We start from the raw sequence: 71438 nt of genomic DNA, 5'->3' as shown, positions 1-71438 counted from the left end.
CTTGGGTAAGTCAGTTGGCCTCTCTGTGCCTTAGTTCAATAAAATAAAGACCAAAAGTGCCAACTTTGCAAGGTGGCTGAGAGGATTAGATGCAACTATATGTGCAAAGCTCCTAGAGCATAGTAGGTGCTCAGTAAATGAGGGTTTCCTTCTCTACATTGTCTTACAGAACAAGTAGCAGAGCTCAAGCACCTGGCAACACAGTAGGGAGAGCAGGGGGAGGTACTGCAGAGGGAGCCTGAAACTCACGGAAATTAAAATGGACAAGGTCTCTGTTCTTACGGAACTTACAGTCTAGTGGGGGAGACAGAAATAAACAAACAAAATTATAAATCTAAAATTAAACTAAATACACTGAAAATATAATTTAAATTAAACTTTGCATAGTTGTAATCATGAAGGAAACAATTAGAATTTAGTAATAATAGGTAATAGGGGTAGGGGGGGAATCTTCCTAGGATGGTCAGGAAATCCTTTTTGAGAAATATTTCATTCTTGATATTCATAGGATCATCAAGGTTGGGGTTAACTTTTCCATCCACCTACCCTGTGCCAAGATTGATGCATTGATAATAATTTTTGTTGTTGTTAATTCTCACTTGAGGATATTTTTTCCATTGATTTTTTTAGAGAGAGTGGAAGGGAGGGAGGGGGAGAGAAACATCAATGTGAGAGAGACGCATCAATTGGTTGCCTTCTGCATGTGTCTCGATTGGGGCCAGGGATCAAACCTGCAACCCAGGTATGTGACCAGGAATTGAACGTGAGTCCCTTCAGTATGCAGGCCGACACTCTAGCCACTGAGCACACCAGTCAGGGTGATAATTTTTAATCTGCTTGAATGCTTTTACTTACCTGGATTTCATAACATATTGCTACTTCTTAATGATTCAGTGTTGAAAAGTTTCATCTTCATGTTGGGTTGAAATTTAGATTTCTGTCACTTTTACACATTGGGTCTTGTTCCTGCTGTCTGCTAGCTCAGAAACTTCTCTAGGGAAGACTTTTCTGTTACCTGAACATAAATAGCTACTGACTATCTTCAATAGTTTGTAGAAACACACAAAAAAATATATGTATATATACCCCAGTAATTGATTGGTTCACATAAATAAAGACTACAGGTATCAGCTTCAGGTAGAGCTTGATCAAGGGGTTTCATAAGGACACCAGGACTTCTCCATTATTAGGTTCTTTTCTGTGTTGAACTAATTTTAAGACCCCACATGCTTTTTTATTTATTTTTTATTTTTTAGATAGAGTGGAAGGGAGGGAAGGAGAGAGAGAGAGAAAGATTGATGTGAGACAGACACATTGATTGGTTGCCTCCTGCACAGCCCTAACCAGGGCCGGGGATCAAACCTGCAACCCAGGTACATGACCCCGACTGGAATCGAACCTGCAAGCCTTCAGTCCTTAGGCCGAGGCTCTAACCATTGAGCAAACCATCCAGGGCAAGACTCCACATGCTTTTAAGATGTCTGACAGCAGCTCCAGGCTCCACCATGCAGGTTTAAGTCCCACATCCTATTTTCACAGCAAATTCCAATTAAAGTTTCATTGCAACCATCATTGGCTGTGATGGGCTCATATGTCCAATCCTGGGCTAATGCTAATCTTTGTGGATAGACTAACACGATGCTATGACTATTCAGAACTGAACCACATGGATACCACCGGAGCCAGGGATGGAGTCATCCCCACTCAAAGCAGCTAGACCAGGAGTGGGAAAGAGGGTGGTTCTCAAAAGGGAAATTGGAGTGTGGTTCCCAGCAGGAGAATGAATGAATGCCAGACCACCAAACAGTAGATGGTCACCCGGCCCCCCTAGTGAGTGAGGTGGCTGGGTAGAGAGTGGGGCAAACTGGAGAGTGTATGCCATGGGAACAGGGCCACGGGTAGCCAGATCTGACTTTTAGGAGACAGCAGAAATCTGGGTTTGTTTTTTGTTTTTTTTTCAATGTAGGCAAGTGATTTTTTAAAAAAGTATTGAGCAGGACAAACAGCAACATGTTTGGGATGAGACACCTCACTCTTTAACTACTCTTTTGTGCCCTCTTTTTTAAAATGAGAGACACTCCTTTTTGTTTATGTTTTCCTTTTTAATTTTCCCCATACAGTGTGGATTCTAGAATGCTATTGTTCTGGAATTCCTTTCCTGGCCGCATTTCACTTGGTCCAGGAGGCCTGCCCAACGGGGTGGAAAGAGCGTGGCTCGGGGCCACAGAGACCTGGCTCAGATCCTCTTTTCTGGGGACTCCGGGCCACTGCACCTCACTGGGCCTCGGTTTCCAATCTTCAAGCGGGGAGGAAAGCACCGAGTTCTCCGGACAGTGGTGAGGATTGGGCAGCGCAGTTAGGATGCATGACACGCAGGTGCATGGCGTAGCTACTGCCCCTCTGAGGGGCGGTGCCTCTGATTGCGGTCTTCCAGATGTCACCTGAGTGAGGTGGAAAGGACATAATTCTCCAGGTGATGAGAAAAGGGTGAAATTAAACATTTTTATTGACTATAACATGTGCCATAAAGTGTACTTAATCTTAAGTGCCAGGCTCAATGGATTCTTATATGTCTACACCCCTGTGGCCACTACGCAGTCACAATACAGAACATTTCCAGCACCCCAGAGGGGTGATTTTTTTTTACGAGCTGTTTGTGGAGATGGAGAGCAAGCCAGAGGAAGAAGTGGAATGAAAACATCACTGGCCTTGCGGAGTCCCGGTTCTTTGTCCACGTCACCAAGGCCACTGTGCCGCCATCACAAAGCAGGCATTGGTGAAGGGATGCCAATATCCCGGTAACCTTAAAAAAGCATGTTACTAATAAGCACGCAGTTTCCACGACAACGCCGTACACCACTGCCAGCGAGGAAAGTCTTGTCATAATGATCGTGACCATCATAATGACCCCTCGGATTCAGATCACCCCTCTCCCCCCCACTCCCAGCCCCTCACACAAACAAGCCCAGCGAAGGGGCGTGCCTGTTCATTAAAGGCCCCAAGGCGAAGACAACAAAATCCCCATGATGGTGTCAGAAACAATGGGACCCTAATAGATGTCATGTCAGCGTCCTTGATTCATGTCTCCTTTCATTGTAGTTGTGGAGATTTGTAACAAAGGTTGGTAATTACCCGTCTAACATGTAAATGTGCACGTAAGTTGCGCTCCCTCCCCATTTGTCTTGCCTCTGTCTGACTCAGTCCAAGCCCATTATTCTTGTCCCCAGGGCTCCTCTCATCCTTAGTCTCTTTTGATGTGAAGTTCGCCCTCTGAAAATGCCCACCTGTCTCACTCTTGAACCCACTACTACACCAGCATGGCCCTCAGACCTGCCCCGGTGCTGGGGACAGTCGGGAGCACCTCCTCGACCCTGGTAAGACCCCTGTGGTGTTTGCACTGGAGAAGGAGCCCTGGACAGAGAGTCGGGGGACCTGGGGACCTGAGTGTGTCCTGTCTCTGCTAACTGGCCCTGGGAGGTGGGCTTCAGGACAGTTTTCTGCAACGTGATGTGGGTGACACAGCGAGGGGCTTTGTCCTCTCAGAGCTGGTACATAATACCCGCTCTGCATCAGGTACTGTATCGTGAACGATGAAGCCAGCGCCCGGAGTGGCTCCGTGGGTGGGACGTCCTCCTGTGCACCGAAAGGTCACTGCTTAGGCTCCAGGTCGGGGCATATGCCCGGGTTGTGGGTTTGATCCCTGGTTGGGGAGTGTGCAGAGGGCAACCGATCAGTGTTTCTCTCTCTCCCTTCCTCTCTCTAAATGTGTCCTCAGGTGAGGATTAAAAATAAATAAGTAAATATTAATAAATTTTATAAAATGATGAAGCAAGTGACCCTCAGTTTCCTCATCTGGAAGTGGGGCTGACGAATTCCACCTTGGTGGGTAGTGGGGTCACATAAGATGCAGGGACAGTGTCTGTCCCAAAGCTGCTGCGTAATCAGTGCTAATGCCCTCCTTCCAAATTCATCTGATAATTTGAAGGATGTTTACTGAGCACCTGTTGTGCACCCTGCCCTGGGGGAGGGGCCGGGCGGCAGCAGTGGGTGACTGAGCAGAGCCCCTACTTCACAGGGTGGTGGTGGGGAGACCAGCTGTCTATAAGCGAGCAGCTGGGTCAGCACTTCGGTAGGTGCAAGTGTGTGAAGCAAAATAAAAGGAGGTGACATGCGTGATGGTAGGTGGGAGGTATTATTCGCAGAGATCACGAAAGTCTCTCTGAAGGGGGACATTTGACCAGAGATGTGTAAAAGGCAGGGGCATGTGGGTGTCTAAGTGGTGGGTGACAGCATTTCAGGCAGGGGGACAGCAAGTACAAGGGCTCACGGTTGTATAAAGAAGGGTAAGGATGCTGCGGGGACGAGTGAGGGCAGAGGGTAGGGAATAGGTCACAGAAGCAGATGGAACCAGATTGCACAGACCCCCCCACTCAGTACTCACCACTGTCCTGGTTTCTGCTGTTGCCCTGTGGGATGAGCAGAGACTCCTTAACTCTCAAAGTGCCCTGGTTCGAAAAACATGTCATATTGTTGTCCAATTTATGGACCATGGAAAGGACCTTGACTCTTGATCCGGGTGAGAGGGGCACTGGAGGGTATTAAGTGCAGGAGCGACACTATTTGACGTGGATTCAAGTGGATCAGGCTGGCTCCTGTGTGGAGAGCAGGCTGCAGGGAGCACCAGGGAACATTCTGTGGTCCCAGCAGCAAATGGTACCCTCCAAAGGTGTAGGACCCAGGAATGACCCAGGCCCAGTGTTCTCTCCTTATCAGGCGGCCTTGGGCTTCGGGACCACTGGCAGGCAGAGGCCAGGTCTCAGAACACAGCCCGTGGCGGTGGATTCACTTAAGACATCAGTCTGCAGAAGCCAACCGGCTACACCCCCCACTTCTGCCCCAACCCGTGGTCTAAGCCTTGAAAAATGTAGACTTGTGGTTTGAGCTTTGCGTCTTTGTGGAGAAAAGTCCCTGAATTGGGACTTGCTTTACATAAAGGATGCATCATTGGAAAGTGTATAAATCAGATTTTTGCAAATCAAATTGTATTTTAATGCACTAGGGAATATTGCCATTCAATTACCTTATTGATTTTACAGATTGCAGCAGTGTCTCTTGCCCATTAAGGAACATTTGAAAACTCAGCAAAGCATCAAGCAGGCTCAGGTGAAATGAACAACCAGGGTTCAGACATCATAGGTTTACTGAGCCCTCCCTCTGAGCCAAGGCACAGTGGAGATCAAGACATGCATAACTTTGCCTTCAAGGACAGTTCGGCAGGGAAGACCTCATGGAACAAATCACTATGAAATATAAACGAAGGGTTTCTCCGGGGAGGCGTGTGTAGCAAAGGGAGTTGTGGGGGTGGAGAAAGAGGCCTGTCTGACCGAGGGGCTGAGAAGGCTTCCAGATGTGACTTGGAAGCTAGATCTGAAGGAGGAGCCAGCGTTAGCTGGGTGTGAGTGCGAGTAAGTGCCAGGCGGGTTCTCAGTAGGACCAGCATGGGCGGTGGTCCAGAGGTGGAAGGAATCCTGTGTGCTAAGAGTCTGGAGGAAAGCCAGGACCTTAGCAGGAACATGGAGAGGAAGCTGGATCACGCAGGACCTGCAGGCCGTGTTGTAATGCTGGGCGGCTTTATTTCACGAAAGGGAAGCAAGTGGAGGATTTTAAGCGAAGAAGTGACATGATCAGATGTGCTGAACCAGAGTCTTCTAGAACAGGGTGAGGCATAAATATTTGTACATACACCAAATAAAACAAATATTTGACTCCATCTCTTAGGGGTAGCTGTGATGAATGTTTCAGCATAGCTCCTTCCAGGGTCGTTCCCCTGCCTGTCTCTGAACACTGGAGCAGATGTTCTTCTCTTTCAACATTAGATGCCTCAAGCTCTTTTTACACATTCTCTGGGAGTGTCATTTATACATCAACATAATGATCACAGTTCACAAATTGCGTACACCATGACTACTCAAGCATTCCCTGATGGGTAGAGACAGAACATCCCCATTGCCCGGGATATTCCCAAGACTGTGCTTTAGCTCTGATGTCATGATTAATAGCACCTCTTTCACTTTTAAAAGAGTCCCGGATGAAAAATGATCGAGTCACCCTTCCAACGGGATAAACATTTGAGTTGCTTACATTATTGCGAATATTATTGTTACTGCTCTTGTAAATAACCCTGTGATGAATATATTTCAGTCAATCGGCTTAAATAAACTATGTAGTCACAACAGTCCTTGCTAAAAGGACCCTCAGAATTCACCTTGTTGTGTTTGTCAGACTTAGCTGCCCATGTGTTTCTGCCACACCCACTCGTGACCGACACCATCCTGCCCTAACACTTAAAAAATTTAATGTGCTTTTCAAAAACATCTTAAACTGCGGAGACTGAGTGGATTAAAGAAGGAAACCTTATGTTCCTACCATGAGTGAAAAGGCAGTATTCTATTCTATGAATAGCAGTGGCATAACAATGAATTCAAGGAACAATAATATGAGGGACCAGCTCTGGGCTGCATCTTGCTCGACACGGGAGAAGAGAAAGCGTTGAAGTATATCAGGGATGTTAAGGCTCCAGCATCAGAGGGAGCTTTTCTCTTTAACAGAATCAGGTTTCAAAGAGCATGTCTCCCTCTGGGGTTCCTGGTGGAAGGTGGAGCCCAGCAGCATCACTGAGGGCGAAGGTAGCTTCAGATCACGGCTTCGGGCGTAGTAATGAGTTTGGAATTCACTCCAGGGTTTTAAGCACAAAAGCCGTGTGGCTGTACCCTGTTTTCAGGTAATGAATGCTGCTCTGTGCCGAGCCCTGGGCTGTCACTGAACTCGCTAAGTCACTCGTACATTCATTTTGGGGGCTCACAGGCTAGCTTCCTGTTCGGGAGTTCACGAGCTAGAGGATGAAACAGTGATGAATAAAACCCCATTTTAACTTTCTATAAATTAAATGCTGTAAGAGCTTTCATTAAAAAAAATTAATGGACTATTTTTTAATTTTAGATTTACAGAACAATTGAATAAAACTCCAGAGAGTCCCATGTACCCCATCACCTCCCCTAGTACATCCAATTTCCCCTGCTATCTAACACCTTGCAGCTGTTACAGTGTGAGCCAGATTTGATGCATTGTTATTTGGGTTCACTCTTTGTGCTGCATATTCTATGGGTTTTTACAAATGCAGGATGACATGTGTTCCCGATTGGAGTATCATACAGAACAATGGTTTCACTCACTTAAAAATGCCCTGCACTGCCCTGGCCAGTTTGGCTCAGCGGTTGGAGTGTTGGACTGTGGACCAGAGAGTCCCGGTTCGGTTCCCGCTAGGGGCATGTACCAAAAAAAAAAAATAAAAAAAAAAAATCCCTTGCACTCCATCTGTCACCCTCCACCTCCCTCCTCTAACCTTTGGCACCCACTGATCTTCTACTGTCTTCACAGTTTAGTCATCTCCAGAATGTCATATAGTTGGAATCATACAGTGCGTAGTTTTTGCAAATTGGCTTCCTTCGCTTGGCAATATGAATTTAAGCTTCCTTCATGTCTTTTCATGGCTTGATAGCTCATTTTTTCTCAGCCCTCAATATCAGTCTGTTATCTGGATATACCACGATTTAGTTGCCCATTCACCTACTGGGGAACATCTTCCAAGTTTGGGCAATTATAAATAAAGTGGCTATAAACGTCCTTGTGCAGGTCTTTGTGTGGGGGTAAGAGTCCAACTAAGAGCTTTACTTTCTATGAAAGTTATTTTATTCCTAGATAAAGTGATTTTTATTACTTTTGATGGGTAAGGGTGAGATGAGATCGTTTGGTTCATTCAAAATAAGACCAGAAGGGTGGAGCGGGAGCCATGGGATTGCCGAGCGGGAGCATCCCCGGCAGAGGGCCAGCAGAGCAAAGGCCCTGAGGTGGGAGCGCGCAGGCGCCCGGGAGCTGCAGAAGGCCAGTGCGGAGAGGTGCAGTGGAGGAGGTGGAGTGAGGCAGCCTCCAGGCCACAGCGAGCATCTGAGACTCTGTTGCCAGTGCTCTGGGAAGTCCCGGGGGCCTGAACGCAGGCAGCTGAGGGGCTGAGCACTAGAAGGTGTTGCAGACATCATCTCAAGGATCTCCCTGCAGCTCCATGGGGTCGGAATACAGTCTCCACCTGCAGATCGGAAGACAGGCTTGGAGCAGGAGAAAGCTCACCATCTCTGCCTGATTCTACCTCAGGGATGTTTTAGCACCGAGCACCCAAAGAGAGAGAGATGCAGAATCCAAAAGCAAGTCTCCGAATATCCATCCATCTGAGTTGCAGTCTGGGCAGACAGCAAGGTAGGAAACAGCTTCAGAATTCAATTATGCTGTAAGGAGATTAGCAAAGGAAGTCGGCTTTGACCTCAGGGGCAGTGGGTGGGCGAGGCTGGGAGTGTGTGGGGTGGGGGCTATAGTTTCGGATCAGACAGAAGAATTAGGTAATGGGTATGGCCAGAATCTAATTGCTGTGAGACCAACCTCTTTAGAGGAAATGGAGTTCCTTGTTGTCATGGCAACCAGTTTTAAAAGGGCTCAGATGTTCATCAGCACAGGAGAGAATCACCCTGGACACTGAGTTATCTGGTTCCCGCAAGAATCTCTGGTCCACAGGTGCATCAGGATTCGGTTCACCCAAGACTCACAATGATGACGGCTTAAACCAGATCAAAGTTTCTTATGAAAAAGTCAGAGGTGGCCAGCCTAGGGCTGTGCCTTATTTAGCGTTTGCTGCGTATATACACTGCCTTCAAACTTAGTGGCTGAAAACAGGGGCGATTTCTTTCTCCTATTCTGTGTGACGAGGGAGCGCCTCCGTGCGGGTTTCACCTGGGCTCCCTGACCCGGGAGGTCGGCCTCCTTCTCGTGCCTGGCAACTGGTGCTCCTGGCTGGGACCCTCGTCCTGTGCTAGGCCACCTGACTTCCTCACAAGGGTTTCCGCTCAGGACTCCAAAAGGACAGATGTGGAAGCTGTGTGGCCCCGATGGCCTAACCTCAGAAGTCACCAACGCCGGATTCTGTTGCATAGGACTGAGCCAAGCAAGTCACAGGACCTGTCAGGATTCAGGGCAGGGAAACAGACTTCATCTCTTGCTGGGAAGAGGGCAGAGTCACATTGCTAAGAGGCACTGGGACGGAGGGGATCTTTCCAAATAATCTATCACAAGCTGAAATAGATGCTTTGCTTCATGAAATCACCAGACTCCCAGGATCCTTCCAGCAGCTCACCACTCCACCATCCCTAGAGTGGGGCCCTTCCTCATGGTCCAAGAGAGTAGCTAGACCCGAACACCACACCCATGGTACAGGTGGCAAGATGGAGGAACAGACAAAAAAGGTGGGTGAGAGGGAGGACACACAAACTCGCTTTCTTTTCAGACAGGTTTCTGGATGTTGTCACAAAACATTTCTACTTAGATCTCACTGGACAAGATCTCAGTCACATGGCCATGCCTAGCTGCAAGGGAGGCTGGAAAATGCTGTCTTTATTCCAGGTGGGCAAATAAATGCTCATTCAGAATCTGAGGTCCTAGTTCTGTGGAGGAAGGGGAGCGTGGGTATTGTGACCCAGCTGTTTCTGTCACAATATGAAACCTTTGCCTCTGAGGTGGTACAATGTACTGAAAGAAGTCACCCCAATCCACTTAGGATGTAGAGACATCCCTTCATTAGGCAAATGACTGTAACTCTGCAAAGACCCATAGAAATCAAACCCATATCGTGTATTTGTCATTTAAAGTATTTATAACATTGAAGAGACTTTTTTTTTTGTTGGCATATTAGAGTATGAACAAATTAGCCTTGTGACTCCAATTTAAAATGTGTAATTGATTTTAGACTCATGATTCGTCTGTCAAGAAGCATACAAACCTTCTTATTCTAAACTTACAAATGAGACCAGAATGTATAAGAGATCTTGAGACTCACTGTATGTACAGTTTTTAAATTAGATTTTCCAAAGCAGTTTAACTACTTTGGAAAGTTTTGCTTGTCAGGTCAGGCAATGGAAGTGTTTTAAAAGGAAATTGAATGTGTTAAATTAGTAAGCCCTGTGTACAATGCTGAAGATAATTCAATTAACCAAATTTGCAAATGGGATGGATCGTTTAACTGTGTATGAGTGGATTGACCATTAATCAAAAGCCCCTGGAAAGTGACTGTATAGAAAGAGAAGAATGGTTTGTAAATTGAACTTACAGGCTCAGAAACGACTACCTTATTTTTAAAAAGCTACTGTAATACATTGAATATTAAAGAAATAAAAAGCACTTATAAGAAATTTTTTCTGTAGACAAAAAAATCTTCCTGACACTGACATTCCCAAGCTTACTCGAGTTAAGTTGGGATTTTGGGGGTGACCCCAAAGTCCCTGCTTGTGCCCTGGCCATACAGTGATGCCAGCCTTGGGGACGGGGTGGGGGAGGGGAAGGAATTGGCAGGACAGGACACCTGACTGGACAGGCTGGGGCAAGAGAAAAGGCATCGGGGATGAACTGCCTGCAGGCTGGGCTCAGGTGTATGTGCTCGGAGCCCACGCGGCTGCAGGAGCTGCTGGGAAGATCCCCACTGCCGCATCCCATCATCTAACCTCCCAAGGTCACACATTGGTCTTCACTGGAGGCTTCCCTTTGGAGAGAGGAAAGAGGTCCTGGGAGACACTCATGAACCCAGGGCTGACACCGAGGTCCTCAGAAAAGTTCTGGAAACAGGGGCTAATCCCTGAGCCATCTCTGAGCTCTGTGTCTAGGAAGAAACAAGTCCCAGACATAATAATAATAATCTGAAACAATCATCTCTGACGTCTGTAGCAGTGCGGTGGAGCCTCACCCAGAGACTAGGTTCTGGCTATGCGCCCCTCCCCCGCTGCTCTGAGTCTGGGTGCTCATCACTGCTGCGCTCTTCCCAGTAAGTCTACCCTCCCCCACCCCAGGACCCAGGCTGCAAAATACCAGTCCTTCATCTCATGTGGGTGCCATTCATGCTCTAGAGCTCACCTGGTATCAGGCTGAAGCTAGTCCCCAGCTGAGGCCACTTTCTTGCTTAGCAACATGTGTAAAGCACTGTTGGCCACCAGGGAAACTCATCTGAGGGTCAAAATTTTTGCTTGCACCTCTGTTCCCTCCCCATGCTGGGAAGCCATCACTAAAGGCCCTCAGTGTTTGTGGGATGAAGGACTTGACTTATGCAAAGCCCTGGCACATAGTAGGTCCTCAAGTTAGTGCCCATTGGCTACCCACAGGCCCAGTCTCTTCTGTAGTTATCCAGGGAAGACTCAAAAACATCCTGTTCCTCTGTCGTGCCCTTGCTCCAGCCTCCAGGGCTGCACCTGGTCTTCATGGCGACAGGAGGAAGGTCCAACTCTTTTGAGTAGGTCTCCAAAGATGCTGCATCTACAGGAGGTGGCAGCAGCGAGGCAGGTGGCTGGCAGTTACCCGTGTCTGATCTGGGAGCGCCCCCTTGTGGCTAGATAGAGCAATACCTGTTGAGAGAGGTTTTTCCACCATCCAGGTGGTCTTGTGGTTCAAACTCCAGGAGACAAAAAGAAAATGAGGATTTAAGGCAGGAGCTCAGGTACCTATTTAATATAAATGGGCAGTCGTTAGCATTACGATGAGAAGTCTTCTCGGTACTTCCTATGAAAACAGGCTGCTCTTCAGTGCTGTCTTTTCTCTTTGGCTGCAAGTGACGAAGTAATTTCTCACCACAAAGAAAAGGAAATAGGCTTTGCCCTCGCTCTCATCTGTACCGGAGGAAAGGGAACCTGGCAACTGGCTGGCAGAAATTTAAGCTTCACTCGAAAACAAAGCACCTTTCTTTCTCCACCCATTCCATCTTTCCTCCACTCAAAATTTAAAATAAAGATGAAGACAGATCCAGCTTATTTAGTCACCTAGCCTTGTCAGAAGCTCTGGGAGAAATTTTACACAATAATGATGACGCTAAAAGCCACAATAATAAACTATAAATACCGAGGGCTCTCAGCTAAGATCGAAATGCCTCAGTGGAGGAGTATTTCTGGAGTACAGACCAGAATCCCTGGGCGGTGCTATGGTTTCAATCCAGCTGCTCAGATGTATAAATCCAAGTGTGATTCTGGGAGAGGCGAGACATAGTAGGAGCTTTGTAATATTAAAAATATATATCCAGAAGGTATTTCAAGTAGTACAAAAATGGGGAGAACTAGAGTGAACTAACATTTGTTGAGCCTGTTTTATGGCCTTGTAGCTCTTACTATTGCATCTTTACAATAGCCTTAACAAATAAAAACAGTCACCCCATTTCATAGATGGGGAAACAGAGGCTCAGAGGGGAAAAAAAGGGGTCAATTCAAAGTGACATCATTGAAAAGTGAAGGGCTGGAATTTGAATCCAAATCTTTTAATGTTAGCTTTGAGATGTGCCAAGCACTGAGTCAACTGGTCTACCAACCAGTTATTCATTTATTCATTTATTCAACAGATGTTTATTGAGTACCTGCTGTGCACCAGACAAACATAGCTATGATTGCTTGGGTGGTCCAGATTACCCATGGCATTTCCTCATTCACTACTTTTGTTCATCAACTCTGTTTGTTCTTAATTTTCTTCATGCAAAGAGTTTACTTAATTACTTATTTATTCATTCATTCTCCCAGACACTTCACTCATTTATTCATTCATCCACTTATTCACTTACGATTATTTATTTACTTGCTCATTATTTGTTCTTTCTCTTATTCCATTGATCATTCACTCATTTATTCATCTCTTCAATAATCCATACACGTTTATGTGTATATCTTTCCATCCATCCATCCATCCATCCATCCATCCATCCATCCATCCTTTGACCTATTGATTCCTTCACCCATTTCTCCATCAATTCTTCCCTCCATTCATGCATGCCTCCATCCACCTATCCATCTTTTCAGGCCTCATATTGACCCTAAAAATTAAGTGGATAAAAACCAGTTCCAACCTCTAAGGCACTTATATCTTTACATGGTGGTAAATAAGAAGAAAGGTTAGTACTTCATTGTGATTAAAACTATACCAAGGGGTTGGCAGAGCACAGAGGGATTCTAAGCCATCTGGGAAGTGGGAAATTGTGGAGGAGATCAAGGTCAAGCCCTAAAGGAAGAATTAGCCAATTGGAGCGTGATGGAGGCAGTAGGAATTTCAGGCAGAGGGACTAACATGTACAGTTTAAATTTAAGTTTAAGTCCTCACTTAAGGTCATGTATAGCTTCTGTGACTTTAAGCAAAATGATATATAATGCAACCAATTTTAACATAGGCTGATTGATATAAACAAGAGTTAAGTTCCTATAGCATCTCATCAGCATTATAAGGGAGTGATGTTGAATGAAACATTATTCAAGGCCCTGCTATACACACACTTGGGAGCAGAGCAGGCACAGTGATGGGACCTGCAAGTGAGGCTGGAAGTAGAAACAGAGGGAAGGTAGGGAGGCGGTGGGGGTGGGTCTGACTGCCTGGGGTCACACATCACACGTCACACTCCTTCCTTCCTTCCTTCCTTCCTTCCTTCCTTCCTTCCTTCCTTCCTTCCTTCCTTCCTTCCTTTCTTTCTTTCTTTCTTTCTTTCTTTCTTATTGATTTTAGAGAGAGAGGAAGTGAGAGGGAAAGAGATATAGAAACATTGATGAGAGAGAACATCGATTGGCTGCCCCTTGCATGCTCCCTAATGAGGATCTGGCCCACAACCTGGGCATGTGCCCTGAGCGGGAATCGAACTGGTTACCTCTTGATGCAGGGGTCGATGCTCAATCACTGAGCCACACCAGCGGGACCACACTCCTTTCTTTCTGGTATTGACTCTTAAGCCTTTTAACTGTGCATTGTGAGGATGGCCATATTGGAGCTCTGTCTGCCCCAATCCCTTCCTGGCCTCCATCAGCTCTGAGAGGAAGCCCTGCAGGACTGTGAGAAACCCAGGCTCCCCCACCGTGTCCCTGGTGACCGACCCAGTGGTGAACAGCCACCCTTAGCCCTCCTCTCTGTGGTCACACTCCAGGCAATGCACCACGGAAATATCTTCTAGATCAGCTCCAGCACAGCCCTCCCCAGCTTCTGCTCCCCGCCTCTGTCCGATGGGCCTGCAGGCCCTGCCCGTTCCACCTCTTCATTCCATTCACCCCCTCCAGTCAGACAGATTGATGTTTACCTGGATCAGACCCCCATTATCTCTTGCCAGCATCTCTCTCCAGCCCCCCTCTCATATCTCTGCTTCCAGTAGCTTTGCTCAGCCCCCACATGGCTATTCCTCTGCCTCTGTTGTGGCCTCTCTGAAAATCCAATATTCTCACGTCATCCACCTGCATAAAACCCTTCAGGCCATCTTGTTTCAGGCCAGGGGGTCATGTTCAAACTCCATGGCCAGGTGTTGAAAGTCCTTTTCCATCTGGCTCATTCTGTGTCTCCAGGCTTGCCTGGCTCCTCCTCCTCACACGCACCCTCCTGTTCACCTAATCCCCGGCAGCTTCCCGCACGCCCTGCCCCTACTCACCCCTGCCTCCGCAACTTCTGGCTCTCTGCCTGCGATGGTCTTCTCTGCCGTGTCTCCTCAGAAGACTCCTGTTCATCCTTCAAAACATGGTTGGGTGCATCCATGATCCCGTGGCATGCTGCTGCTTCAGCTGTCATCATGCTTTATTGCAAAGACTTATTTTGCATGTGTCTATCTTCCTCCACTGGTCTGTGAACCCCTGGGAGGCAGGACTCTTTTCACAGTCCTGGCTGCATTTTCACGGCTGAGAACAGGGCCTGGCACACAGGTGCTCTGTGAATCTTCTATGGGAGAATGCATGGACGAACAAAGTATCTCTATGGATGTCGGAGTCTGAATTAAACCAATAACTCTTCCTGGCCCTCTGAAATTTGTGTCCAGACTAGCCATTGATCCTGCCATGGGAGCAACGCTGTGACCTTTGACGAAGGCCCACCTCACGTCACCTGAGGATGCTGGAACCATCTGCTTGGTACTTGGGACTGGTTTCCAAGGGCTTGTCTTCCCAAAGAGATGCTCTCTGTATTGCTGACTGTCCCTAAAGGCGGGACAGGCCACACAGAGATTACCCATGTGCGGGGCTGTCAGCTGAACTCTAGAATCAGAGTCAAGGTCCCCGGGGAGAAAGTGGTGGAGGATGAAGATTCACTCCGAGGGTTCGCTCACTTGCTGCATCTCTGCGCTGACATTCCTGTAGCTCGTGCTTGGAAGCGCTTGCCATTCTCAGTCCTGGGAAAGATGGGTGGCTGTGTTTCATCCAACCCACGGAGGGCCTGGACACAGCAAAAATGTGGAGGGAGGGTAAATTTGCTCTTTGCTTGAGCTGCAACTTCCAACCATCTTTTTTGCCCTCAGATATTGGTGCTCTTTTTATTGATTGATTGATTGATTGATTGAGTGATTTTAGAGAGAGAAACATCTATTTGTTGTTTCACTATCTATGCATTTATTGGTTGATTCTTATATGCACCCTGACTGGAGATTGAACCCACAACCTTGGCATATCGGACAGTGCTCTAACCAACTGAGCTACCCACCAGGGAAGATATTGGTGTTCTTGGTTCTCACCTTTTGGACTTGGGCCAGGATTTAAACCATCGCCCCCAACCCCCAATTTTTGAGCCTTTGGACTCGGCCTGAATTACATCTTCAGCTTTCTTAGTGGGACTACATGGCCTCCATAATCACATGAGCCAATTCCTATAATAAATCTCTCTCTCAGATTTTTATATTGGTTCTGTATCTCTGGAGAATCCTGACTAATAGAGATTTTGGTACCAAGAGTGGTTCTAGAGGAACAGAATTTTAATTTTCTGAATTGGTTCTGGTGTTTCTGGAATAGGGTCTCTAATATGATTCAATGTATAGGTGCTAATGACTCTATATTCAGTAGTAAAGAGAACTCTGATAGTCCATGGTGTGAACTATTTATAGCAATACACAAAATATCTGCATTGGATACTCCTGTTCAACCTAATCAATAAAAAGCAAGGAGCTAGGTGACTGTGTATGATACTTGCAAACACTCTTGAAAAACTGAGGACTATAACGGCATTGGTTGCTTGGCCTAGTGTCGCTGAACAAAGCGGTGGAGGAAGAGAATGAGCTCAGGGAGTCAAGTTCCCAGCCTGAGCTCAGTGTAAATGACCTGAGAGGTCTATGTGTGCCCGGAAGGAGAACCTCAGCTCCTGGAGCTGCAGGGCTGAATTGCTGAAAATCAGTGCAGAACATCACCCTACGGTTGGCGGAATCACAACAGCCTCACCGTGTCTGCTGTTCAAGCGAAGGCGATGATTGGGAAAGAATGGGACCCTGTAAGTTGGGATGTGGATGTGTGGAAAGACCGCTGAACCTGGGCCCACGGAACCCCTAAATTCTGATGAGTCTTCTTTGCCAGTGGAAGAGGTTTCCCCACCCCTGGGAGAACTGCCCTCCCTTCCCCAGCAAAAGTGGCTTCCCCAACCCCAATGGTATCCGCTCTTCCACCTCAGCTGAGGGGATTAACTCTGCGTCACCTGAGGACATGGTAATGACCTCCTGAGGCAGCTGCAATGCCACTCAATGTGGATTCTCCCCAGGGTCCACCACCATCACCATTTTTTTTTTCTTTTTTCTAGAACTATAACTAGACTTAAATCCCAGCAGGTCCATAAATGTGAGGTACAGGGTTAGCTACACTCCAAAAGAACTTGAGTTTTCTAATGTATAAGCCAGAAATCCCAGGAACATGTGTGGGAACCACACTAACAGTGTGGTCTAATGGTGGGGGAACATAAAGTTGGGTCATGCCAAATTTGTTGGGCCATTAAGTTGGGTCATGCCAAATGGTGGGAGGAACATAAAGTTGGGTCATGCCAAAGTTGGGTCATGGGTCATAACGTTGGGTCATGGGTCATAACGTTGGGTCATGCCAAAAGTGGGATCACTAAAGAGATTTTGCATTCACTATTGTAGCTCAGGAAGTCAGGAAAGGCTCTAGTAGTAATTGCCTGATTGGCTGATACATGGACCAGAGGATGGCCCACAATGAGTGAGTTGGAAATGCTTGACCTCCCCACAGTGGTTTAATGCAGAAAAAGGGATTCAGAGGTTTAGGGAGATTCGAATGTTAGAGTGCATTTGTCATCTAAGATCTACTAGCTCACACTGGGAGGGCCCAGAAGACACGTGCTTCACCAATACTGTGAGAACTAAATGTGTGAGACGAGACCCAGCAAGTCGAGGAGCTCTGTAACCACTCTTCTCTACAGTGGGGACTGTGAAAACCTAAGTGCATTGGAAGTTCTTGGGTCCTGGGGTGGTAGGAGCCACCTGGCTACACAGAACCGCCAAAGGCAAGGTGGGCATGGTTCCCACAGTGGGCAGCAGAACCAAAGCAGCAATCGGAACAGTGTGACCCTTGTAGACCTGTGGGGGTGGCTAGTGAGTAATGGTGTGAAGATGTGAAGTCTTACGTGATCTGTGTAAGCTGAAGAGTGCTCAGTCAAGTGAGCAAAAGCAAAATCTGAGTCATAGTAACAGAGTTATGGTCCCTCAATTAATTCCTGGGCTTGAGCTAGTTTACAGACCCAGAACCCCTTGAATGAAAGGAGGCCAGGTCCCCTTGAGGAAGAATCTCAGTACACTTCTGAAAATTTACACTGTTAATCCCAGCCTCCTCCCAAACGACCTGTGGCCCTTCACCAGGGTAACTCTACATTAGGGAAAAGAAAATAATCAGAGCTTTTGGGGACTACTGTGTTATCGGTGAGATGATGAGACCTTGGTTTCTTTCTTTTTTTTTTTCCTTAAAGAATAATTTATTGATTTTTAAAGACAGAGGAAGGGAGAAGGGAGAAACATCCATGTGAGAGTGTAACATCACCGGCTGCCTCCTGCGCGCCCCCTACCGGGGATCGAGCCTGCAACCTTTCAGTGCATGGGGTGATGCACAACCAACCGAGCCACGCCAGTCAGGGCGGCTCTTGTCTTCTTGAAGGAAAGGTTTCAGTCAAGAGACAAAATGCAGTGAAGCAAGCAAGAATTTATTGACCGTAGCCAAAGCACATTCAGAGGAGACGTTAATTCAAGCGGGGGACAGTGAGACAAGGAAGTGCCTAGGAAGGAGGAAGCCATAGGACAGCCTGGGCTGGGCTGCCTTAGCTCACTGGGAAGTCTGCGGACAGGGCCCTTGGAGACAGGTTCAGGGGTTAGCCCAGGACGAGCTGCCTCTGCCCACTGCTCCCCTGGTTGCAAGTCTCCTGGGGTCCCTTCAGGCCTGTGGGGGAAGAAGAGAGGGGAGGGAGATTCTGGGCTGGTCCTTCCCTGAGGGTATTTATCTCTTTCCTGCAGGTGGGAATGTTAGGGGAGGTCTCAGGGAGGGTTTCAATAGAATATTCATCAGCTTTCCAGGTGTGTCCTTCGGGGTCTCCACCGGCTGGTCAGTGCCAGGGCAGGGGTCATTCATCACTGCAGCTGGTCGTCCTGAGGCAGCCATGCCATCACTTACCTGGTTTTACTGCTTTTCTGGGCCTGGAGCTGAAATACAACTAAGGCCTCGATATTATCTTTAGGGAGGCAAAGTCAGGGGGTCTAAACCACATGACCAGAGATATGAAAGGTCAGGGGTCCAGACTGCATGACCCAGTGATCTGCTGGGGAGGAAAGGGTACCCTGGGGGCGAGGCCCTTGCTTTCCCAGTCTTGCCCCTTGCTAGGTGGGGTTTCCCGCCCTGGTGACCTTTTGTACCTGGCCCATCGTCCTTGTTCTGCTCATCTGTCTGACTGCCTGTTGCAACTGGACACTGGCTCTGAACTGACATCGATTCCAGGAGACACAAATGTCGTCGTGGCCCACCAGTCAGAGTAGGGGCTTTGGAGATCAGATGATCAGTGGAGGTTAGACCAGATCCATCTCACCGTGGGGTTCCTAGACCCCGTGGTTATTTCCATAGTTGCAGAATGTGTAATTGGAATCAACGATGCAGCAGCTTGCTGAACCCCCACATTGGTTCCCTGGCCATTAGAACTGCCTCTACATAGGAAAATAGTAAATCCAAAGCAATACCACGTCCTTGGAGGGGCTGCCGAGGTCAGCGCCACCACCAAGGCCGTGAAACCGCAGGAGTGGTGACTTGCAGCGTTTCCTCATTCACCTGTCCTGTGTGATCTTGCAAAGACAGGCGAATCGAAGGACAGTGGACTGCCATAGAGTTAACCCAGGGGGTGACTCCAACTGCAGCTTCTGTACCAAATGTGGATTCATTTCCTGAGCAAATCAACACACCTCCTGGTACCTGGTTTGTGGCTACTGATCTGGCAAAGGCCCCTTTCCTCGTCCGGGCCGACGTGGCCCACCAGACGCGGGTTGCCTGGAGCCGGAAAGGCCAGCCACGCACTTTCACTGACCTGCCTCTGAGGCACATCCACTCTCCAGCCCTCCGTCATAACGCACGTCACAGGGATCTCGGTCTCCTCTCCCTTCTGCAAGCCATCACACAGATCCTCCCCAAGGATGACACGAGGCGGACTGAACCCAGCGAGCAGGAAGTAGTAACCACTCTAGACTATTGGTGAAACATGCATGTGACAGAACACGGGAAAGAAGTATGACAACGATTCAGGAGCCCAGAGGGTCCGGTGATGTGGAGCAGGTGGAAATACTCCTTCTCCGGTGAAAGGCGAGTTCATCTAGCTCCTCCCACAGCCAGGAGAGCACGGGGCCTAGTGCGCCTCTTGGGACTTTGGAAGCAACGTCTCCTCATCTGGGTGTGTTACGCCAGCCCGCTGACTGAGTGATCCGAAAGGTGCCTTGAGTGGGGCTCAGAACAGGAGAAGGTGTGCGGCAGGCCCAGCTCGTGTGCCAGCTGCCCAGCCACCTGGGCCACGGATCCAGCTGAGCCAGTCACAGAACAAGGGCTGTCATGGTCACGAGTATCTCTTCCTTATTTTATGATGAATACGTTTGTGTGTACATATACATATATTAAGTGAAATCTTCATTTTCTTCCTTCTCTTATTACCTTATCATGTAACATAATTTGTATTGACTTTTTAACAGTATTTAAGTACTGCTCATGTCATATAATAGTATTTAAGTCAGGAGAAGAGCAAACTTTTTCTTTTCTGGGGAAGGGATTAGTGTATTTCAGTTGTACACAGGGTAATTCTGACCTTTTATTATCTTTATTTGGAGGTTAAATATGATTTAAAGAAAATAGATGTGTGTACCAAATCGGCAAGGGGTAGACTTATGATGGTTATGGACCTCAGGTAGTTTTCACACATAGTGTGATGGTTACTTATATGTATCTACTTTACTGGGCTAAGGGATGCCCAGAGACCTGGCAAAACAGTATTTCTGAGTATGTCTGACAGTGGTTTTGGAAGAGATTAGCATCGGACTGAGTAAAGATCACCCTCACCAAGGTGGGTGGGCCTCACCCAATCCTTTGAGGGCCTGACTAGAATGGGAAGGTGGAGGAAGGTGAATTTGTTCTTTGCTTGAGCTCAGGCATCCATTCTCTCCTGTCCCTGGACATCAGACATCAGGTTCTGGACTTGGACTTGGACTTACTCTGTCAGTTCTCCTGGTTCGCAGCCCTTTAGACTCAGACGGAATCACCACACCTGGGTCTCCAGCTTGCAGATAGCATACCTGGGGCCTTCTTAGCCTCCATAATTGCATGAGTAGTCCCCCTTGATCTATGGGGGATCCATACCAAGACTCCCGGGGGATGCGTCAAACCGCAGATAGTACCCAACCCCGTTTATGCTGTTTTTTCTCTACATACAGACACTTTACAGCTTCTCTTTGGCATATCCGAATCGCCAGCATCCCTACTCTCGCATTTCAGGGCCATTAAGTATAATAAGGGTTACTCGAACACAAGCACCGTGATACTGTGACAGTCTGATGACCGAGACAGTTAAGTGACTAATGGGCGGGTAGTGTATACAGCTGGACAAAGGGATGATTTATGTCCCCAGCAAAAAGGAATGGGACAGTATGAGATTTCATCATGCTACTTAGAACCACATGCAATTTAAAACTGATGAACTGATTATTTCTGAAATTTCCATTTAATATTTTCAGACCATGGTTGACCGTTGGTAATTGAAACCATGGAAAGTGAAACCGCAGATAAAGGGGGACTGTTATATAAATCTCTTCTTCCTATTGGTTCTGCTGCTCTGGAGAATCCTGGCTAATATAGACATGCTCATCAGTACTCAGAAGAAGGCTCGAGGGGTGCTCTGCAGTCTCCTGAGCTTGCTCACGCTCTCTTTTCTTCTCTTTCAATCCCTCTCTCTCCCTTTTTTCTCTCTTTCTGTGCAGCGTGTTCCTCAGTGACACTCTGCCCTGTGACCTCCAGCCACCTTGACCTCCCAGCTGCACCTTGAGCTGAACTCAGGGAGACCTCTGGACTCCACCCAGGCTCCCCCTCCTACACTGTGGTCTGAAAACTCTCAGGATAGTAAGCTGAAGCAATCACAGGGCTCCCCTCTTTGGTTTTCTATCTCTCAGGAATCAATGCCTTAGTTGTCTGATGTCCAAGCCTTGAAAACGGTTGTTTCTTATATTTTGCCCAGGTTTCATTTTCGAGAGGACAGTCGTTCTCTGTCACGCCACCTTGGCCGGAAGGAAAGTCAGTGAATGAGCCTGGACCGCCTCTCGTGGAATCAGCCTCTCTCTGCTGGGGTCAGCCTCTTTTAAACTGTTTTCAAAAACACTGGATGGGCCGAACAAGCCCTTCTATCGTCGATTTTTGGCACTTGACTTGCCATTTTGAGACTTATACCCTACCTGTCTCCAGATATTATCTTACTTGATATTTTAACTTAAGACTCAGAATGGATATTCTTTACATTTTAAAAGTGCAGGAATTAAGACTCAGAAAGGCTAGGCAACCTCCCAAAATTAGGAGCTGGAAGAGACAGGATTTGAACACCAGTCCTCTCTGACTTCGAAGCCAGTGCCACGTCTTACAAGAATCCCTGCCTCTTTGGCCTCATCTGTACTATTGCATTTCACTGTGCGTTGCGTGTATTTTCTATCCCCACCCCTCCATGTTTAGCAGAGGGCCTGACCCGTGGGAGATGATGGAGGGATTTTTGTTGAACAAATGACTTCTCCCCATCTGTTTGCCCTCTTAATGTTTCATGCCTTCTCTAGTCCACACCTGTCTATTAAGTGGGAGGTCTGTTACCAGCAGCACAGGTGGGATTTAAATCAGGCAGCTGTTACCTATGAGATGGCACCTTTGCTACCACAGGGGCGAGGAGGTGGAGTGATCCAGGTTAGAGTCGGTTCATTAGAGGGGAAAAGGGCTGGTTGGTTTCACATAAACACAAGCTTTGAGGGATCAAAACAATTGTGTTTTTTTTAATCTGAAGATATGGGAGGGAGGATATTCAACTTCAGTAGTCATAAAAAATTCAAATGAACAAACACAATGCTAGCATAATTTGAAAAACCAACAACACAGGTATTGATGGAAATATAAGGAGAGGATGCTCCCATATGCGCTGATGGCATTATAAATCAGTATGATTTTTCTGGAAGGCCATTGAGCAAAGCTTATCAAGAGCCTTACATATGTTCATATTGTTTGACTCAGCAATTTCACTTCCAGAACATTCTGTCCTAAGGAGTGAATAGAGCAGGTGCGCCATAATTTATCCATAAGAATGCTCATTGCAATGCTGTTTATACTACATTAATTAAAAATGAGGAACTTGATACATGTATCAATTTGAAAGACAACCTTGCAACCTTTAAAAACAAATATGTAGAATAATGACTTGAAACAATTTTTATAAAAATTGTTTAAGAAAACTCAATTATAAAATTACATGCATTTAATGATAATCAATACTTCCTAAGGGCTTTACTTATTTAATGAACTCATTTCCTCCCTACGATAATCTTATGAGGCAAATACTGTCCTTGTAGGAGCTGGAACACGAAGAGACATCCCTGCAGGCAGGTGGCAGGTGGTTGAGTCACGATTCCAACCTCTGACACTAAGTCCCGGAGTCTGGGACCTTAACAGCCACACCAGCAATTCCCCAAATGTGGTCCCTGGACTACCAGCTGCACATACATGTCGCTCCCAGGCCAGCTCAGGCCTCCGATCGGAAGCTGTGGGCGGGGCCAGCCCTGTGTGCCTGAGCAAACCTTTCAGGCGGGTGCACGCTGGATCCGGAGAACCACCACTCCACACCGTTCCCGTTGGCTTGAAGTTTTGTTTAGAAAATGTATATGTATGTATAAAACATGTCCCGTGAATTAGTCACTAAAATATGAACAGTACCATCTCTGGATGGTGAAATTCTGGGTGAGTTCAATTTTCTTCTTTGTGAGTTTTTTTGGTCATTTCCAAAAGCTACACAGTGAACATTTGTGACCAGGAAGAAAAAACGTTTGGAGAAGAAGGAGGAGGAGGAGGAGAGAGGAAGAGGAGAAAGAAGAAGTCCCCAGGGAGAAGGAGCTCTGTGTTGAAGCTCAGTGAGGGGGTATGTAGGGTGTCCCCAAAAATGTCTATGGGGTGTCTGTAGATTCTATTATATTTTGAAGATGAAAAGTGTTTTAATTAACACTGGCTTTATTATTTTTTTTTATTCCTCACCTGAGGATATTTTTTCTATTTATCATCAGATAGAGTGGGAGGGAGAGAGAGAGAGAGAGAGAGAGACATCAATGTGATAGAGCCACATCGACCGGTTGCCTCCTGCACAACCTGACCAGGGCCGGGGGTGAACCACAACCCAGGTACGTGCCCTTGACCAGGATCAAACCTGCGACTCATTGGTCCACGGGCCAACGCTCTAACCGCTGAGCCAAACCAGCCAGGGCAACACTGGCATTATAATTACACTCTTTTTGTGTATACATTTTTGGGGACACCTTATATTTGCAGGGTAGGGGGTCTACAGAGGGAAATAGTCTCCCCAAGTCATGTAGAGCTCCAGCGGAGCTCCGCAGGGGGTAGGAATCACCAGGGGGTCTTGTGAACAGGCAGACGGATCCGGCAGGAAAGGGTGGCTGAGATTCTGGATTTCCAACCAGCTCCCAGGTGAAGCGAGTGCGGGGACCACCCGTGGAGAAGAGGGACTGAGAGGTTTCAGCGCTGGACTCCCGAATGCCAGCTCCACGGGAACTTTTTCTGGCTCAGCAGTGTGTTCCCAGGGCTGAGAACAGCACGAAAGAATCATCTGATGTGTGTGGAAACCTGCAAGCCGGATGTCCTGCTGGGCACCCAGGAAACAGGGTTTTGACTGTGGTTTTGCGCCTGCTGTCAGCACCCTCCCAGGCGTGCTGTGGCCTCCCCATGTTCACTGGGCAGGATGGCAACTCTGGGTCCGCCTTTGCTACGACCCGGTGTGAGTGCTGCTCGGCCTGGGCCTGTGTGCCTGAGATTTCAGCCTCCATCCGGCAGGGAGGCCCAGCGACCTGGGCACTCGCAGCCGGAGGCGTGTCAGAGGCCCAAGGAACAAAGTTAGCGATGAAGAAATCTCTAAGTTGAGGTTTCCGTAGAAACATTAACTCATCCACAGTCTACGTGCTGCATTGGGATTACAGGTTAGGCTCGTGAGCCTGAAGGAAATTATATACTCTCCGTATTATTCAGCACTGTACTGTATAATAATAAATTATACAGTTATAGGCCTCAGCCCAAGTTATAACAAATTATACCACAGTGTATAATTACCCTGCACTGCACCATATAATAATAAATTAGACAGCTAGAAACCTAAGTTGTGATTCCAGAGAGAGATGAGCGTGAACAGGGGCTGTTGCTCTATTCCTCTGATCAGACCTTGTTGTTGGGCAGGCTGGGCCGGAGGAGAAAGGGGATGGTTTTCCCTTCCTCCCTCCTTTCCTTCCTTCCTTCCTTCCTTCCTTCCTTCCTTCCTTCCTTCCTTCCTTCCTTCCTTCCTTCCTTCCTTCCTTCCTTCCTATCTCTTTCCCTCCTTCCCTCCCTCCTTCCTCCCTCCCCTCCTTCCCTCCCTCCTTCCTTCCTTCCCTCCTTCCCTCCTTCCTTCCTTCCTTCCTTCCTTCCTTCCTTCCTTCCTTCCTTCCTTCCTTCCTCCCTTCCTTCCTCCCTTCCTTCCTTCCCTCCTTCCTTCCCTCCCTCCTTCTTTCCCTCCTTTCCACATATGTGGATGCCTCCTTGATTCTGAGTACAGACTTGACCATGAAACCTGGGCTAATTGGAACTGATGCCCATCCTCAAGGGTTCCCAGGCTGTGGGGAGAACCACACGTAAACGGGAAATGCAGCACGGGTGTAACAGCTGTATGAATGGTAAAGTAATACAAGCAGCCAGCTATCAAATGTACCGGCACAGGCGGTAACTCCTCAGAGCCCTACGAGGCGGGCATCGTCATCTCCCTGACGGGTGAAATGAGCCAGGCTGAAGTGACTCGCTCAAGGTCACACAGCTGGAAATGGCAGAATGAGACTTGAGCCCAGGACCACCTGCTGGTTTTATTCTTCTGAGGGTGCTAGTCAATGGAGTCGGCTTGGAAAATAAAAACCAAGGATCATACAAATTGCACTTGACATTTCCTTCGGAGACACTAGGTTGGGGACCCACATGCATTGTCTCCTGGCAGGTTTTTCTGCAGCGCTGGACCAGGCTGCCCTGGAGCTCAGGGGCCTGGTGTGAGGCTGGTGGGTGTGAGGTGCTGCTGTCAGCACTTTGCAGGTTGTAAACTTATTTTATCCTCAGCAACTGCATGAAGAAGATACTCTTCTTTTATTTATTTATTTATTTATTTATTTATTTATTTATTTATTTAATCCTCATCCAAGGATATTTTTCCATTTATCTTCAGACAGAGTGGGAGGGGGAGAGAGAGAGAGAAACATTGATGTGAGAGACACATTGACTGGCTGCCTTCCCCATGACCTCAACCAGGGCCAGGGGCAAACCGCAACCCAGGTCCGTGCCCTTGGCCGAATTGAACCCGCGCCTCATTGGTTCATGGGCCGACGCTCTAACCGCTGAGCCAAGCCCGCCAGGGCGAGAAGATCCTCTTCTCACACCCAGTTTACAGGCACGGAGGTGCTGGCCATGCGCAGGTTACACCCCAGGAAGTGCAGAACTGGAGTCTGAACTCAGACGAGTCTGGTCTGCAGAATCCCTCGTTCCTGTCCCCTGTACTGCTACTTTAAAAAACAAAACACACGAGTCATTTTCTCCTTTGTTTCTGTTGCTTTAGGTGATGTATCAGTGAAAATTCTGCTGCGTATGATGTCTGAAATTTTGTTGCCTACATTTACTTCTAGGATTTTTATGGATTCATGAGTCACATTTAAGACTTTTATCCATTTTGAGTTTATTCTTGTGTAGGGTGTAAGTTGATGGTCTAGTTTCATTTCTTTTGCATGTAGCTGTCCAATTTCCCAACACCATCTATTAAAGCGGCTGTCTTACTCCACTGTATGCTCTTGCTTCCTTTGTCATATATTAATTGAGTATATTGTCTTGGGTCCATTTCTGGGTTCTCTATTCTGTTTCATTGATCTATCTGCCTGTTCTTGTGCCAGTACCAGGCTATTTTGATTACAGTGGCTTTGTAGTATAACTTCAAATCTGGTAATGTGATCCCTCCAGCTTTGTTTTTCTTTTTCAAGATTGCGGTGGCTATTCGGGGTCGTTTTTGGTTCCATATGAACTTTTGAAGTATCAGCCCAAATGCCTATCAGTAGACAAATGGATAAAAAATCTGTGGTACATATATGTAATGGAGTACTATGCAGCTCTAAGAAAGAAAGATCTCTCTCTCTCTTTTTTTTTTTATCCTCACCCGAGGACATTTTCCCATTTTTTTGTTCAGGTAGAGTGGGAGGGAGAGAGAGGAACAGAGAGAGAGAGAGAAACATCGATGTGAAAGGAACACATTGAGTGGCTGCCACTCGCACGACCGACCAGAGCCAGGGACAAACTGCAACTGAGGTACGCGCCCTTAGGGGGAACCGAACCTGGGTCTCTCAGGACCGCAGGTCGACGCTCTAACCGCTGAGCCAAACTGGCCAGGGCAAGAAAGATTTCTTATCCTTTGAGATGACATGGAGGGACCTGGAGAGTATTATCCTAAGTGAAACAAGCCAAGCAGAGAAAGACAAATATCACATGATCTCACTTATTTGTGGAATATAATGAACATAACAGTGAGGAATGGGGTAGTACCAGAGATGTGGAAGTGGGGTACAGACTGACAATCCCCAGAAGAGGGGGTAGTGGGGGAGAGATAAACCACAGAACTTATATGCATGTATGTATGAACAATGGACATGGACAACAAAACTGGGGACAGGGCGGGGAGGGAAAAGGAGGGGGTATCAGTGGGAGGAAAAGGAGAAACATCTGTAACAAAAATAAATTAATTAATTAAAAAAAAACCACATTTCTCTTTAAAGTCTAAATGCATCAAGCAGTTATAGGATGAGAGGCCCTGGGGGACTGAGCCCCAGGCATATATTATGTTGGAATGTATCTAATATGTCATTCCAATATATTTGTGTCATGCTATTTTTGTATGTAAATGATGCCATATGTGAAAAACCCGAATGTTCATTAACATCCCATGCACAGATTAAGAAAATAAAGATTCTCACAGATTCTCACTGTATCTCACATCCACCGAGGGTGTGCGTGTGCCCATTGAACCACTGTGCCTTATTTAATTATTCATCTTGCTTTTCTTTTTTCTTTTGTCCTTAGAGCATATTAAACAGGTCTAAGCTATGATCCCACTATCATTTAAGTATAAAAAAACCCCAAAGGTCCAGAGAAATGAAGGCAGGCACCTCTCTGACTGGTCAGGGAAGGCTTCTGGGAGGAGGTGGTATTAAAGGTATAAAGGGTGAATAGGAGTTTAAAGGGCATTCAAGGAAGGGAGAGGCATTCCAGGCAGGAGAAGAGTGAAGGTAAAGTCCTACAGGTGAGAAGAGGTTGTCTTTGGGGGAATATAAGTCTTTCTAGGTGGTTGTGGAGCTGGGCAAGAGGTGCGGTGGGTTAACTGCCTCACTGAAGAACTGGGACTTTGTCCTGAAGGTGGTGGTGATCGGTGTGTGGACTTGAGGTCCCTCGGGGACTCCAGCTTCACAACATAACCCAAGGAGAAACTGAGGTCCCCCGAGGACCAACCACAGCTTATCCTAGCCATCCTCCAAGGCTCCCATGTGCTGCTTACTCAAATGTTCTGGTCATGTCATAAAGAGGCTCGGTTATGTGGGTCTCCCTGGAAGGCACCTCTGGGGGAATAAAGATAGGGTGGCCAGATAAATTCAGAATGCCTATGCCCAGTTACAGTTGACTGTCAGATAGATAACAAGTATATTTTTAGTAGAAGAAGCATGTCTCAAATATTGCATGAGATGCACTTACACTAAAAAGATGTTCATCGTCTGTACGCAACTCAAATTTAATCAACTGTCCTGTATTTTAATTTGCTAAATCTGTCAAATTTAGGTGAAAGGGAGTTGACTGTTTTCTCAATAACATCAAACCCCTGTGCTGTAAGGTCCCCTCGGAGAGCTCGAGGGAGTCATCAGAGGGCTGTGACCTCGTGCGGGCGGGAGCTGGTGGAGCTGCTGTGCAGGCTGTCAGCCCTGCGCTTAGTGTGAGCTGGAAGTTTCTCCGGGCAGCCGGACCAGCAGTGGGAAAGGAGAGCTGCTGTGGGCGAGAGGAAGGACAAACTGAAAACTGCATCTACCTGTCAGCAACCTCAGTGCCGAAATGACCTGCAGGGGACCAGGAGCCCTTCCCAGGGAGCCGCACGCGCACCTGGCCCACGGCTTGGAGAAGCTGAGGAAGATCAGGTGGGAACCGTGAATCTGAGCGTTGCCTCCATGCCGACGAGGTGGACAGCAGGTCAGAACCTACGTGCAGGTCAGCAACAACATGCGGGTCAGAACCTACGTGCAGGTCAGCAACAACATGCGGGTCAGAACAATAGCAGGTCAGCAACAACATGCGGGTCAGAACCTACGTGCAGGTCAGCAACAACATGCGGGTCAGCAACAACATGCGTGAGTGGCCTCTCTGTCTCTCTGTCTTTATTTATTTTTTTTATTAATCCTCACCCAAGGATATATTTCCATTGATTTTTTTTTTAGATAGAGTGGAAGGGAGGGATGGAAGGGGAGAGAGAGAGAGAGAGAGAGAGAGAGAGAGAGAGAGAGAGAGAGAGGTGAGAGAGACACATTGATTGGTTGCCTTCTGCATGACCCAGCCTGGGGCTGGGGATCGATCGAACCTGCAACCCAGATATGTGCCCTTGACTGGGAATTGAAGCCATGACCCTTTGGTCTGCAGGCTGACACTCTAACCACTCAGCCAAAATGGCCAGAGCTGATGGTAGCTTCTTAACTTGTGCCATAGAAACCCTGAGCAAACTATTGCACATGGCCAGTGTCAACCCAGAACCACGTGAAATGGGAATTCTGGGACACACCGCTGCAGCTCGGCTAGGTTGGGATAGTTCAAGGCCCTGTGGCCGGTGCAAAAAATGATTACAAAGAAAGGGAGTGCTGGGTTTGCATCTCAGGTCTGCCTCTGACTAGCTTCTTGCATTGGGTAACTTAACGTCTCGATGCCTCAGTTTCCTTTTTTGTAAAATTTTTACAAAACTCACACCTCCCTCCCTTATAAAGTTGCTGAGAAGGTAAAATAAGACAATGGGTCCAATCTGACAGCTGCCACCTCATCAGCAGTTAATGAATAATAATGACTGCTTGTTTCAAAGAGTTTGCTATCCATGTATTTTGCTATGGGGGAAAAAGCCACTTGTCTTACAAGATAAAATATTAAGAAATAGTATGTTGCAAAATTCTTTCCCAATTAAGTAACTCACCAGGTCAGTCTGGCAAAGATAACATAAACCTTCTTCAAAGCATCTCCAAATGCCAAGATTAAAATCAGATACCGCACACATGCTAGTTATAAATTTCAGCAACCCTTCCTCTCCCCCAAATAAACAGCACAAATAAGTCCTAAGTGATGAGAAAATAGTAAAATTATGTGTCGACATTGCTGCAGATGCGGTGGCTGCTGATTAAAGGGAAATGCTTCCTTTGAAAAGGCCCCTCATGAAAAGGGGAATGTGGCAGAGAAGTGGGCGTGGAATGGAAGCCGGGAGGCTGCCTGGCAGGTGGTGGCCACCAGGGGGCACTGACAGGTCTGGTGTGGCCCCGGTGAGGTGGGAGGCAACAGGCTCAGAGGATAGCAGCTTCCTCCATTCCTGGTTTTTGATCATTTGTAAACTCAGGGCCCGTTCTCACTGCCATCTCAGTGCGGTGCCTTGTTTTCACGACCAAACAGAAAGAAAAAAAAAGAAGAAGCAAAGTTCACCGTGGCTGGAAGAATAGGGGTAAATTGGTCTCCTTCGGCGTGCTGGAGGCCTGTCTCTGACTCCCACTGAAACAGGCGGCCCCTGGGCAGTTTTTTGGCCACTTGGCCTGATTCTGAGATTTTCTTTTTAACAACTTGTAATTCCAGCCGGCAACAAGAACTACGAATGCATTCAAGACTGGTGGGGGTGTGCCAGGACTGGGGAGGTTGGGAGAAGTGTTCCCAGGAGCCAAGCAGGTGGAGAAAGTCAAGTCTGGAAGCTGGCACTCCTGCATGTGCCCTGGGAGTGCAGTGGAAGGCGGTGTGGCAGTCTGGACACGATGAAAAATAACTGTTTGTGTGATAAATCCGACCACCCCACCTCTGGGAATTTCTGTGCAATGATGTTTCTTGCAGATTGGTTTGCAAGGAGCGACGCAACACGTCATCAACGGGGAATTCACGCCCTCCCGCGTCTCCCGTCGGTGCTCCTCCGGTCCATTTCTACGCAGCAGCCAGGGTGGCATGTGAAAATTCATATGGGCGGCTTCCTATTGCTCTCAGGATGAAAGCTAAGCTCCCACCATGGCCCCACCTCGAGGGCTCCAGCTGGCCTGTCCCCCACCATCTCACGAATGCTCGTTCTCTACTTCCAGTCAAACCAGCCTCACGGCCTTTGCCCGTGTTCCTCCCTCTGCCTGGAGTATTCTAGCCCAGGTTCGTCCCTGGCTCCCCCTTCCTTCAGCCGGTGGCAGGACGAATGCCATCTCCTTGGGGAATTAGAACACTGCATCTAAATCGCTTTCTCTCTCCCCACCCAGTCTCTCTCCATCACTTTGCGCCATCTTATTCTCCTCAGAGCACTCGGCAGGTGAAATGATTTCGATTATTTATTTGTGTGCTTGTTAATTGTCTCTCTACTAGAACCGAGAGTGCGGACTTAATATGCTGTGTGTCCTTGCCTGGTGTATAGGAGCTGCCATTGCACACGTTGGGCGGATGAATGGATGAATGAACAAATGAAGATAAGAATCCGATGAAGCTGTTTAAGAGGATGAGGTAGACTGTATGTGTTATTTGGAAAGGTGCCCCAAACATAAAGTGGTTGGCTATGAGCCCATTTGTGTAAAAACAAAGCTCATGCAATAAGAATAGCTACCACTTTTTGTGGGCTGCTGGTCATCTGGGCACAGTTGTAACCACTTTTACATTTATTGTCTCGTCTCCTTTGATCTTCACGGCAACCTTTGGGGGAAGTACAGTAATGGGCACCATTCTACCGAGGAGGAAACTGGCCCAAGGTCAGTTGGAAAGCAGAGGAGCCAGAAAATGAATCCAGGGAGGCTGACTTCCAACAATATATTCACTAAATGGTGATGAGTGATTGCCTCAGTGGGACTGAGGCTGAAGTGAGGCTCAGGAGCCCGTGGATGTCAGTGGAGGGGGCCAGATGCCAGTTCTATTCTTGCGTGTGGTCTTGGGTAGGTCACCTCCCTTCTCTCTACTCACCTGGGAACCCAGGTGGTGGTCCAGAGCTTACTGAGAGGAATAAATTGACTAATGTACCCAAAGTGCCCAGCTCAAGCTCTCCACACAAGGTTCCTATCAGCAAAGGTTGTGAGCATTTGGGAGCAGACTTAACCTTTGCTGCCAAAAACTCCTGTTCCATTTCCTGGAACCAAGGCCACAGGGGCTCTCCACAGGGCCTGGGTGCTTGGCTCCAGGCGAAGTTCTCTCCTTGGGCCCTGGGTGCTCCCAGCTGTCACCCAGCATGCTGGAATGCCACTCCCTGGGTGGCCCAGGCAGGGGAATGCACAGGGACATTCTTGACATAGCTGAGCTCTAAGCTCAAGGTGCTAAGGACAAGGCAGGCGTGATTTCAAAGGGCCTCTGCCCCCATCTCTTGAAAGACAAGATTTTCCAACTTGTTCTGAATCAGCAGAAGGGACATTGAGTAGCTCAGGAATTCGGTGCCTGCCCAGGCAACTCTGTTTCCACTGGAGGGTGTGGTGTTGGGCAAACTCCCAAGTGGATTGTGCTTCTGGGGTCACACTCATGTTTGTGATTATTTGGCAAACCCTGCCTCACCTGTCCCCCGCCCACCTCACGAAGTACCTGGGACTTTCCTACTGCTCCCCATGTGTCCACAGTGTGGCCCACAGTAGATGCTGGAGAAATAGTTCTTAGTGAACTTCCCCCTTCTGCCAGTTTGGTCATGTTGGAAAGGCCCTGGGATTTCACTCTGCCTCCAGGACTAATTAGCTGGGTTACTCTGACCTTTGCTTTCAAAGCCATAGGCTCCAGCATCAGCCTGTCTGAATTGGAACCCAGGCTCTGCCTCCTACTATCCATATCACCTTGAAAAACTTCTTAACTTGTCTGTGCCTCAGTCTCCTCATCTGGGAAATGAGGTCTTCACAGTGCCTACGTCACAGAGTGGTGCGATGGATAAATGAAGGGCTGAACACAGGGAAGGCACTCACAATGGGACTGGGGAAGAGGAAGTTCTAGATAAACCTTAACTCGTATGTATTTTTAAATTATGATTAAATGAACTTTATTAAGGTGTAACTTACAAACAATAAAATGCACTCCTTTTAAGAATACTGTTCAGGCCCTGGCTGGTTTGGCTCAGCGGTTAGAGTGTTGGCCTGCAGTCCAGAGAGACCCGGGTTCGGTTCCCACTAAGGGCATGTACCTCAGCTGCAGTTTGTCCCTGGCCCTGGTTGGGTCGTGCAGGTGGCAACCACTCGATGTGTCCCTTTCACGTCGATGTCTCTCTCTCCCTCTCTCCCTCTCTCCCCCTCCCACTCTATCTGAACAAAAAATGGGAAAATGTCCTTGGGTGAGGATTAAAAAAAAAAAAAAAGACTACCGTTCAGCCAGCCGATGTGGCTCAGTGGTTGAGCATCGACCCATGCAACAGGAGGTCACCGGTTCAGTTCCCGATCAGGGCACATGCCCAGGTTGTGGGCCTGATCCCCAGTGGGGGGCATGCAGGAGGTGGCCAGTCGATGTTTTTTCTCATCGATGTTTCTATCTCTCTCTCTAAAATCAATAAAGAAAATAAATAAATAAATGAAGAATACTGTTCAATGATACACACACACACACACACACCCGTGTAAGCATCACCTCAGTGGAGATAAAAGATATTTCAATCTCCCCAAAAGTTCCCTCTGCCCTTCAGTCATCCGTCCCCCCTCTGCTTTCTGTCCTGACAGAGTCTTTGCCGGCTCTAGAACCGGGGAAACATGGAGCCATACTGGGCACACGCCAGCGTCTGGGGCTGGGCAGTGTTTCGGAGCTTCATCCACCTTGTTGTGTGTGTTGGTAGCTCGTGCCTTTTTGTTGCTGTAGCTCATGTTATTAGCAATTATTTTCTCAGTTTCAGTTTCCTCATTTGTAAAATTAGGTTAATAATATCCACCTGGTAGAAGGTGGTCACGAAGAAACAGAGTATGAGTAATGCTGCCGCCACAGCGACTACCCCGCAGAGAACACGCAGCCCACACTCCGCACGCCCCCACCTCTCCCTGACGCCCCAGACGCCCCCTTCCAGGGAGCCTGGGGCCCAAAGGGTCAGCGCCTTGTGGAGTTGATGGGGGAAAACTCTCTGAATAGATGCACAGCCCGAGATGATGGCTATGTTTATAAAGCAGACTGTTATTTTTTTAATTCTTTGCCTCGTGTCCTTTCCCCTACTTCGCTCTTTTAAGGATAATTAAAATGCAAGCTGGCACTCCCTGCGAGGAGACAGCTGAAGATTTAATTGCCCCAAGAAATATTTTTCAGTGAAAGGTCCTGCGGTAATGGCAGCTCCCGGCCTGGACACCGCAGCGCCTTTGCAACCCGCACATAATGTTGGCGGTAATGCGCTAATCTGCCTGTGCACAGGGTCTGTTTACTGGCACCAAGGGAGCCCGGCTGAATGGAGCTGACAGCCTCCGTCAGGCCACAGCCTTCTCGCCATTAAACTCTCACCCGGCCTCATTCTAGAGACAGGTCTGTGGCCCAGAGCCATGTGACCGGCTGCTGCACCAGCTGACCCTGCCCAGAGCCGCCCGCGGGGGCACAGGGCCCTGGTGGCTGGGAACAGCACCTTCCACCGCGCGGGCTCGGCCTGTTGTCCTTGAAGCCAGGCCAAACAGGACACTTCTGCTGAGCAGCCAAGCCCCGCCAGCTCTCCAAGTTGGAACATCCACCGGTGGCGCCAGCGTTGTGCAATTTCAGGCTGGGGAAGGACCTTCGCCATCTCTCATCCTGTTTTCTACATGTGACCCCGGTTCCCCAGATGAGGCATCGAAGGCTCAGACAAGGGTCTCTGGCTCCTGGCCCGTTGGGGAGCATGCGTTCGTTCTCTAAAAAGTGACTGCTCTGAACCCAGGAGCACCATGAAAGGCAGACCGACTCAGTGGAAAAAGTCAGCTGTCTGGGGTCCTCCTGTTCCAAACCTGCCAGCTGGGGCACTTTCACTTCTAAGATGCCACACAGCTTCCAACGGCTATGCTTTTTACTTTCTCTTCATGGTCCTTCCTTCCTTCCTTCCTTCCTTCCTTCCTTCCTTCCTTCCTTCCTTCCTTCCTTCCTTCCTTCCCACCCATATATCCATTCTCCTGTGCATCTATCCATCCAGCCCTTCATCCTCTCCCCCTCCTGTCCACCTATCCATCTATCTTCCCATTCATTCATCCCCTCACCCTCCATTCTTCCATCCCTCCACCCCTCCTCTCATCCAGCCAACAAATATTTATTGGATACCTTCTTCGGGCTGGGCACAGGAGTTACATTGGTGATCAAAGGCAATACCTACCCTGCCCCAAGGCAGTTCCCGGGCATGCTAATCAAGTAATCACAGGGTCGATGTATAATTGCAAATAGTGACAACATTTACAAAGGAGAAGTTCTGGGCAGGGTTGTCATGAGGGTTGAACAGAGGAATCTGACCCAGTCTTTGGATTGGAGGACAAGCAGAAAAGACCCAGCAAGTGTTCTAGGCAGACAGAGCAGCATGTACAAAGACCCTGTGGTTCATTTCAGGAACGCCAGGACACTGTTGTTGCAGGGAGCTATGGGGAGAGCTGCGAGTTTGGCGGAGGCCAGCCCACACGGAGGAGGCTTGCTTCTGCCTGTTACAGCCCCCTTTGTACTCTGTTTGACTCATTCATGCACATCCTTGAGGTCTCAGCTCAAGAATTCCCTTTTCAGGAAGACTTTCTGCCCTATGTAGGCCGAGTGAAGCCTGTGTACTTTCTTCAAATAAGAAAAAGTATCTGAAATTTAGAAATAAGACAAAAGAAGGTATTACTTTTTTTTTTTTTTTATTGCCATACTGGGTCATTGTTTATAAAGGCCCACCAAAGGTTTGTTAATTCTATGGGAATACACTTGAGTTTGACCTTGCTGTTTGATGAGGGCCCAGATTTTGCAAAGTTTCATGCTAATTTGTGCATTTTTTGTCCAGGAACGGTGCAACTGACTTCTGTTTTGTAGAACATCAGCCAGTTTTATACGTAATCTAACAAAGTTATTCCGCATTCCTGTTTCCACAGTCTGTAAACACCCATTTACTCTTGGAATCAGCTGTCCCCTCCTGCTGGCTCCCTCATTAAGGTGTTCATTTCGTAGTTGTATGTATCATGTTTTACAGCTTCCGGAAGATCACACGCCGCCAGCTTCGTCCTAGCAGCCCTGCTGCACGTATTGGGATTCCCGACGCTCTGGCTCCCCACGGCCCAGGAGGTTACAGGGGGTGGCCCATCTTTTGTCAACATTGTAGCCTCAGAATTTTTGCACAGGACCAGGTTCACAGTGGGAGCTTGAGATATAAATATTGGTTGAATGAGTGATCTTGAGCTTATCTCTTTACGGTTCTGAGCCCCAGTTTTCTTATCTGTGAAATAGACACCATAGCACCCCTGAACATCCAAAGGATGTAAAGGTTTAGTGGAATAAAGAATTCAAGTGCTCGGATCCTGTCTGGCACATGGTGGTCTTCCGTCCCTCTGCCCCAGGGGCCTGATCCTAAAGGTAGGAAGGGAAGGTCCGGCCGGTGTTGGGAGGGTCAAGGTTGGGGAGGCACCAAGTAAGTCACTTCAGAGTGACTCTCTGCGAGGCCAGGGCAGTCACTGGTGGGTCCACCTGGCATTTGATGGGACAGGCAGAGTAGCCTGGCCAGAGTCCAGCCTGGGTTGGGGAAGAGCAGGAAGTGTCCTTGAAAAGGTCCAGTGGGGTAAAAGATGAGCCTGAAAATCGGGTTGGGGTGTTGTATTCTCCGAAGTTGGCAAGAGGGAGCCTAGGACAGCGAGGGAGGGAGGGACTTGATAAAATGACTTCAGCTGGGAGAGGAGATCCATCATTGTTGAGCTCCTCTGAGAACCTGGCCTTGGTGTGTGTGTGTGAATGTCTATGTGTGTATACGTGCGAATGTGTGAGTGTGGGGGTGTGATTATGTGTATGATGGTGTGTGAATGTATGCAAGTATGGGGTGTGAATGTGTGAGTGTGGGGATGTGAGTGTATGTGGGGTGTGTGACTGTAGATCAGTATATATAGGGCATGTGGCTATGTGTGTGTGAGAGTGTATGTGGGGTGTGTGGCTGTGTGTGTGAGTGCATGTGGGGTATGTGACTGTGTGTGTGGGTGAGTGTAGTGGGGTGTGTGACTGTGTGTGTGTGAGTGCATGTGGGGTGTGTGACTGTGTGTGTGTGAGTGCATGTGGGGTGTGTGGCTGTGTGTGTGTGAGTGCATGTAGGGTGTGTGGCTGTGTGTGTGAGTGCATGTGGGGTATGTGTGTGTGTGGGTGAGTGCATGTGGGGTGTGTGACTGTGTGTGTGGGTGAGTGCATGTGGGGTGTGTGACTGTGTGTGTGGGTGAGTGCATGTGGGGTGTGTGGCTGTGTGTGTGTGAGTGCATGTGGGGTGTGTGACTGTGTGTGTGTGAGTGCATGTGGGGTATGTGACTGTGTGTGTGGGTGAGTGCATGTGGGGTGTGTGGCTGTGTGTGTGTGAGTGCATGTGGGGTGTGTGACTGTGTGTGTGTGAGTGCATGTGGGGTGTGTGACTGTGTGTGTGAGTGCATGTGGGGTATGTGACTGTGTGTGTGGGTGAGTGTAGTGGGGTGTGTGGCTGTGTGTGTGAGTGAGTGTAGTGGGGTGTGTGGCTGTGTGTGTGGGTGAGTGTAGTGGGGTGTGTGGCTGTGTGTGTGAGTGCATGTGGAGTGTGTGGCTATGTGGGTGTGAATGTGAGTGTGTGTGGATATGTGTGTGAGGTGTTGCTGTCTGCCTCTCTGTTGCAAAGGGTTTTCTTCGATCCAGATTCTATTTAACCTTCAAGAGAAGCCCCTGAGGTGAAGACATCTGCTGTCCATTACTCAGGTGACCAAAGCAAGGCTCAGAGGCGAAGCTGCTCGCCCAAGGTCATGGGGCAAGGACTGTGTGCAGCGTCTCTGTAACCCTGGGGGAGCAGAGGGGTGAGGTGAGCGGGGAGAGTAACGAAGGGAGTCTCCATAGATGAAGAGATGACAGATAAAGCTTTATCCTCGTCCAGCCTTGGTCTTCAGGTCCAGCTTGGCACTTTTTCTTTCCTGGTTTCATGTACTAGTTTGGTCACTGGGATGCTATCTTTCACATGGACCCAGCAACCCTCCCTGAGCCCCTCACGGGAGCCAGGCCCTGGGCTGGGCTTGGGGACCAAACACAAAGCCTTGACACCATCTTTAAGAAACTGTCAGGCTGGGGCAGGCGTCACAGTTGGGGGCTGACTGCTGGGGGGCGCACCAGTCTCTTTGAAACTTTGAGGCAGAACTCACACAGGGGATGCAGACACGGCCAGGCTGCTCTGAAGGGTTCGTACATCTGCAGGCCCCACGCAGCCACCACTCAGATGGAGACACAGAACATGCCATCGCCCAGAGGGCCCCTTCGGTTTTCCCATCTCTGTTCACTCCAAGGATAGCTCCCCTCTGACCTCGGACCAAGGTTTTGCCTGTTTTTTGGACATCTGGAGCACGTGTTTTTAGAAAGCATTTGCAATTTCATAATCCTGCATTCAGAAAACGAATCCGGACCCTGGTCAAGCACAGTGCCATGGTTAAGGGAGGGGCTCGGTGGGGACCCCAGTGGTGGTAGGTCAAGCCTTGGGGAAGCCCAAGGGTACATCTGCTGACAAGTGACCGGGACTGCTCTGATGATCTTATCTTTGGGGCTGAGACCATGTGGTGTTTTCTGGCTCCTTGTAGAGCTCAGTGCACCCCAATAATATCTGAGGTCCCCACTGTACCTCCAGCAACCCCCAGACCCCTCTCTGCCCATCCAATGCCCACCCACACCCACAGCTATATCACCTCCTGGGTGGCGGCCCTTGAACAAGATACATAATATCTCTGTGCTTTAATTTCTCTAGTAAATGGGATAATCATAGTGTCTACATTATAGGTTTGTTAAGAGGATGGCGTGAACTGATATTAAATAAGTTAATATTTATATAGAATTTAAGAGACTGTTGATACATAGTAAGTGCTTATGTAAAAATGAAAATAAACCAACTTGATCCAAATTTAACTGGTGGGAATATGCTAGAAGACACAGGGGCTTTTACAGTCTAGCATTTGAATCTTGAGAGGGGCAGAGATTTTTCTGATTGTCAAGTGAAGTGGGCGGGGCCTCTGGGTCCTCAGAGAGTGGGGCTTCTGATCCTCTGATAAATGCCAAATGCCTGACCGATTTCCAGGCGGGCAGGAAGAGGGTCCCTTGGTTCCTGCAGCCCTGCAGATTTCAAGTGCAGCATGAAATTCATTCCCCACGTCTCCTTGCCTGGACACAGTCTTCATCCCCCACCTTCCTTGGAAACAGAAGGCGTTTCCCCGCCCACTCAGCCAGGATGTGTTCCCGAACAGCGCATCCCCAAGCAGCACACATTTCACAGAGAGCCAAGTTCTCCATCACAGCCAAGGTGCTGGCCGGAGGCCCACGACCTCTGAGCCCTGCAGGAGGCTCTTCGCCCCAGGTGGTCCCTGTTCATATGGAGCAGGCCAAGGGCTCAGGGATGGTCCCGCATGCTCTGATGGATCTGAGTCCAAGTTCCAGCTCAACTAAATATTCTTCGTGTGAGATTGGCCAGGTCACATGCATGCCCTGAGCCTCAACTTTCCTGCTCTGCAAAATGGGCATACGCATTGCTGATAGTGCTGGGAATTAAATGAGGCAGTGCAATGTGGTGGGGAAGAGCCAGACTCCTCAGTTCAAACCCCGGCTCTGCTAATGGGACATTGGGGAAATGGCTTAACTTCTCTGTGCCTCGGTGTCTTCATCTGTAAAATATGGATAAGGAGTTCCTACCGCACAAGGTGGTTGGGGGTTAAACGATTTAATAACTGTAAAGCACTTGGCATACTACTCACCATGCTGCAGTCAGTGACAACACATGAAGTGCTGCTGTTAGCTCAGAGGTTAGAAGTTGGGCTCTGAAGTCAGAAAGCTGGAGATAAGTTCCAGCAACATGACTGTGTGACCCTGTACAAGTTACGTGACCTCTCTGTGTCTTGTTTATAAAAGGAGGTCAGTAATATTACCTACCTGGAGTTGTGAGGTTTAGAAGAGCTAATCAATGAAAAGTGCCAACACACAGTAAGCACTGAATATGACATAATTGCCATTAATGTTAGTAATATACTAGTGGAGGGAAGGTAAGGAAGCTATGTTTTGAGCACCTACTATATACTAGCATGTGACAGGAGTCATCCGGCAAGGATATTCTAGGACAAGCATTAGGTTTCTGCATTCGGTAGAGGAGGAAAGCGAGGTTCTGCTTGACCAAGATCCCACGGGTGGTGAGGGGTGACCAGACCCCAGTGTGCAATGTTTAGAGGGGGGAGAAAAGACCCAATGTGTAGTGAAGGTCTGCATGTCCCAAGCATAGGGCTTGGTGCCCCATGACCCTTCTGATCCCCAGAGTAACCTGGTTGCAGTTGGTACTGTCCCCACCGTGCTGAGGACGGGCCTGTCGCGGGGAGATGAGTGGTTTGAATTCCTGCAGCTCTGAAGTAGCAGCGCCGGATTCAGACTCAGTTGTCTGTTGGAATTCTGCTTATGCAGGTGTCCTGGGCACAACCTCCCCCGACTCCCTCTGAGCCAGGGAAACAGTCTTTGTGTCTATTTAAAACCCAAGAGAGAACCTGGCCGGTGTGGCTCAGTGGTTGAGCGTCGACCCATGCACCAAGAGGTCGCCAGTTCGATTCCCAGTCAGGGCACATGCCCAGGTTGTGGGCCAAATCTCCAGTGGGGGGCATGCAGGAGGCGGCCAGTCTATGTTCTCTCTCATCGATGTTTCCATCTCTCTCCCTCTTCCTTGCTCTCTAAAAAAAATTCAACAAAGAAAAATAATTTGAAAAAACAAACAAACCCAAGAGAGAGGACCAAATGCCATGATCGTTGCCCAGCCCTAGGCACATGCGAGCCTCTCCCAGGCTCCTGGGGACAAGGGGACACACGCAGAGAGACAAGGACACTCAACACTCAGAGGAGTCATTGTTACCCAGAAATCTTTATTACAAAAATATTTTGCAAGCCAAAAAGTTTAAGTTGCAACTATATACAAAATGGGGCCTGTTTCCTTCCCAGCAGTCTTAAAATAAACCCGAAACCACGCTCCTTCCGCACTGTCGCTCCGACCTCTTCCTTTTCCTGGGGTTCGATACACAAGGTATCAGAATCTCCAGGCTGCCGGTCTGCAGCTCAAACTACACGGCTTCCTTGGACTCACTCCCTTACTCCCCTTCCGAACGTCAAAATAAAATTAAATTAAAATGGCACCAAGAAAACATCCTTTCAAGATTCTGTGTGAGTGTGTGCGCGTGTGTGTGCGTTCTCTCCGGGCAGAAGACGGGGAGACACAGGTTGACAAGCCAACCTTTTGGAATTTGGAAATGGTCTGAGCCAGGTGGCTGAGCTACTGTGCTCCCAGATGCCACAGAAAAACTCCAGCTCGTTGAGCCAAAGCTGCCCACATGGCCTGTTGGCTCAGCTCACTCCTGGATGCCGTCATGTAAAACACCCCGTCACCGTCCCCGAGAGCCGGGTCCACCTGTAGGCCATGCTGCCAGGCAGGAGGGGTCAGTTTCTCTCTTGCTCTGGTGGCCTGAGCAGCAATCCCTCGGGCACCCAACCTCTGGCCCGGGGCGGGGGCGGGGAAGACGAGTGTCTCAGCGCTAAGAGCGGATCAGCTACATGTGACAACCAAACAGTGTGCAGCTGCTGCTGGCCCCGGGCCAGCCAGGCCCCCACACTGCCTTGGAAGGGTGGGGGTCAGAGGACCATGGGTCACAGCTTCTGCCCAACCTCCTGAGACAGAGGGACAGAAAGGGGTCAATCCTGGCCTCACAGCTGCCCAGCTGCCGGCCTTGGATTTATTCCAGTTTGATCCCACAGGGTTTGAGAGCAGAAATCAGAGAGCTGGAGTGAAGGAAGGTCACTAAAAGGGTGTGTGGGGGGAAAGCCAGGCACAGCTTCCTACCCTGCGTGGCCCTAAAGTGCTAATGAGGAATGGTTCCCCTCTTTCCAAGAGAGCAGACTGAGGCATTTGGTCTCGACAAGACCGCAGGGCGAGGAGGCAGCCTGGAGAAGCACTGGCAGGTTCAGACTTACCACGCGGGGGCAGGAAGGCAGTAGTACCAGCCACGTGGCTCGCCCGAGAACGTGGCCAATTTCGTCCTGGAGAGAAGGCTGAGCATCTCCACGGAGCAGCCGAGCTGGAGTCTTCGTCCCTATCCTCAGAGCTCTGGGACATGAGGACCTCGCTTTCTGCTGTAGCATCTTCCCTCCAGGGAACCAACTGCTAAACCTTAGACGGCACAAGACCCGACCATGGACTTCAACACATGACAAAGAGCCAAGATAATGCTGCCGTTGTTTTAAGAAAAAAACAAACAAAACACCACAGATCAAATTTTCTTACACCTCAGTTTCAAGATTGCACGTTTCACATGTATCAATAATTTACAGGCGTCCACAGCGAGATGTTGCTGAGTTAGTGCTAGCTGGAGGAAGCAAGCTCAGGTCTGGAAAGGCGAGGCGGGTCCACATGGAGTGTCACGTCAGGATGCTGGGCCCTCGAGGAGTCTCGGAGGGCACGAGGAGGGGGGTCCGGCACTCAGTCCTCGGTGGTGGAGGACTCCCTGGAGGGTTCTCTCCTCCCCAGGGCTTGTGACTTGTCAGTCCAGGGATGCGGGAGGCCAGGGCTGTTGGCAGCAGCCTCACTGACTCTCAGGATGCAGTCCCAGCGCTTTTTTTTATTTTGTTTTGTTTAAGCTTCTCCATGGATGGGGCAGTTTAATCTAAGCAGAACTTTTCCCAGAGCTCCCGTTGGATGGTGGTGGTGGTGGTGGTGGTGGGAGGAGCAGGTGGGGATTTTCTCCCTCCTCACCTTGGAAGATCAAGGAGGCTGTCAAGAGTCGTCAAGACCCATGGTTGATGGAGAGACGCATGAGAGTTCTTGGACCCCTGGCAGCTCTGGCCAGGTCCCAGGTGGGTTCCCTGGCCGGTCTGGCAGCATTAGCTTCCATGTGACAATGTGGGAGGCTGTGGCCACCCTGGAAATGCTGGAGAGCCAAGCGGGTCGGGGAGCCAAGATCCAGCCTCATCCTTGGGTCCCAAGACCTGCGCCACCCTGGCCCTCCGGGAACTGAGCTGCCCGTCCCACGGGGGACAGGCAGGCTCATGGGCACAGACCCAGAGACGACCTAGGCCCTGTTCACTTCCTCTGGACCTGAACGCTGGCATACTCCGAGTGAGATGGCTCGGGCTTTGGGGCTGGCTGCTTGGGGGCCCGGTTGAGGTGGACCATATCCAGGTCGGCATAGGTAAGGGTGTCTTCAGGCGCGGGCGGCCGGACGGCCTGGATGCTGGCGTATTCCGTGTGGTTGTTGGACTCAGCAGCCCGGGGGGCAGACTTCTTCCTCTTGGGCAGGTTCAGGTCTGCATATGTGATGTCGTTGTTGTCCTGGACCTAAGTGAGATAGACAGAAGATCATTCTGGAGCCCCTGTCCTCTCACCCACTCATCAGTAGCAAGTCTGGATGCTTCTGTTTCCTCTTGGCCCCCACAGACTCAGCCACAGTTCAAACCCAGCTCTTCTCTGGTCAAGGTTACCTGCCTCCCGCCCTACCCTTCCAATCCACCTCCCTCCTCACACAGCCCGATGCTCTTCTGGAATGCCACTGTGGTCACCTCCCAGCCCTGACTCAGTGTCACCTCCTCCCACAGCTCTGTCCTGCCTTGTCTTACTCTTCCCTCTGCCTAGCGTCCGTCCCTCTCCTTCCCCTTGTCATGAATTCAATCCACCCTCCCATTGGCTGGGTCCGGGGTTCCCACCACATAGGACTGTGTCTGTATGGGGTCCGAGTAAATGCTGACCCCTGGGGAGTGGGGACATTCATTCATTGACTGATTTATTTGACAAATAGTCATGAGACATTTGTTATGGTACAGAAACCGAGGCTGACCCAGAAGAAGCCGGATGGGTGTTGAAGGAACAAATCAGTGAATGGCAACAATTTTAGCCTCACTCGGGGTGAGGCTGGGCACTGGGAAACAGAACAAGGCGTGTGAGAATGAGGCCACTTAGGGTGGGAAAGGTTCCGCAGTCGGAAGCCTGGAGTTTGAGTCAAGTTCTGCTCTCTCTAGCTGACAGGCTTTGGGAAATTCTTCACCTTTCTGGGCCTCAGTTTCCCCACCTGTAAAGTGAGGGTAATAACTGTATCTATCTCCAGGGTCGCTGTGAAGATCGGCTGAGATCATCCAGGTAAAGTTAGAATGGAGCCTGGCGCGTACGGAATGAGCATGTATGTTCAATAAATGGTCACAATTATCAGCCACCCAGCAAACCTGGATATCTGTCTCCCATGTGCTAATCTTATCACCCACAACTGCGCCTTATAATTACCCATCAGGAATGATAAACTTTGCTTCTTCTGTGCCTGGCCCTATGCTGCAGAGCGGAGGGGAGCTGCCGACAAGGGTAACTCCTGGTTGGTGCATAAAAACAACTACGGATCTCAGTTCCCGACGGCCGTGAGCACCATGCTATCACCCGGATCACCTAGTTAGGCCTTATCACAACCCGGCTTGGTCGGAATGATGTACCCCTTTTACAGGTGGAAAAACTGAGACCTGGGGAGGTTAAATAATTTGGTCAAAGTCACACAGCTGGAGAAGAACCAAAGTCTGTTGAATTCGAAAGCTGTGGTCTGACCACACAGCTCCTGTGTCCCAAACCCTGCACGCTCACACTTCTCTCTAGGAAACCCGCACCAACAGCATTAAATGCCCTCCCTGGCAAGGGCTGGCACCTGGCACCAGGAACCCCAGATACCAGGCTGCAAGTGCCACAAGAGCTGAGTGGTGACTGCCCGGCTCACTGCCCAGGGCTGGGCACATAGTAGGTGCTCAGCGAGTGTTTGCTGACTGAATTTTATCTAGGTTTCAGTAATCAGTTCTTTTTACCATCATTCTTTCCCCAGAAAGTTCCAGAAAGAAGTCCAGAGGTAAAATGACTGGGGGAGAAGGTCCCCTTCTCCCATGTTTGGAAATTGTGTTTTTTTCTAATTACCACCTGAGCCTGTGCCAGGGCCACGGGGGGCCGTGCTGGGTCAGGAGAGCAGGCCGCAACGTTTTGGCCTACAAACATCATGTCTGATTCCAGCCCTGATTCTCTCCGGCAGATTACATCTAAACTGATGACAACAGCCAGGGAAATGGCAAGGACAGCTGGTGTTCTCGTGTTCCAGGTTCAGGGCAGGGCCTGTCTTGTTACAAGACACAGGGGAGCCCTCTGCCTCCGTGGTCTGACAGCGTCAGCCCGTAAGGAGCGAGGCGAGGCTTCTCGGAAACAGGCCAACCATGCTGCCTGCGAAATCCCAGCGATGAGGCGGAGACATTGCCAGCTGGAGGAGTTAATGACACGAGGTCTTTGCAGCAGAAAGACGGACCCCAGCAGCGCTGTGTGCCTCTGTGTGAGAGGCACAGGGGGAGCTAGGAATGAGCTGGGCAGGGGCCCCTGCTGGGGGGACAGGCCTGGGCAAACGCATGCAGGTGGGATGGCACCATCCCCAGAAGGAAGGCTGCAGCCGGACTCCGCTGACATGAACACACTGTGCCCCCTGCAGTTGTGCAGTGCGTGGCAATGAGTCAAGGGGATGGGGACAGACATCCAGGCTGGAGCAGAGGGAGAGAGTGTGCAGAGAACAGGGGAAAGTGAGGAATCTAAAGATCCTCCACCCTCCGCACCCTCCCACCCCGGGAAAGGAGTCTTAATTTAGAACAGAATCTGCATCTCCGGCTGGCGTAAGAAAATCACACCATCGAGTTTCCCAGGAAGGGCACCTCACCAAGGACTGTACCTGGGTTATTTCTCTGGCGTTCTTCTCAGGCTCATGCAACCTAAAAAGGAAAGAGACACACAGATAAAAATATCCTCCCTGTCTCAAGCGCTCATGTAATTGATAAGAATAACATTGAGGTTCCACTTCCTATATGGGTGGAGGACAGGGAAGAGCTGTTCACAACAGAAGTACAACTGCTTATCACGTTTGGACAAATGGGTCAGGCTCGCGAGAAAGGAATTTTCAGCAATGCACTACCAATTTTTTTAGCTACTCCATTGGCAAGGACCTTGAAAAATTATAATACTCGGTGCTGGGGAAGATATGGTGAGACGGGCATTTGCATATATTGCTGGTGGGAGGGGCAAACCGGTGCAACCCTGTTGGGAAGCAGCTTATTTAGCCAAATGAAGAGCTGGGGAGGTGTCCTCATCTTCTGACTCATAATTGCACTGGGGGGATTAAAATACAGAAAGAGCTTTATGGACAGAGGCACTGGTGCAGGGCAGAGTGGGGGAGGGGTGCTCCGTCTACTGCTCTGCCAGCTGGGACGGGTTAAGGAAATTAGGATAGACTTGTAGACAAAGATTTAAAGGGTTTAGGAAGAGGTTTCTCTTTTAATTACAAATGATTACATTAAAAGATAAGTGAAAAAACAAAATTCTCGGGGGAATGCTCTCAATTATGAAAAATGTGTGCATAACACTGGAAGGAAACACAGTAAAATGCTAACCACTGGGGCTTTGGGGTGGTATTTTTGCTTCTTTTTAGTTTCCCATATTCTCCAATTGTTGTATATCATACACATCTAGGTGTTAGCAGTGAAAAAAGAGAAGAGGGAAGGATCAAGTGTCCTGGTTAATCAAAGGAGCCATTCATGCACTCAGTTCTGTAATTGGAGGCCACGGCTTGGCTCACTCCAGGGTCACAGCCAAGGTGGTGAGTGAACCAGAGCCACTGGTTCTGCAGTTGTATAAATTCTCAGGCCGCAGCTCCGGGGATGTCAGCCTGGATAATGTCAGAAGTGAGCAATGGGGCTTGGCAGTGGGTTATTAATGGATTTGGCATGAGTGCTTGGCCCAGAAAGCAGTTCTGGGGCATGACGGGCCCAACGTGGCCACAGAAACGACCCTCTAGGAGCAGCGGCACTGTCTGGTGAGGAAGGTCATGCAGGGCTACCACTCCCACCTGCTTCCAGCCCTTCTGGGGCCCCCAGTGACTCTGGTTCAAGTCCAACTCACCACCCTGCTCGTCAAACCCATGTGGTCTGGCCCCTACGGACCACACCCCCGCCCAGACTCATTCATTCCCCTCTCCTCATTTCCCCACTTATTCACCCACCAAATATTTTTTTCTTTTTTTCCTTTATTGATTTTAGAGAGAGAGGAAGTGAGCAGGAGAGACAGAAACATCCATGAGAGAGAGCACTGATTGGCCACCTCCTGCATGCCCCCCTCTGGGGATCCGACCCACAACCTGGGCATGTGTCCTGACTGGGAATCGAACCGGCGACCTCTTGCTGCATGGGTTGATTCTCAGCCACTGAGCCACACGAGCTGGACCACTCACCATATATTTAATAGGACTACTCCATGCAGCACAGTTTATGTGTCCATAGCAACAGCCTTGAATGACCCTCTTGACCACTTTTTCTCTTGGTTAACTTGTGTATCATTCAAGACTCAACTATGGTGTCATGTCTTTGGGGAGGCTTCTCTGACAGTGACGGGCTGCTGGCTGAACCTCTGTGACAATTTCAAACCTCCTCACATAGTTTCCCATCTAGTTATCTGTCTCTCTGTCTGCCTGCCACACTTCCTTACCATATGGCTACTCAAAAGTGCTCAAAAGTGACAGGATGAATGCCAGTCAGACTGCCCCAGGGCCTTTGCACACTCAGTCTTTGCCTCTTCATCTAGTTCGCTCCTTTTCTTCCTGGGGAAACTTCACTGAATACCCCCAACTTCTTTCTCATAACACGGGGTTCCTTTCTTTCAGAGCTATTTCAGATTGAAAGAAAGTATCCATTCTGTGTGTGTCTCTCTCTTCTCTGGTCTCTCCCACCTCAGTGAGTGGTCCTGTTACTACTCATCCCTGTGCTCGGGCTAAAGACTTGGGCGCCATCCCCAAATCTCCTCTCTCCTCCTTTACAACCCATGTCTAAGCCACCACAAGGCTTGTTGACTCTGCCCCCAAAATACATATCAAACCCAACCAGTCCATCACCTCCACCATCCTAGTTCCCCAGATTCCTGAGGTGCCTCCTCCCTGTGCTCCTGCTTCTGTTCCTGACCCTCTGCACCCCATTCTCCACATGTAAAATGCATAAATGACGTCGTATCATTTTTCTGCTCAAAACCCTCCACCCCTTCTCCCCCACACAGTGAAGTCCATCTCCATATCCTGACTGGCAAGACCCACATGCCCTGCCCCTCATCTCCCATCTCTCTCCCCCTGGGCCACTCCAGTCCAGCTGCCCTGGCCTCCTCCATGTTCAGGGTCATCTCCACTTGCTTCTGCCTCGGGGACTTGGCACTGGCTGTTCCCTCTGCCCAGGCCACCGGTCCACTACTGCCCCAGATGTCCCTATGACTCATGCCTTCTCATCCTTCAGCTATCTTCTAAATGTCACATCCTCAGAGACGCATTCCCTGATCACCCTCCACACCCCACTTCCTGCTCTGCTCTGTGCCCAGCTTCATCTTATTTAGTCAGCACCTGCCTCAAGCTGTGTATTAACCTCCTGGCCCATTGGTCACCTGCCTCGCAATGGACCGTGGTGTCCCTGCCAGCAGGGACGAGGCCCATCTGTTTCACCACTGGAGCCCGGACACCCAGTAATGGGCTAGTACATCATTAGCATGCTGTAAATAGGTGAGCGATGAATGAATGAATGAATGACCGTCTGTCCCACTGGATCAAAAGTGCCATGAGACCGGGGCTAGTGCCATTTTTGTTCCCTTTACACTCCCCCAGCTTAAGGCCTGGCACTGAGCTGGACTCAATAGATGAATAAATGAAAGAATCTAGGAAGCTCTAAATATTCCAGGGATAAACGCAGTGAGTGTCTGACAAGTGAACAAACAGCCAATGGAATGAACCCCGGCGCCCAATGAAGGGAACAGACACATTTGCCATCGTCTGCGCTGGGGAAGGTGACAAGGTACGTTCCTAACCCAGGGAGTTGGACATAGCAGGTCCCTCCAGAGGCTCTGCAGCCAGAGGGGCCCTCTGAGCACAAAGCAGCGGCATCCCCCTTGGCTCCCTCCCTGTGTCCTCCGGAAAGCGCCTGATTCCAGCCAGCCCAGCGAAGCCCCTGCTGCGTGGGAAACCACCATTACGCCTCGCTAGCTATCGCTTTGGTTAGAGGATGAGAGGGAGCAAGTGATCTCCGGCTCCCTGGTAGACTCACACTGGAAAACTAAAAAACAGGCAGAAAATGGGTGGCCTCTCCGGGGAAGAGCGAGGCAGCAAGAGGCATGGGCGCAGGTAAGGAGAACAGGACTCTCTGAGCCTCAGTCTCCCAACCACACGTAGGGACAATAATCACGGTCTAGGACAGGGTTCTGCGAGTCTGGCTGGGAAGCAGTGGCATCTGAAAACTTGTCAGAAATATAAATTCTGCATCAGAAGCTCTGGGGGCGGGGCCCAGAAATCTGTGTTTTAACAAGCCCCCCTGAGGATTGTGCTGCGCGCTCAAGTCTGAGAACCCCTGCTCAATTAAATTGGGATAATAGTAAATCAGAGGGTTTTTGTGATAATTAAAATCACCTTTGTGCTAATATAGGCAAAGGCATAGATCGGTTCCTAGAGCCCAGTGAGCGTTCAATAAATGTTAGCGGCTGATGCTGTCGTCATCGTTATCATTATTGACACTGCCCTTTTCTTCCAGAACTTACTGTCTAATTGGGAAGGAAAAACAAATAAAACACAATGACAGCAATAAAAAAAAGAGAGATGCTTTCATATTTGGGGTTGTAAAACCCCTGAGAAGGAGACTTTTAAGGATTCTGAGAAGGCGGAGATTGAGGCTGCCTCAGTGGTTTGGGATGGCATTCATTCATTCATTCATTCATTCATTCATTCATTCATTTTTTTCTCTCTTTCATTTGTTCATTTAAGAAACCTTTGCCGAGCACCTATTCCATTCCAGGCCCGGTGCCATGTTCAGCAGCCAACAGCAGTGAACATGAGGGAATGATTCTGCCCTCGAGAGGGATGGGTTACAATCTGGGGACAAGTGCAGAGGCAGTTTGAACACACCAGGATGTCAACGCAGGGGAATGGGAGAGCCCCCCGAGGGCTCCCAGTCCTGGAGGAGATAACGCCCTCGCTGAGCCCAGAGGAAGAGCAGGAGGTAACTAGGTGAGAGGAGGGGTGTCCACTCTAGCTTCCATGTCACACAACTCTAGGGGGCGCTGTTCACAGAGCCCACTCTGACTGCTGCCCCTGGAATCCTGGAGACCCTGGATGGTGAGTGAGCAGGGGTGGGGGAGCACATGTCAGGGTAAGAGGCCAGTGCATAGGGCTAGAGGAGAGCGAGGCTTGAGGGAGGAGGCGAAGGGGGTACAGCGTGGCTGAGCCACAGAATGCGAACACTGGGGAGTGGCTGGCAGTGAAACTGTCCACGTCAGCAGGGGCTGGACCGGGAGGGGCTTGAGGGCCTCAGCAGGGCATCTGGACTATCTTGAGGACCATGAAAGTCACGAGAGCAGCCGTTCTCAACCTGTGGGTCGCAACCCCTTTGGAGGTCGAATAACCCTTTCACAGGGGTCGCCTAAGACATAACAGTAGCAAAATTACAGTTATGAAGAAGCAACGAAAATAACTTTATGGTTGGGAGTCACCACAACATGAGGAACTGTATTAGAGGGTCGCGGCATTAGGAAGGTTGAGAACCACGGCACGAGAGATTTTTAGGCAAACAATGGAAGCCAAACCTTGCCCTTGCAAAAGAGTACACTTGATGTGCACACACACAGCACCCCCACTGACCCCAACCTCAGGATTGTCCCTGACTTGACATCTACTCCATCAGCAAGTTGTTTTAGCTATACCTCCACCATATAACCAGAATCTGACCATTTCTCAGCCCTTCCCCCCACGCTGGTCAAGGCCACCATCATCTGCTTGGAACATCATGCAGAGGTCGCCTCCCTGGCCTCTCTGCCTCCCCCCTCACCCCCTACAGCTGGGTCCCCACATGACACTGAGGGTGATACTTTTAAAATGAAAGTCAGATCATCTCCCTCCTATGGCCCCTCATCCCGCTGGGGGTAAAACCCCAGGTCCTAGCGGCCGCAGGCCCCAGACCACTGGCCTCCACTCTGGAGCCTCAGTTCCTGCGCTGTAATTCTGAAATCCACAAAGCTCTAAAAAAAATCAAAAGATTTGCAAAACCCACTTGGTGGCAAAATCTGACCTAAAACCAACATGAAGCTATTTATAGTTTTTATTTATTGCTCTTAGTACAGATGTTCATCGGTTTCCAAGTAGGTACATTCATGATGTAGATGATGGGGTGCCGTTTCAGTTCTACTGGGGTGAATATCAGGGGCCCCCCTAAAGCTGAGAAGCCTGGGTGAGTCCCACAGCTGGCTGGGGGGCTTCAGCTCAGACCTGAGCACCCGCATCTCCCTGAGCGCCTCTCCGGCCCTTCCTCTCTTGCCTTCTGCCCCGGGCGCAGGCTCCCCTGTGACTCCTGGCACCTCAGCTCTGGCCTCAGCCACACCGCTGTCCGCCCCGCACAACCTCTGCTTCACGGCTCCCTAGCTCGAACCCTGCTCACATCCTCAGAGGAGGCCCCTCCCCCGGCCTAAGGGGGTCCTGCCATAAATCTTCTCCCCTTTGCTCTGTTTGATTTGCCACCTCCTGACATGACATTATATATCATCTACCTCTGTGCTTACTGCTTCTCTCGCTGGCATCTGAACCCCAGTTAGGTCCAGGCTGCCTTTGTTCACTGCTGTATCCCGGCCCCCAGAACAGAGCTGGCACACAGCAGGGTCTCAGTAAGAATCAGTGAAAATATGAATCCACAAACTAAGGCACCATCTGTGCCATAAGGTCACCGCCGCGGCCTCTGACCAGGGCGCGGGCTACAGGAGGCACGATGACCTAGTGTTCCCAGGGCCCCTGGGCCAAGGTGCTCGGTAAATATTTAACAAACGAAGGAAAGAGCAAAGTATACAAGTTGGATCAGGGGTGGCGTGAGCAGGAGGCTTCTGCCACAGTCCAAATGGGATCTCATGAGTCTCACTGTCTGTGGCCAGCAGGCCAGAAATGGGTGCCTCTGTGCATGGAAGTCCCCTCAGATCCTCTCAATAGTTAACAATGGGCCTGGACCAGGCGCGGACAAAGGAAAGGCACAGAAAGGTTGACTGGCACAGGCCTGAGGGTCAGTGAGTGTGGATGATGCTTTTCAGATTGGGGCTGTCAAACAGCTAAGTGACAACTGCAGCTGCCTCCCAGCCCAGCCAGGCACTTACCTTGTAGAAGAAGTGGAGCCCTTGGCTGAAAAGAGAAAAGAAAAGTTAATTATTTAACCTAGAAACAAACTTTTCTTACGTAACTTTTGGGGGTGGGGGTGGGCAAAGGTTTGCCTCCAGTGACATTGGGAGAAATTGTTGGAATTGTATCCTCCCCACCGTAGGAAGCCCCACGGTCACCCCATAGGGTGGTCCGTCATCTTCCTTTGAGGGAGCCAGGAGGTTCCTGCTTTCTCAGCTCTGGGAATTGCCCACGGTCAGATCCTCAAGCATCCTGGGAGGGGCCACCTGCCTCCCCGGGTCTGGGCTTCACCACACCCTTACCTGAGACCCTGCATCGAGCCTGGGTCCCAGTCGCGGCCTTTCGCCGCTGGAGAACAGAGCCCGGGGGGGGGGGGGGGGGCTGTGGGCTGGGGAGCAGGTGTGAATCCCACTTCTGCCCACAACTCGCTCGCTAGGCGACTCGGTGGGTCATGTCCACCCTCTGAGCTTGGAGTTCAGCTCTCTGACTCAGGGCTGGGCGGGACCTTCATTTATTTTCATGTCACCACTTTCTCAGAAAGGATCTTGGGAGGAAAGAAAGGGTCCATCTGGTTCAGAGATTTTAAACTTGTGATATGGGGCATCCCACAGAGAAGCCACTGGGGTTCAGCCGCCATTTGACTAGACTTTCATTGCAAAATTGTAATTAAAAAGCAACATGCACACCCGAATGTGTTCTGCACCTCGTGCTAACAGGCTGGCGGCGGCGGCAACGCCGACACCCTCGCTGCTGGGTTCCTGTGTGCAGCCTGGGCAGGTACTGGGTTTTCAGGTGAGCAGGGACCGGTGGGGAGGCCGCAGCTCAGCATCTACCATCCAAATGGAAGCGGATGGTTGTAAAGGGCTGGGACACGAGCTGTCTCAGGGAGTCCAATGACTGATCACCCCCATTTTACACCAAACAGACTGGGTGACTCCTAACGGTCACACAGCTGGTAACTGGTGGAACTGAAATGAGGATTTTTCACTGTATTGAGGTAGAGGATGGGCGGGCCCTTCCAGGGACCAATGCGGGGAAGGGGGCATCTCATTCGGGTGGAAGCGAGGTACAGAGTGGGCCCTGGAGGCCCACTGCCAAGGTTCCAATCTTGGCCCCACCGCTCACCAGTAGTGAGGCCCTGAGCAAGTTTTACAACTTTTTCATGCCTCGGTTTCCTCACCTGTAAAATGGGGTTAATAGCACCGCTGCGGAAGTCTGTGGTGAGGACAGTGCCTCACACCAGAAGGGCTGAGCGAGTGCTGGTCTCTATCACTGGGGCCTACGTTTGAGAGCTGGGGTCTGCCCATACAGACCCACCACTCGGGCTGGGTGGCACCATGTCCGCAGCTCTCCAAACCCCCATTCCTCCTCTGGAACCCTGGCCACTGGTGCCTGAGCCCCCAGCAATGAGCTCATGTGTACCAGGAGTGGCATGGTGCCCAGGGATGAGGCTCTAGTCCAGGGGCTGGGATTTCACTAACAGTCGCCATGAACACTGCATCCAATGGGCGGGCTTGCCACCCTTGGTGGGCAAGGAGTCCTTCCTGTGTGGAGCTCCCCAGGAACTTTAGGGAAACCACTAGGTAGATCACTTGCAGAAGCTCTTCCAGAGTCCAGAGTCATGGGCCTGACTGTAGCCCTCCTGGAGGAGGCTCGTACTCCTAGCCATGCCCTCCTGCCAGCCCGAGGGAGGGGCACCTGGGGGCAGAGGTGAGGGGTGCAGAAAAGACGTGGGCTGAGGCATCGTGGCCCCTCACTGAGCTGAGCCTGGGGGTCGCCGAGAGGCAGCTCAGGACGGCACTTCGCGCTCCGTAGGCTGTGACACGTGGCAGCTCACACCCAGTCCTCTTAGAGAACTTAGTATAGAATAGGACGAAAAAGAAAATATCACTGTGCTAATTTTATCTATGGAGTGTGTACGTGTTGGGTTGAAATATGAAATGTATTTCTATCATTTGTAGTCAAATAGGTTTCAGAAACCTTGGCTTAAAAGTGTTTCCTTTGAGAGTAGGAAAGAGAACTTGTATTCTTTGAGGCCTGAGAATGTGTCAGAGCTGTTATTTCACATGAGCTGCTTTGGTTTCATAAGTCCTTCAACACAGGCGTTGCTGTACCCATTTTACAGGTGAGGAAACTGAGACTCGTGGAGCCCAAACTGATAGTTTCGAACCTATGACAACTTTGGTTTGTCTGATTCCAAAGTCAGAGGCCTTGCCACAACCACATCACACTCACACACACACACACACACACACACACACACACACGGCACAATGTCTTAGATTTGAACGGTCCCCTCCTGCCACTGTGAGGAAAGTTTTCCAGGGAGGTGGCTCGTGTTTCTGGCCTCACATACAATGCTGATGACAGGTGCTAACATTTAGTGAGCCCTTGTGTGCCAGGTATTTTCTTAACCTTCTGCCTGCAGTCACCCACCTAACCCTCCCAGCAACCCTGCAGGTAGGTGGTGGCAGCATCCCCACACCTGCTTAGGGGCTGGGCGTGGAACCTGGACAGGTAAGAGGAAAGCGAGTTTGCCCGGGGCTCCTGGGATGCTATTTCCTCCCTGAGACCCTCCTGCCACCCTGGCAGCTCCCTGCCTCCCACCTTGACAGTGGGCCCATGGAGAGATGGGGCCTGGGGCAGCCATGAGGGGAAGGTCACGGGAGGGAAAGCCACCAGATTGCAGCCTGGTCAAGTGGCGCCGGCCACAGCCCTGCTACCTCTGGACTTCTTCCTTACTGCTGGAGGTAACTGGACATCCCAATGGCTCAAGCCATGCAGAGCCCGGAGCACTCTGGTGGCCTCTCCCTTTGGGAAGGAGCCTGGGGCAAACTTCTGCGGAGGAAGCGAGCATCCACCCACCTTTCTTCTGTCGGACGCGCAGGAGATAGAGGGCTGCGATCAGCAGGGCCACCAGCAAGGCACACACCACGCCCACCACAATGAAGATACTATTCTTGGGATCATCTAGAGACAAGACAGAACAGAGGCTTCATGCTCGCAAGTTAGACACAAAGAGGATTACAACCCACCGCCTCTTTGCACCACTCGCTGGGCACCGTCAACAGAACATCTGGCTGGGTCGTCCTGGATGTTTCGAGCCCCACGGTTCTGCACACACATCCCCACATGGGTCAGCCTCGGGTAGCAGACACCATGCCAAGGTGCCAGGGAGAGACTGTCAGGTGCCGACAGCATGGTGGAGACCGGGCTGCCGCACGTGGGCAGAAATATCCCTTCTGGGGACCAGAAACATGTTCTTCCTCATTGGAGTGAGCCAGTGGCCACCGTGGCGGCACAGTCCATCCAAACTGAATCACAATGGGGACAGCGAGGAGTGGCCGACATGCAGGTGATAATGGACTCTGCAGACCTGTCAGGGAATGTCTGCTGATGAGTGACCGGGACCCGGGACCCAGGACCCGGGCATAGGGGCTCTGAACCCAGGACACCTGACATGAAGACGAGGACCTGGCTGGCCTCGGGGCCCAAGGAGGAACCTACACCGGAGCCTAGTGAGCAGTCGGGAGCAGGGCTGAGCGGCAGAAACGTGGGGTCCGGTCCACGACCCTACTTGTACGACCCTGCGCCTGTCATGTAAACCTCCACACACTGGCTTCCTCGTGTGTTGCTGAGGCCAAAACTAATCTCTACCACGTGGGATAGCTCTGAGGATGGACTCAGTAACTAACCAAACAACCAGCCAACTCCTTCTTGCATCCTTTCTAAAAGTATTCCTGGGTGCCTACTGTGCGCTGGGCTGAGAGCGGGTCCCGCAGTGGCCGCGGCTCCTCGCCGAGACCCGGCCGGGGCACAGAGCTCCCCTCCGCCACGCGCCATGAGTAAGCAGGCGGCCCAGGCAGAGGCACTGACTTGTCCAAGGTCACCCAGTGGATTCTTGACTCTGGGACAGAGCCAGAGATTGATCCGTACATCCTGTCTCTAAGTGTCTCTAAGTAAGTACATCCCGACTGCTCACCCTATGAAAACCAGGCATCGGTGACATCAGAGACACCTTGACAGGGCCGCAGGACTTCTTTGAGCTCCCTGATCCCTTGAAGGATGCACAAAGGAAAGAAATGGCCTTTACTCTAATCCACTCAAAGGGCCTGCTGTGTACAAGGCACGGCTATGCTAACGACAGGGATGGAACATTCCACCCTGGCGCCGAAATGCCAACAAGGCGCTGCCATTGTGAAGACAGAAGAGAGATGCATGACAACACGTTGCAGGGCTGCTGGGAAAATGCCACCCTGGCACCATGTACTCTCCCGGGAGATGGCAGCATTACCATCACCTTCAATGGGCATGCACTTGGGTCTAGAATGCTCTTTGGGAAATGGTCCCACAGAAATAGCTGCACATGTAACAGAGCAGGGACAAGGACATTTTGCAGCAGTGATTATACATGACAAAAGCTGCAAACATCCGCCAGCCCCTCCGCGTTCCCGTGGGGCAGGCTTGCAATGGCAGCCAGGGCAACCAGGACACTAGGAAGAGCCAGGAGGGGGGGGCTGACATGGGCGGTGAATGCAGGGACAGTCAGGTGGAGAAAGCAAGAGGCAGGACGCGGGGAACAGGAGGGTCTCCCTCCCTAGCTCTTTCTTCTTTAATGTGCAGTGGTGTCCAAAGACCTGTAAAGGTATGTACCAAACTCTCAGCAGTGTTGACTATGGAGCCTGAAGTTTGGGGGAGGGGAGCTCACTCTAAAATTCTACCTTCTATCCATAGACTTCTAGATTATTCTGTAATAAGCATGAATTACTACTTATAACAGTAAAAGTAAAAGTAAGATTTAATTGGGGCTGGATCAGTTAAAGTAGGGGCCTCACCAGAGGGTCCACCTGTGTTCTGGTCCTTCTGATGAGCAGAGGCCTTGACCGTGAGGTTAGTGGTGACCGCCGGCTGCCCGTCGTGCTCCACCAGACAGGTGAGCATCACATCCTCCCTGTGGGCAGACAGGTTCACCAGGAGCCAGCTGCTCCAGCTGAAGGTCCCGTCCTTGTTCTCCACGCGGGTCGAGGCCGTTTCTGTTCGGGACTTGTTTCCATTCTCCAACCAGGTCAGCTGGAGGTGCTGGGGGTAGAAGTTCTTCACCAGGCAGGTGACATTCTCCTGGTTCCCTGACACAGTGTGCTGTGTGACCTTCAAGGTGGGAGGAACTGAAACAGCACAGGGCAGAAGCTCTGAGCTCATGGGACACAGATCACACAGGGGGCTGCAGACCTTAGCTCCCCCACCGCTCAAGGACAGGTCACAGAGGACGGGTGCTCAGACATGTGAATGAAATCGTTAAGCACAGTGCCATGCACGCAGTAGGTGTTCAAGAACTGGTAGCTCCTGTTAGGTACTAGGAGTGACATCACCAAGGACAGCCCCAGCATGCAGTTGGAACAGGATGACTGTAGCAAAATAAATAAAATCACCAAGAACGTAGGAACTTGGCTTATAGCAGATGCTCAGTTATTGGAGTTGCTATTGGTAAAGTAGATGGAACTACCAAGTACGGTGGTGGGTGTGCACCTGGCAGCTGCCATTCAACACTGGTGAGTGATGGGCACATCCAGGTGCCTGGTGATGGGAAGAACTGTCAGGAATTAGATTCCAGGAAAATCAAACTCTGGAGCAAAGGCAGGGGGAGGAGCAGGCTTGGAGGGTAGGGACCAGGTGTGGGCTTGGGTAGTTTGTGAGGGACATCTACCTCGGATGGTCTCAGACAAGTTGGCGGTCCCACGAAGAGTAGTGTCTCCCTTTAGGGTGTCGTGGGCCACCTGGCAGATGACCTGGGAGCGAACATCCCCCGGGGCCAGCACCACCTTGGCTGTGCTGGAGATGCTGTAGGAAGGGCTGTCTCCCTCGGGGTCCACGGTGGTCTGGGAGGCTGGGAGCTCATTCCCATCTTTGAACCATTTTAGGGTGATCTTTTTGGGGGAGAAGCCATGGGACTCACAGGTGAAGCTCACTGTCTGCCCAGGTGTGGACCGCCCCGTAGGACCCGATACCACAGGGAGAGAGGGTTTGGCTGTAACAGGAGCATAATAAACAATGAACATGACTGTGATTATCACCACTGACGATAAGCATATGACACTCTCAAGAACCTTCTCATATATTGTTCTACATCCTTCTCCTAATCTGGGAGGGTGTCACTGTCCTCATCATACAGCGGAGGATACTCATGCCCCGGAAGTGAACTCCGAGGGGCAGGGGCTGCAAGCAGTTCTGGGCCTGAGTTCAAGGTCACCTTCTTTCCTCCCCAGGTCATTTCCCACCAGTCTGGGACCAGGAACACAATCACTGCGCAGTCTCGCTCTTCACACTAACTGCTCCTACGGGCCTTCCCTGGGAGCCTCCCGGCTCCCGAGTAAATGACACGGAAGTGAGTGCAGGGGAAGCTGTGGGTAGCGGGGTCCCCGTGACAGTGGGACCCCCAGGACAGCGGGAACCAGGCTGGCTAGGTGAGGAGAGGTGTGGCGGGGACATCCCAGGCCCACCTGTGAAACGGGCAGCAGGCATGTCTCCTTCCCTGGGCTGCAGCTTACGTCACGCAATGGAAGGTTTTTTTTTTGCTTTGAGCAAAACAGAAGATGCTTCTCAAAAATAAATGAACATAGATTTGTCTTGAACCCAGACTTAATGCATATCCAGAGCTCTCCCTTCAGGTGTTTATGAGTTTACTCCACAGTTTCCATTCATTCCAAAAATACTCCAGTAGAGTCTATCTAATCTGTGCCAATCACTCAATCTGAAAGGGGGGAGGGCAGAGACGGGATGTTTTTCTGAATCTGGGTTCGTCTCTTGGGTCAGTTTGGGAGGAGCACAAGGATCCGAGTGCTGAGAAAGCCAGTGGTGGCCCATTTCTTAATCGTCATTGGACGAGAACAGACAGACCAGACTATGAGGCAGGCAGCACCCCGGGTCCCGAAAGCATCCACAATCCCCGAATCAAGAACGAGAGCACTTCCTCCCTGTAGAAGGATTCCGTGGGGGGTCTTGAGATTGTTAATTATTACCCAACACCTTCTCTACGTGAGCAGACAGCAAATATTAATAAGTACTTGCATTGGTAAATATCTAACTTGCTTCCTATAACTCATCAGACATTTTGAGGACATCGATAAGGGAGTGTCACGTGGACTGTCAAGTCATAAAAACACCAGCAGCCTGGGTGTCCCTAGAGGTGCTGGGACCAGTTACCCTTCAGTGAGGGCCTCCTGGTATCCTGATAATGGGCCGCTCCCTCTGCGCCCCTCAGCCCCTCAGCACCCTGACGGCAGGGCCTGTGTGGTCTCAGTTGGGGGATGAGGCGGAGAGAGGAACTGGCTGGTCAGGGGCGCACAGGGAGGGCAGGGCAGGGCCCCTCTCACCACTCCTAGGACCGACTGACTTAGCGTCGCTGTTCTTTTCCTTGATCCTCAGTGTCTGTTTCTGTACAAACTGGGCCAAAACACCACCCTTAGTCGGGGGAGTGAGGATTTATGTAAAACAGAGCCCGGCATATAGGGGTGGGCCAAAGTAGGTTTACAGTTCTGAGTACGTAAAACACAGTTTCTTCCTGTATTATTATTTATTCCTTATTATATTATTTTCCATACAAACGACTGTAAGCTTACTTTTGCACTCCCTTTTACAGCAAGTGCTTACTAAATGACACCGATGACTGCTATCCTCAGACCTGGACCTACTCGTTCCGTGGGAAGGGCTGCCTCCCTCCGGGTCCGGGCTCTCTAGGCAGTAAGAAGCCGAAACAAAAGCATTGCGGAAACACGGAGAAAGCCGAAATCCTGCTCCCTGCAGCTGCCGTGCGAGCGCTCAGATGCAAAAAGCAGAGAAACCACCAAATGATGGTTCTCTCTCTTTTTTTAATGATCCCCTCAGGAAACAAGTTTGGTGAATTGACTTTCAAAACACACGGGAGATCACACGCGTTTCCCTACAGGTTAGCTCTTTACAGAAGCAGGACGCATTCTGCAGAAAGGGAGGACAGACTCCGGCACTGAGGTGTTGGTGTGCGGGGGCAGGAAGGGCTCTGGGGCTGAGCGGCGAGCATTTGTGGGGACTCCAGCACCTGTTTAGACACAGGTGTTTAGAGATGGGAAGGTGCCCCCAGCAATGGGGCTCGGATCTGAACAGGTGTCTGGGCTGCCCCTCCTCGGGGTGGAGAGGGCAGGGTGCCACTCTCAGCCCGGCTGGCTCCTGGGAGGGTCCCTGCCACTCCACCAGGGCTCCTTCCTGGGGCCCTGGGGAGCCTTTACTGGCACATGCTGTCCGAAGGCACCTGCACCCCTAAAGCTGTTGTTCTCTCAGCCCTGCAGCAGGGGGCGCCACCTTTGTCAGGGGAGAATGACAAGGTCCCTGTGGCTCAGAGGACACCGGGCTCAGGGCTCTCTGCCTGGCTCAGCATTAGCATCCTCTGGATCGTTGGAATACCCAGCTGCCAGGCCCACGCCTGAGCAGTTAAATCAGACTGCCTAGGTGCAGCCAGGGTCTGGGGACCTTTACAAAGTTTCCCAGGTGATTCCAATGAGCAGCCAAAGTTGAAAGGCACTGAACCCCACCTTTAGCCCCATGTATACTGCGGCCTGGCGAGGAGAGTGACCTGCCCAAGGTCCCATGGCCTCAGGGCATCATAGCTCACATTCGGGGACCATTCATCTGTTGAGGCGCTGTCGAAGCACTTCGCAGACACCCATTCAGTCCTGTAGCTACTCGGGGGGGGGGGGTGTCAGTGCTGGCGCCGGCGAGGAGGACACCCAGGCGCAGTGTGGGGAGAAGGGTCAGAGGTCACAGAGCTGGGAGGTGGCCCGGCTGGGATGTGAGCCCAGGCGGCCGGGGCTGGGCCCATGCTCTCACCCACCGGGCACTGACGCTCAGGAACCCCCTGAACCCCCGCCTGGCTCTGCAGACATCCCTCCGGCCCTCAGGGGCCCCTGAACAGGAGCTGCGATGATCACTTCACAGATGGGGACGCCGAGGACTCCAGGGAAACGGGGTCTTGCCCAGGAGCACAGCTGCGGGAAGACGCCCCTGCGCACCGAGGGCCTGTTCCCGGACCGGCTCACGGAGTCCTCATGCCTCCCTGCCTCGGTGTGAGGCCACCCACACTGCCCACAGGTGAGCAGGCCCCGCGAAAGAAACTGGACCACGCCCTGAAGGAACACCTGATGTTGGGGTGCTGCTCTGTGCTGGGTGACTCAGACACATCACCTCAAATCCTTCAACTCTCCTGGAGGAGTCCATGACTATCGCTAGTCTACCAATGAGTGCAGTGAGGCTGACAGAAAGGAGGGGCTGTCTCCTCACCCAGCACTGTGTCCCAGGGCATGTCCTGTGGCCCCCAAGCTTCATGTCCATCAGCAGAGTGAGTGTACCACACTGACTGCCGTCCCCTCCTGCCCTGTGAGACGCCTGCCTGCAAGGAATTATACGGAGGAGTCGACTCCACGTGCCCCGGCCTGGGGATGCTGCAGCAACAGATGGGAGAATGGGCCCTGACAAGCGAGTCTAGAATATGAACTCATGCTCACTTGGGGCCCCAGTGCCCTCCAGGAAATGCCACCCCCCTCAGTCTGCAGAGACAGGAATGGTACGCATGGTATTACTGGGGCTGCAGGGACCCTCCTGCTCTCTCCAGGCTGCTGTCCCCAGGCTGCTCAGTGAAGGAAAAACACCACAGCGAAGGGACAGCCTCCTTTCTGCTCTCATACGCTGGGCTGTGCCGTTAGGAGCAGGGCCAGCACCTCACGGGACATCTGCACACCTGTCCGATAGGGGATGTAAAACTAGACCTGCCCCCCACAGGACTGTTTGTTTTAAGGCTTACTGCTGAAGAACAACCCAATTCAGGACTTCAGAGAAGCTGGAGGCTTACTCCACACCTGGGCAAGCACAGTGGGGGGTGGCAGAGCAGGGCCTGAGTCAGGATGCTTGGGGCTCAACCTTAGCTGCCTGCTCACTGAGGTCCTCTCACTGAGCCTTGGTGTCCTCATCTGTCAGAAGGGCCATGGCACTGGTTATAGGAGTAAATGCCGAAATGAAGACATGGGCCTGGCCTCTCCCAGCTCCCTGCTTTCTCAGCCAGGGCCTCACTGAGCAGGCGGCTTGGGGACGAGGACGAGCCCTCCACCAGGAGGCGGCACATCTGAGTGGTGATGGAGCCGCTTACTACTGTGGTTGCAGATCTGAGTGGTGATGGAGCCGCTTACTACTGTGGTTGCAGATCTGAGTGGTGATGGAGCCGCTTACTTACTACCTGCGGTTGCAGATCTGAGTGGTGATGGAGCCGCTTACTACCTGCGGTTGCAGATCTGAGTGGTGATGGAGCCGCTTACTACCTGTGGTTGCAGATCTGAGTGGTGATGGAGCCGCTTACTACTGTGGTTGCAGATCTGAGTGATGATGGAGCTGCTTACTACCTGTGGTTGCAGATCTGAGTGGTGATGGAGCCGCTTACTACTGTGGTTGCAGGTCTGAGTGATGATGGAGCTGCTTACTACCTGTGGTTGCAGATCTGAGTGATGATGAAGCCGCTTACTACCTGTGGTTGCAGATCTGAGTGGTGATGGAGCCGCTTACTACTGTGGTTGCAGATCTGAGTGATGATGGAGCCGCTTACTACCTGCGGTTGCAGATCTGAGTGGTGATGGAGATGCTTACTACCTGCGGTTGCAGATCTGAGTGGTGATGGAGCCGCTTACTACCTGCGGTTGCAGATCTGAGTGATGATGGAGCCGCTTACTACCTGTGGTTGCAGATCTGAGTGGTGATGGAGCCGCTTACTACTGTGGTTGTAGATCTGAGTGGTGATGGAGATGCTTACTACTGTGGTTGCAGATCTGAGTGGTGATGGAGCCGCTCACTACCTGCGGTTGCAGATCTGAGTGGTGATGGAGCCGCTTACTATTTGCGGTTGCAGATCTGAGTGGTGATGGAGCCGCTTACTACCTGTGGTTGCAGATCTGAGTGATGATGGAGCTGCTTACTACCTGTGGTTGCAGATCTGAGTGGTGATGGAGATGCTTACTACCTGCGGTTGCAGATCTGAGTGGTGATGGAGATGCTTACTACCTGTGGTTGCCTCAGGAGCACCACAGGGAACTTGAGTAATATCCTCAAAACCAGGATAAAGCTACTTTCCCTGCCTGTGCCCAGGAGCTGTGGGGAGACTGTTGTTACCATGTCTAGGAGGGAAATCTGGCAATATCCCCACAGATTAAAATGCACACAGCCTGTGACCTAGCAACGCCGCTTCCAGTGGGCATCTCCCTCCTGAGTAGGGTGACGCGTGGACAGGGTGTCCCCCTGCAGCTCTGTTCTAATAGCCCAAGGTCAGGAACAACTCACATCCATCAACAGAAGACAGTCAATGAAAGGCTATCTCCACACCTGGAGCGGGAGGCAGCTGCCGAACAAGGGGCAGCTCTGGGAGGTGACATGATGCTTCAGTCCGGGTGATGTGGCTGAAGGTAGGGAGAGGTTCCCAGTGGCCTCGGACCTCAGGGTCTGAATGCAAGGGGCATCTGAACCTTTAAGAAAATGACTGAAGGAGTATTCTGGCTCCTCATGCAATGCTTTGGTGTAATTAGCTTTTATTCAACACCTACTATGCACCAGGTCGTCCATGGAAAGTGAGTCCTACGACAGGACAGGAAGGAACCTGCCTGGATGTCCTCAGTCATCGGCATGTGCCGTGGGCAGAGCCCCTGCCACCTCCTGGCCTCAGGCCCCCTCTTAACCTAGATGGGCTGGGCAGGGTGGTCTAAAGGTGCTGACAGTCCAGATGCAGGACCCTGGGCCTCTGGCAGAAAAACCAAACTGAGCACTTTTGCTGCCTCAGTGGGATGACTCTTGTCACCCATATGGGAACCTCCTCCCTGGTGAGGGATAGTCTGAGATAACTCTGCTCGGAGCCTCAGTGACAGTGTGCCTGGGTCCCTGAAATAAAAAGGGGGTTTATCGGAGCGACCCACAGTGAATACCCAACCTCTGGCATCTCCTCCCACCAGGGCTGTCAGAGGAAACAGTAAGTCTGTGCCTCGTAGGAATTTTTTCTCCTGTGATGTTTCTGAGGATGAAATAAAGAAACCTGTTCTCCCCCCTCCCTGTCCTGGGTGGATTTCTCCCTACTGGGGGGAAGAGAGCAAAGCTTCGTGGGAGAAGAACCTTTGCCTGTGTTGTTCCCTGCAGCTCCCCCGGCACCCAGAGCACAGCCTGGCTCACAGCAGGTGCCCAGTAGGCGTCAGTAAGGAGGAGACTGGGCCACACTGAGGGGAGCACTCTCTGGAGGCAGGGTGAGGTCTGGCTTGTGATGGGCAAGTCACTCAGACCCTCATCCCTGGAACCACGGTGCTAGATGGGATTGGAAGGGCCAGAGCTGGGGAGCCAAGCAAACAGGGGTTCCAGACTTTTCCCACCAGTTACCATCTGTGAGAACTGAGCAAAGAGCATGACCTCTCCAGGCCTCGACCTCCCTGATCTGCAGAAGGGGTGCAACCAGACCATGAATCAGATCATGACTCTCAGCTCCGAAGCACCTGATTCTTAGCTGTTGCTCACAGAACTGAGGGCATCCTTGTTGTTGTTGCCACACACCAGGGACGAAGGATCCCACACTGTACTCACCACTCACGGTGAGCTGAGTGCCTGCTCCAGACCTGAGCTCCGTGTCAGGGCTTCCTCTCTGGAACTTCACACAGTAGTACATCCCTGTGTCTGCTGGGGTGATGTTACTGATGCGGATGGAAAAGTCCATGTTGTCTCTCCTCGTGGTGTCTGCGACAGCTGTTACTCGTTGAGAGAGGCTGCCTTCTCTGAAATTGTAGATGAGCTCCCGGCCTGGCCCTGTCCCCCTGAACCACATGGGCCCCACAGGGCAGGGAGGTCACAGTGCAGCTCAGAGTGGCCGTCTCACCGGCTGCGATGGACACAGACTTATCAGGCTGAATCACCTGCAGCTCCTCTTCTGCCCCTGCTGGAGGGAAGCACAGAGCAGTTACTATCCGTCCATGTGTGAGCCGCATGTTCTGTCAGGTGTTTACCAACAACAGCTTCACTGACCGAGTGCACACGCTGAGCGGGCCTTGAACTCAGCGCATGGCATGTGTCATACGTGTGACCCTCACAGTGAGCCTGTCACGTGAGATTATTATGAGTGAGGAAACTGAGGCACAGAGAGGTTAAGTGATGTGGCAGAGAGGGGGTTTGAGACCTGAGCCCTCTCTGGAAGTGTCATGTCTGAACTGGGCTTTGAATTCAAATGTGAACTTACCAGGAAGAAAGGGGCACAGTGTTCCTAACAGATGGAACAGCATGGACAAAGGCTCAGAGGCGGCTGGCAGTGTGGTGTGTGGGGCTCTGTAGAAGTTTATTCTCTGCTTGGGGCCTGGCCCAGGAGCTGGCCGCCGGCAGGGAAGCCAGACTCGGCCGCTGGGCTCGTGCAGGCTCCGAAGGAGTGAAGTTGGAGGACTTGGGTTTGGCTCAGGGCTACTACTGTGTGACCTTGGCCATCACCTGGGCCACCAAGAAGATCCAACGGGGATGCTTGTGAGTGCCCTTGATGCTGCCAAACTCGGCGTAAATGAGAGCGCTGCCCTTAGCCGGGCAGGTCTGTTTCCTGACCTCTGAGCCGTGGTGTCCTCGTGCGTCAGACAGGCATATGACCCCTTTCGACGACTCTCTCGTAGGACCAACCAGCGAGCCTGGGCCAGGACAGCGTCAAAAGGAAGCGTCTGGTCTTTGAAGCCTCCTGACCTGGTCTGAAACCTGGCTCACCCTTTATTTACATGTAACCTATTTATCCACTGGTATTGAGTCTCAGTTTTCTTATCTACAAGATGGGTAGACACCCCCTAGCCCTCTGCTTTAAGTCTCTTAGCGCCAAGCTGGGCACAGGGGAAGCTGCGGTCACTGGACAATGAATAAATGAGGAAGGGTCTGTTGCTGACGCTGATGGTCCTGCAGGCCAGGCCGTGCTGGGTGCTGGGGACACAGGAGCTGGACCTGGTCAGGTGCCAAGGGCTTCCAGGCTTGGCAGCTGGACGCAGTTTTGAGGTCAGGTGGGAGGGGCCTGAGCCCCAAACTGGAGAGAACTGGGTGGTGAGACAGTTGGTGGGTAGAGAAGTTGGGGGAGGGGCCACAGCCAGGGGGATGACCCGGCAGGTAAAGTGCTGCAGGTGCTCAGAGCAGCCAGGGCCACAGGGGCCAGGGGGGTGGAAGGGGCGGGGGGCGGGGAAGGACAGACCATGAAGACCTTGGAGAAACACACACACACATATGTACGCACGCACGCACACACAGCTTGATTTGATACTATAGGGACACAGAGATAGGCAGAAGGAGACAGAGTGTGGGGTGGAGTCAGAGGGGAGAATAAGAAAGAGACGTGCATGGGGGCAGCCTGTTACAGGTGCAGACAGGCCATCTGGCTTCTGCCTGGGTGCTCTAGTCACCCACGATGTGACCCTATTCTGCGGTGACCTAGGCCACCATTGCCTTGCACCTCAGACAGGGTTTCAGCTGATGACCCTGGCAGCCCCCTCTAGCTCTGGCTGGGAGCGGGGAAACCTGTGCATTTGCCCACCTGCCAAAGGCCTGGCACCAGCCCACTGGCAGGGCGGGGTGTCCGAGGGAAGGGAGGCCCATGGACTCCATCTGCCCTCACTGCGGGCAAGCCCAGGGCTTCAGGACGGGCCTCTCATCTCCCTGCTTATCGTCCCAGCCCTGATTCCCAGCCCAGGCATGGCCCACTCTCAAGGTAGGCGAGTGATGACTCAGCCTGATAGCCTGAGGGTGCAGGGAAGAAGCCAGAGTCCACAGAGGACAGGGGCTTGGGGTGTAGCTGGTGGCCAGTGTGTCAGAGGCACACAGAAGAGGCCACAAGAGGCGGCCAGTGACCGGAGACCCTGTGGCAGCACCAGCAGCTGCCAGCAGGCACATTCCTCCTGAGTCTGCATTCCAGGGGGGAGGCGGGATGAACGGGGAAGCCACCTGGAGGCAGCACAGGCTGGGCCCAGCACGCCTGGTGGAAGGGGGGGGGGGGGCTTAGTCAGCTCAGCACCGCCCTCCCTGGGCCACGCTCCACCTTCCATAAAGTGGGGGCGGTCGGCCACCCACCCTCACGATAATTAGGAGGACCATGACAGTTGGATCCAGGTGCCCGGGCAGAGGGCCTGGTTAAATTTTAGTTTGTGTTCCCATTATAATCACAGATATATTATTTACATACTTGATTTTCTCTGGGTTGTCCTGTGCCCCCAAGCAAGACGTAGGATCCACAAGGGTCTCTTTCCAACCCCCTGTGTACAGCAGTGTCCGGCACACACCAGGCCCTCAATAACGCATGTTGAATGCACGCATGAACGAACGAAGGGGGATTTTCTCGCTCCCGGGCACATCCCCTCTCTGAGCCTGTATCTTTGTCTGTTAATGGAGCTGCCACAGGCACACCCAGGAGACAGCAAGCCTGGAGCCTGGGACGGCGCCTGGCCCACAGAAGATGCCTGCGACACACGGCAGTTATTATTATCTTTATCAACAACAGCACACCGGGCTGTGAGTCAGCAGTTGTGCGGGGAGCAGCGTGAGCACCAGAGGCTGCAGAACCGGGCTGCGGCGTGTCAGAGCAGGTCTGTTCTCACGGTGCTGCCGGAGGCCGGAGGCCGGCACCCAGGCGGGCGACCATCAAATCTGGAGCTGTGTAGGGCTGCCCAGCCCCCACCCCCCAGCCCCTTTTAAGTTCTCTCCACCAACTGCAGCCAGATTTAGGCGGCTTAATTAATTAGCTAGTGTTTATAAGGTGTTTGAAGAATTTTAAAAGTGCGACGTAGGTGCCAAATACTATTTTAATCTGTGTATGTGTGTGTTTTTTCCAGCAGAGAGTTTTCTCCTGCTTGCCTGCCTTGCTTTCGCTCTGAAGGTTCTGTGCCAGGAACCGGGCTTGTTAAAACTCACTCCTGCGGTTCTGGGCCTGGGGTCAGCATCCTGGCACTGCCCACAAAACCACGTCCTGCTCCCCCCGCCCTCCTGGCAGAGAGCGCGGCTGTCCAGGGCCCGGGCCCGTCTGTCTCCGGGAGGAGGGCGCTGGGTGGGCATTCTCACACGCTGCTGGTGGGAGTGGGGACTGCAGCATCCTTTTGGGGAAGCAGTTTGGCAGGGGGTCCCTGAACAACAATCTTGAAAAAGTGGGGGAAAAGCCCAAAGATCAATGATAGGAATGGTTTGGTGAACTGTGGCCCACCCCCGGATGGAATTACAGGTAGCCATGAAGAGAGATCCTAATGGAAACTGTGGTAATCTGGAAAGTTCTGCATGACATAATTTCAAATGATGTTGTGATTATGCAAATAAAACCTGTTCATTGCAAAGGATTTAGAGCAAACAAAATAATGATCACAGACTACCATCCAAGGCAACTGAGATCAACATTTTGATATAGTTAAAATGAGCAGATAAAAACCATGTAAAATCCTACTCAGATAGCTAAGGCTACGTGCAAACATCTTGCTTCATTCGTTCGGTTCTGGTAAAAATAAAAAAGTGGAACTATCCTAATGTCCAGGAATAGGAGACTGGTTGATTCCATGATGTTGAACCCACAAGATGACCAGTCTACAGCCCCAAATATGACGGTGTAGAATTACAGTCATCGACGCCGAGATACATTAGGAATTCACAGTCAGTTATTGAGTGACATTTTCAGCATGATCCCAAACTTAGTTTTGAAAAAAATGATATATGATATTAAAGATTAGCAGTGATTAATTGTGAGTAGTATATTTATAAGGGATTTTGTTTTTATGTTTTCTGTTTGCATTACTTGTGCAATAAAAAAGAAGGAAACACTATGCTTTCAGTATGCTCATGACTTCGTAAAATAAAATAAAACTGTATATAAATAAACAGCTGCAAGGTATTATACAAAGCTATAAAACACAACTCTCCTTGGATCATGAATCTAAAGCTGATGGGTTTCTCCTTGTTTTTCCTTCTATTTTGAGGATTTTTCAGATTTTCTAAACTGGATGACTATTAAAGAATATTTACAGTATCCCACTGTAAATAAGAAAAAATAAGTAAATAAGAAAAAATAAGTAAATAAGAAAAATCTATACACACAATACATATATTACATACGTGTTTATTGTTTGAGTAAACCTCCCTTCCAAGAAGTTTGTCTGTTTTGTTCACTACTCCTGATACAGTGCGTGGCACAGACTAGATGCTCAGGAAACACCTGCAGACGGACTGACTGACTGACTGTCTGGAGAAAGGGGTCTAGAATGATGAGCACCATAATGTTGAGGTGTGTTGTCTGGGAAATAGGACTGGTGGGCCTATTTTCTTTTTTACTCTATAGTAAACAATATATTGGAGCCTCTTTTTATTTTTTTGCAGTGAACGTTTACTGCTTTGGGGGGAATTACAGTAATGAAACCTGTGAGCAAGTTTTCTGATGGAAGGAGTCAGCACGGTGGGCGGTGCCTGCGCCGAGTACTTGTTAGAAGGGGAGCTCGGTGCTTGCAGGATGCGGAGCCCACAGCATGGGGGCGGTCAGGGGTGAATTAGTGGACTCAACTGTGCACCAGGCCCTGAGCGAAGGGTGTGGACGGCTCTGTCCTTGGCCTCGTGGAGCAGGGAAGATAGACTTTAAAGAAATAAATCAAGTGATTACATTTGGAATGAACCACAACCTCTTAGACGAGTGACTCCTGCTGGCACCTCTGACCCCATCCAGCGACCTGCTGCTCCCACCACCCAGCCTCCTCTGTCTTCCACAAACGGGCCAAGGAGGGCGTGAGAGATGCGGTAAGATAGGGGCTGAGAACCAACCATCAGGCTTGGAGATATGTGTATATCTATATATAGATATATATATGGTTGTTGTTGTTGTTCTGTGTTCATGCCTGGCTTTTGAGATTAAGAAAAAATAAAAACAATTTTCATTAGAAGCGAAAAAATAAGCATGGATGGTTTTTTAATGGGAAAAACAAATCAACTTAGAACCGAAACTTGCTGGAAAGAAAACAGGGCGACCGTGGTCCCTGGATGTGGCTCCTGCAGGAGCCTGTCTCGTCGAGGCACAGAGAACAGAGCTGAAAGGCTGCCCAGAGCCAGCCCTTCCCAGGCAGGTGCTCACTGCCACGCGTGGGAGCCTGCCTGTCCCCCAGAAGCAGGGGCCTCGGGGCTGCATGGAGGCCCGGGAGGCTATGGCCAGAGCTCTGGCGGCACCTGGCGCTCATGTCCCAAGATGGCTCGAGTGACACCCCACTGCCCTGCTCCTGCCTGCACAGCAGGGGTAGCTTGGCACCCCCTTGCCTGACTATAATTATAATCATTACTGGCCATGGAGGGCTGCTGGTTTATGAGCCCAGGAGCACAGCCACACCTCCTCGGGGCCCGCCTTCGGCGTCTTCCGGGGACTGTGTGGTGCGGGAGTGTGGATGAGAGTACACACAGAAGAGGGAAAGGGCGCAGACGCGGGAGCGTGTACACAGCGCCTGAGGGGGCCGAGTGCAAGCATTCACGCATGTATGAGGGACCCGGGGGCGTGCACACAGGTTAGCATGTGCAGAGACGATGCACATGTGCAGGGTTGCTTAACAGCGCAGCTTGGGGTGTGTCTGAGGGGGGTGCCAGTGAACAGGGGCATGAAGAGTGTGAACGTGTGCAGAACATCTGCATCCTGGCTGGCCTGGGTGTGTATGAGCATGTTGGTGTCATGAGAAGGTGTGCCTGAGCCTGAGGGTGTGAGCAGGGGTCTGGGAGGGGTGTGAGCATGGCAGTGCGTAGGGCACACAGGAGAGACAAGCACGTGAGTGGGATGTGTATACGCGTGTGTGTGGAGGGTGTGTACACAGGGAGAGGACGTGTGCAACAGGAGTGGGGTACATGTGAGAGGGTGGTGCTGACAGTGCTGGGGAGCAGGGGTAACAGCATGTGTGGGGTTTGCTGTTTGTGTACACCCTGTGTGCCCATGTGCCCAGCTGTGAACGTGCCTGGCACGTGTGAGTTTCCACGCATGAGTGTAGAGAAAAGGAGGTGAGAGAGACACTTCCATCGAGTCTACCTGGTGGGCAAGGCCGTGGGTGGCTCCTGGCACGGGGTCCTGTCCTTGAGAGGAAGCGCCCACCCTTACTGACATCTACTCACTATGTGTGGCCACAGGGCACAGGGCGAAGAGGCCAGCCTGGGCCCGCCGGCTGGGGCTCACGAC

The 71438-nt window shown here is 50.7% G+C and overlaps 1 protein-coding gene across 1 annotated transcript; it reads right to left on the bottom strand.

Annotated features, from left to right (window-relative positions):
• Nucleotides 1-40873: 40873 nt before the first annotated feature.
• SIRPA (signal regulatory protein alpha) lies at nt 40874-65321 on the bottom strand. The gene is given in 8 exon segments (XM_036244382.1): nt 40874-43341; nt 45734-45773; nt 52204-52228; nt 55091-55195; nt 57061-57390; nt 57930-58250; nt 64850-65100; nt 65102-65321. Coding segments are annotated over 8 exon segments (1473 nt in total). The 5' UTR covers nt 65248-65321; the 3' UTR covers nt 40874-43086.
• Nucleotides 65322-71438: the final 6117 nt, after the last annotated feature.

Source organism: Molossus molossus, unplaced genomic scaffold (genome assembly GCF_014108415.1).
Source record: "Molossus molossus isolate mMolMol1 unplaced genomic scaffold, mMolMol1.p scaffold_m16_p_6, whole genome shotgun sequence".
NCBI classification, from domain to species: Eukaryota; Metazoa; Chordata; class Mammalia; order Chiroptera; family Molossidae; genus Molossus; species Molossus molossus.
The sequence above is the reverse complement of the archived record's forward strand: the minus strand, read 5'-3'. Positions and strand labels throughout refer to the sequence as shown.